Raw genomic sequence first — 68,659 nt, 5'->3', positions numbered from 1 at the left:
AGCAGTAAAAGGGCCATTTGGAACCACAGTCCAAGATAGTCATCTTCTTGTCCTTATTGGAGATACCAACACAGTCCCCGTCAGCAGTGGGCTGCCCTTCCGCCCAGTCTTCGTAGTTTGTAGGTTTGCCGGAGCTCGTCTTCCAACCACCATCTGTCAGCGCATAAATTATCATTCGCAAAATGTTTAGTGCAATATTACAAAATGGTTTACTGAAACATAATCTGCAGACAGACAGAGACTATGCATTGTTTGTGAGGCAACATCCTCGCAGTAATTGATAGCCCTTACGTAACCCTCCATCACTAAACCTCATTCAAATAATTGTCTTATTAGGCCCCGTCCACACGAAGCCGATTTTCTTGGTGAAACCGCATAAGTCTTGTTCGTTTCGGCCGAGTGCCCGAAACCACACATTTCTGAAACCACCCTCGGAGATGGTTTCAAATCTATTAGGATTCGTGTGGACGCCTGAAACTCAAACAATGACGTCATTAGCCCCCCACCAGCTGGGGGTCGTCAGAGATGCATACATTTTTTATTTGTTATTTTATTTGTATTCTTTTTGTAGCTTTAAATAAAGCCCCTTGATACATTTAATTACTAACTGTACATTAAGTATTTCTGCTCAATTTATAAGGTTGAATCCCCTCGTGACTGCTGTTTCCCTTCATTACAATTTGCATATAACAATGTAAAAATCTGTATCCTCATTTCAGAATATAAATGGATATAATCTTACAAAACACAAGGGAAAAACTTGTGAATGAAGGGTTACAACTTCCTCCATGTTTTTTGCTTTCTTGTGGAATTCCACAAATGTTGACTCGTTATCTGATCTATCAAATACAAGGTAACCTCTTCCTAAATCAAAGATTTCACTTCGCGGGGTGACCGCGGGGTTATGAGAGTCAGATGCAGCATACCAACAATACAATGTCCTTGCGTGTGTAGGAGCCAGAAAATGTTACATTGTCTCTCGCATTCCCCAACAAACGAGAGGAAATTAATACCAATGATATAAAACGTTTTAGAGCTCACCAGGTTCAGTTCTGTGTATTCCTGTCCAGATATAGAATAGGTCTTCCTTTGGAAGATCTTCCAAATTGACATCGCCTTGTAGAGTAACAATATCCTTGTGATTTGTTTGGCAGTAATTTTTGGCCCCTTCCCACGTTGTGGTCCATGGGATAAACGTAACGGGTGACAGAGAGTTGTCATCATAACAGTAGAAGTAGTGCGAATGACGGCAATGTTGGAACTGAAGTGTTCTGAAAAAGCAAAAAAGACATTAAAAACCATTGCATATCATTCTAAGGCATTCATCTGCAAGGACAAGATAATAGTTTGGTGTATGTGCTGATTCATCACAATTATCATTTGAGCAGTTTAATATACACTAATTAAGAATCAATTTATTGCTTTATAAATAATGCAATAATTACCATCTTGGAGAAAGTTTTGGAATAAAGAGCTGATACAGGTGATGAACCAATATACTTGTCAGCCAATCATTACTTTGCCTCACTGTTTTGAGAAATTACTAAATAAGTCAAGGTCATGACTCAAAGCCCCAGATATCAAGTGATGTGTCTCAATATGGGAAACACTTAGGACACGAGTCGGCAGTCTTGACTCCTGCGCTGAGGTTTAAATCTTATTTGTTCAGAGGGTGATAAAAGTACTTTCAAATCTCCATAGCATATACTTATTTACTTGTATACTAATATATCCACAAGTTTCCTTGGGGCGGTTACTGGGGGAACGTTTGCCGGCCACGCTTCCAGGCGCCCACTGCACCTGACACCTCAGCTGTGTTTTTAGCTGATCAGCTGGCAGGCTAATCACATCACTGTAGTTGCTCTGTCACTGAATACAATTATGGCTTTTAAAAGCTCGGCAACGACGTGTGCAGTTCGAGGATGTACAACGACAAAACTAAATAATTGGTTGAGTGTTTTGACCACAAGCCAAAAAAAAAGCAGAGTGTTCGCCAGAATTCTACTTTGTCTTCCCATACAATAACTGTGGAGGGCAAAGGTATAATTATATTGCAGTTTTTTAACTCAGTGAGGTTGTGTTCCAACATTGTAATGAATTAATGAATTACAGACAGACAGACAGCGATTGTTTGCATCGATCTCGTAGTAACCGCTAGTGAAGCCCACAATTTGTGCAAATGCATAATGGGGCGGTGGAAACTTGTGTATACATCTACTAAGATGATACAATACGGCATGAGGATTGAACAAAATGTTGAATTCAGGAGACAGTACTCCAGCTATTGCAGATCAAATCATGCATGATCAATACAGAATCTTGTTGTAATTTGAAATTTGTTTTATTATGAAAGGAACAATTCAAAATTTCAAAGGCCACATGAAGCTGTTGGCTGGAGCTTGTGGTGTACATGTACACCTCTTTGAACACTATATATTGGCTCTAGAGTTGTGCACCATAGATAATTGGTCAGTTCGAAAACTAGGGACAATTCAGAGCTGAATAAAGACTACAATGGACAGTAATCGTAGCACAGGGGACGCGGGTTGCCAAACTATAAATTGGTGAGGTTTATACAAGAACCGCGTGGTGCATTACCTTTGAGATGTGGTTGTGGTGTATGCACATCCTGTTCTTGCATTAACATACGAGCCCGACCACCATTGATGATAAGAAGTGTAGTATTGCTCAACCGTCTTTCCAATCCATTTCTGAGTTGAAGTCGTGTCAATTATAATCAAACCGTCAACGTCCTTCTTCAGAGTAGGAAGGGCCCATTCACCGTGCGCCCCGTGATTGCTATTGGGACATATATGTGGGAAATGAAGAATATTCTTAACACAGTGGTACAATTAAAAAAGTGTGTTTGGGGGGGAAATCACACAAAGCTTCATATTTAAACCTACTAAAAATAACGTTTACATTTAAGCATAGGCATAAGTATAGCATAAGGGCTTCATTCATTATGTAATGACGGGTACTGTTTATTAACCCAAATGAATTGCATACTTAAACCTAGAGCACACAGATTAACATTGAAACAGGGATATTTTTGTTATTTCCAGTAGTTATCTAGATTCACAATGAAACAGTCACTATACCTGCAGCCGTCTACAGCACCAGTCCAAGAGGAAGGATACTGGTTAAAGTAAGAACCTTGCCTAACCACTGATCCCAAAACACACTCCAGGCTTGAGAGGAAGAGGAGGTTGAGGAGAGTTCTAATGAGGCCGCTCTCCATCCTGATCAAAGTTCCCTCAGCAGCCCACTGTGTAGCTCCCAACTCAACACGTTGATCTGATTCAGTCAACACAGGTGCAAGGCTGGCCCTTATATATGCAGAGATGCAGTGATTAAGTGGAGTTTGGGGGATGTGTGTGTGTGTGTGTGTGTGTGTGTGTGTGTGTGTGTGTGCGTGCGTGTGTGCGTGCGTGCGTGCGTGCGTGCGTGCGTGCGTGCGTGCGTGCGTGCGTGCGTGCGTGCGTGCGTGCGTGCGTGCGTGCGTGCGTGCGTGTAAAGATTTCAGAGCTTTTGTCAATTGTCCCCACTAGACCTCTGAGCACATCGGCACTGAACTAACGATCCAAACATTCAAATCTTTTCCACTTTGACTTATACCAACACACCACCAGGTGAACCTTATTTACCTATCCGTTTGGGACAATATTTACCTCGAAAATTATGAATTTATCAGCAAAGCTTATTTAAGAAAGGAAAGACAAGAAAAAGTTATCGTTTGTCTTAAACCAAAGACAACAGCAACAACACATTTAGGCTTTTGAGTCAACTTCAGAGTTGTTACTTCGTTCACGGCAACATTCATTCCCATCAATAGCCTACGCAGAGGTGAAGAAGTTTGTGTTTGCATGTTTGGACTCATGCTGTGAATTTGCTGCTTTTAGGGATTGGGATACCGTTGGCTCAAAACATGCGTGCACACAGTCCTACAAAGGGGCTACCAGTAAGAGGAACTGGTAGGTGGGTTGGTATCCAGATGGGGAACAGAAACATGGCTTCAAGGTCAGATGTCAAAGTAATGATTATTTCTTATTTGCCTTAAAGTATAATAAAGGAAAAGGGCGTTGAAACAAATGTTTTATTCAAATGGAAGGCAAACGAATCCTGGAACTAATGATGCATTAGAATGCGCCTGATCAACAAGAGGCCCAGAGCACCATCGTACCTGAGGCCCATAGGGAGAGGGCTGGGTAGGAGCCGGAGGACTGGCTTAGCTTGATTAAATGAAGGTAAATCCCTATTAACTTCATCTTTAAAATATACATGCTGGTTCACACGTACTACAAAGCAGACAAAATAAGATGTTAAATAGAGTCAAGCAATGGATAGAAGCAAACTCATACAAAAGAGGAAACGCACTCAAGGGAACCCAAACCGAAGGCCCCCCACCCTGCACCTCTAACCCGGCCCCCAAAGGCTCTGAGGCACTAGCTACGGGCTGGACCATACACTTGGTTTGTCCTGGAGACAGGCATGAGCCCCTGATGTCACCACAAGTCTAAAAGGGAAGAACAAAAAAGGCAAAACTAACTAAAACCACAAAGGCAAGTTAGACTTTAATTAATTGCCCATATTTTGAAATTGCACGTGAAGAACCAAACCTATATATTAATATCCATCGGCAAAACTACAGCTATTGAGGACAATAGTGATAGGTATGATTTATAAAGCCACCCTTAAATCACTGGAGACCTTGGATATAAAGCCTGACCTCTGCTGGCAGTTGAGACACCAGACAGGAAATCAAAGGAGCTTCCCTTTGTGACCTATATACACAATAATATTCAATCATTATAAATGATGTTGAGAGGAGGTAGGCAAAGTATTTCTGGTCAATGTTCGTAAATAACAGAATGGAGCAGATTGTGAGACCTGACATGACAAATTTCAAATAACGCCATTTTTATAACTGTTACTAAATGTTGCTTGAATGCATTGACTGATCAATACTTCTTGTAGCAGAGGAAGTTTCTTTTTTCATTGCAGTCTCTGATATTCCAGGGTATGGTGCTGTTGTCCCTGTCCACAGTTCCACAATATTGCCCTTGAACAGGACAGGTCGGCAAGTCCTGGTACGGCACATCAGTCCCATCAACCCAAAACCATTTGTGAACAAAGTAGCGAAGACCGGTCCAAACCTAGTGAAGGGAAGGAGACAACACTTAAATCCAACACATCGTCCAATTGGAGGGTTTCACATGTCACACTCATTCCAAACCACAGTCTTGGTACTTTTCCACCAGTATAATATTAGTAACAATAAATGGTTGCTTGCTTATTCCACAATTGGTGGTCAAGTAGCGTGACTATCTTTATTTAGGGCTACATTTCCTTAATCTATTTAGATTTCTTTCATTTGGAAAATGGCTCTTACCAATAATACGGTAATAATAAAAATAACTCAAATCAAATCAAATTGCTAATGCAGAACAACCTCATTTGTGATGGCTTCATCGATTTTGGTCCACACAATTTGCTGGTCCAATGGACCACTGATGCTGATCAGATCATTGCGGTGGTTGTTGGAAGTTAGAAGACTTGGGTTTGCCATGTCCATGGCCCTGCAGTGCTCAAGGGCCTCCTCCCAGGTCTTGTTCTCCTTTACCAAAACCACGTTGTCCTGGAAGCAGTAAAAGGGCCATAAGGTATCGCAGTCCAAGTTAATCATCTTCATGTCCTTATTGGACGTGGCAACACAGTCTCCGTTTGCTGTGGGCTGTCCTGGCTTCCAGTTTTTGTCAATTGGAAGTCCAGTGCTCGACTTCCAATCTCCACCTGTCAACAAAGAAATTAGACACTAAATGTTTGATGCAATTAAAGGAAATGGTTTACTATAACACAACCTGCAGACAGAGACGATGCATTGTGTGTGAAGGAACATCTTTGCAGTATGTTACAGCTTTTACGTAACCCTTTACGTGATCTTTAAGCTTCAAAGGATTTCTAAAGCCAACATTATGGACTGCACTCTTTAACCCTGGACCTCCAAAAGGGTGGTGAGATTGCAAGGAGATAGCAAGGAGATCCATCTCAACAGGTGGGAACAGTGATGTAAAAAAACGTTTACAACAACCGAATTAGTTCATATTAGAACAATCTTCAACCAATGTAAATCAAGAGTGGCATTCACATTTTAAATCCTTCAAGTTACACTATTCATTTTGATCATCAGTGGGACGAATTTCAAAAAGGTCCCAAAATAAAATTTTCAGAAGAGCCATGGGATTCAAAAATGTGCAAAAACGAGAAACTAGGGAAATATATTTGTGGATTGTGAAATATTTTAAGCCTACCAACACCATAATGTCCTTGGGCGTGTGTTGGGGACTAGAAAATGTTGGGTGTATTTCCCTCTAGTGTGCCAACAAAAAAAAGGATATGCAAAAGAGACCATCAATGTTTTGAGTTTAGAGCTTACCATTAGATCTGTGTATTCCTGTCCATATATAGAATAGGTCATCATTAGGGAGGTCGTCGAATCGGTCTTCGTCTTTCAGAAGAACAAGATCATAGTATTTATCTCTGCAGTATGTCTCTGCATCCTCCCATTTCAGGGCCCGTGGGACAAATACGATGGAGGAATGAGATGGGCCACTCTTCTCACAGTAGAAGAAGAAGTTACTATTGCAAGATCCGAAAGCTATTCTGATAAAGAAAAACAGATATTATAAACAACATAGGGTAAAAAGTCTATGCGATTTGAGGAATACTTCTGCAGGGTTAAGCAAATAGCTTGTAGTTTGTACTTATTCAAAGTCAAAGTAAAAAAATGTTATCTCTCCATAGCATACTTATACATCTACTTGAACATGGTACAATTAAGCAGTAATTTGAGGTATTGCTGATTGAATACCAAATGAGGATTTAACCAAATGTGGAAGGGAGTCAGGAGTCAGTACTCAAGCTATTGCAAATCAAATCTTTTGCAATCAATACAAATCGTTTCCATGTTTAGTGTAGCCCCAAAATTTGTGCAATTTGTCATTTTATGGAAGGAACAATTCTCCTTTGCCAAGTCTCTAACAAACTCTGTGGTGGAGCAATGAGGGAACATGCAGCTGCGGGCTGGAGCTTTCGATGTTCACCAATTTGAAAAGGGCAAATTGGCCATAGAGTTGAGCTCCATAAAAATCAGTACTCAACACTAGTGAGTAGTGAGACCTCAAGGCCGCAAAAATAATTAAAACGTAGCGTAGGCGGAGCAGTTGCCAAACTCTAAATTGGATGGTTTTGTCTAAGGACCACATGGTGCATTACTTACGCATGAGATGGGGAGGTGAGGTAGGCACAGGTTTCATATTCAGAGATCTCGCGTGGGTCATCATAGTCTGTTCCATCTGACCATCTAGCCTGGCCCCCCTGACCCTTCAGGCCAATCCATGTGTGATATCTAATCGTTGTTATGTCAGACTTGTCAAACTCAGACTGCTGAGTTAAGAGGGCCATCGATCTTGACCTAATTGGAAATAAATGTGTGAAATATGGATTGTAATGGGTAACAGTGATAAAAAAAATAAATAAAAAAAAGTGGGTCGAAATAACATCACTCAAAGCTCCTAAAATAAACATACAAAAATAAACATTTTGTCAGAGTGTATCATCAGGGCTGTATTCATTAGGCTATGACAGATACTATTTATTAACCCAATTTAATAGAAAGATTTGTATTCAATGGTGGCACGTTAAAAACACTTTCTGCCGTTTTCTAGACTCACAATGAAACAGTCACTATACCTGCAGTTGGCTTCGGCATTCGTCCAAGTGAAATAATAATAACTATAATAGTGAGAATGTTGTTGAACCACTGATCCCAAAACATACTCCAGGCTTGAGAGGAAGAGGAGGTTGAGGAGAGTTCTGATGAGGCCGCTCTCCATCCTGATCAAAGTTCTCTCGGCATGCCTCTGTGTAGGTCCCATCTCATCTCATTCAGTCAACACAGGTGCAAGGCTGGGCAAGGCTGGCCCTTTATATGCAGAGATTCAGTGATTGTGTGTTGTTTGGGGGATGTGTTTGTGTGTGTGTGTGTGTGTGTGTGTGTGTGTGTGTGTGTGTGTGTGTGTGTGTGTGTGTGTGTGTGTGTGTGTGTGTGTGTGTGTGTGTGTGTGTGTGTGTGTGTGTGTTCGTGTGTGTGTGTGTGTGTGTGTGTGTGTGTGTGTGTGTGTGTGTGTGTTTTAAGTTTGTGTGTATATATATTACAAAACACATGCATGTATATATAATGATGTCTAGGCTTTTGTCAATTGTTGATCCTATTTTACTCCTGAGCACGTAGCCAGTGACCTAACATTCAAATCTTCTCCACTCTCAGAATCATTGACGCATAGCAACAAACCACCAAGTGAACCTAATTTACCTATTATATACAGAACATATTTACCTATAGAATGACAGTTTATTTAAGAGGGGGAAGACAAGACAATGCTTTTGGTTGAAACCAAAGATGACAGCAACGACACATTTCGGCTGAAATTAAATGATGCAAAGGCAATCAGAATTTACGTTGCCTTCGTCCACGGCAGCATTCAGCTTTATGGGTTGTGATTGGGACACCCACCCGTTTAATAAAATAATATACATTTGTCTGTATGATATGTCAGAGCCTTAAGTATGGTATTTCTACAACGAGACTCGTAGTGGGGGTTATCTCAGCCATGGTTGAGAATGAATTGGGGGAAAGGAACTTTGGCTTTGACTCCCTGAAGTCATGAACCACGACATGGAGGAGAAAGGGATTGTTGACCGCGGTCGTCTCCCGCCGGAGCCTCGCTGCCGATGGACCACCGCCTCGGCTTCAGGATGCGGTGATTAGCGCTGACCGCTGCCGAGGCGGTGATTAGCGCTGACCGCTGCCGAGGCGGCGGGAAGCAGGGCTCAAGCGGGATACATTCGCGGCCAACAATCCCTTTCTCCTCCATGTCGTGGTTCATGTAGCCTACTTCAGGGAGTCAAAGCCAAAGTTCCTTTCCCCCAATTCATTCTCAACCATGGCTGAGATAACCCCCACTACGAGTCTCGTTGTAGAAATACCAGAGACGAGAGTCCTACGTGTTATGCGCCATCACACCAACAACAGCAGAACGGTTATCCAAATAACAAGGAAGTGTACAACACTTGCGTTACAGTCCTTGAGCTCTGCTCTATATCTAAATAATATCATATAATACATAGATATCTATGTCAAATAATACATATTATCACGGCCAAAAGCTGTGTGCGCGTCCAGACGATATAATGAATCACAAAGGACTTCGTCGGGTTCTCCGACGTCTCTGGTTCTTCCACTTCCACATCAATCTGAAGTAGACGCGGTTGTTTGAGATTCATAATAACCTATCGTCTGGAGGCTCACACAGCTTTTGGCCGTGATAATATATATTATATATTATATGATATAGATATCTATGTATAATATGGGTTTCTAAGAGCCATTGCGATACATCCACCGTAAACAGAGCGCATGGTACTGTCAGTAGCTACAAGCTGCTCAGGGCCACACCCCCACCCCCCTCCTTGACCTGCCTTGACACGCCCACCGTATACAGAGCGCATGGTAGTGGCTACAAGCTGCTCAGGGCCACACCCCCACCCCCCTCCTTGACCTGCCTTGACACGCCCACCGAAACAGCGCGTTTGGGGGAAGCTCAATGTGCGACTGTTTCGGAGTGACTGTAACTCTGCACCACGGCTGAATTTCGGGGACGTCTTTGAATACTGTGTTTGTGGCCCACTAATACCTATATTAAAGCATCATCAAATAGAATGGCATGGGATCTTTAACCTTTTTCATCATGGAATTATTTGAATGAACAAATAATAATGGTTCAGGCAGTTGAGAAATACACTAAATGGCAATGTGTGTCCAAAATAAGAGCACATGCAATGACCTCGTTTCTTAGGCTGCAAGGTAAAAATTGTGAGACATATCTTTTTGAGGGATAAACCAACGCCGGTATTATAATTATATGAACAACACATGAAACATTTAGATCGACAACGTGGTAAACTCCCACAAGCAGCACCTGGTGTTTGGCAACGCCTCCCATTTACTTTGTATTGGACGGAAGGATAGCATGTGTGCAGGAGATGCTTTGCGTTGAAGGGGCGGGACAATCTCATGGTTTTAGGCCCTTCCATCGACAGAAAGCTAAACTTCAACAAGCCAGGGCAATGCAACTCGATGAAGTGTATCTAAAATTAAAAACGGAGGTGACTGTCGGGCGCTTCTTACCAGTGGCGGAGCGAGAACATTTTCAGCGGGGTGGCCAGGGTGAGACCAGAGATCATTTTTGGGTGGCACATAAATCTAAATATGATATAAGGCATCTTGAAATTAAGGGAATATTTATGACATGTACACGCTGTACTCTACATCATAATATTAATTCAGACAGTGGTGTAATTGTCAAATACACTTTTACTTTATACATCTTTTGCAGTTATATGAGTTCATTTTTTTTCTTGTCAAAAAACATCATCAGAGGTTCAGAGACAGTTTTGTAAAGAATTTAATTTATGACTAATTTTATGTGTCAATTTTCTAAAGGCCTCTTGTGTATGGATGGAACTCAGATTCTAAGACAACAAGTGCAGGTTCGTCTCAGCTTTCAGGTCTGTTTAAAGGCCCACTATGCAACTTCGGGCATTTCTTCGCTGTTTTCTTGGTTTTGGCACGCACATTTCTCTACACAGCGCCCCCAGCTTCGTAGTAGATATTTTACAACACTGTCGTAACAACTCGTTGACGACCCTTCCCCATGCACTTCTACGCAAGCCATGTGCATTTGTTTTCAAAGAAGCCGGCGAATGCGTGGAGCCAGTGGCGTAACTATCGGTAAGCAGGGTATGCGGGTGCGTACGGGCCCGGGCCAATCAGGGGCCCCAAAAAAAAAAAAAAAAAAATCACTCCACCCTCCCCCCCCCCCCCCGTCATAAATCGTAACGGAGGGGGGGGCCCGCCTTGAACATCCTGCATACGGGCCCGTCGTTGCCTTGTTACGCCATGTCCGAAGTAGATGTTCATAAAGTGTAGGCAAGGTTACACATTTTTTTAAATGGTGTATTTGTATTGCAATAAACATCTATCTATCCTTTTTTATAGTTGACGGGGAGCATTTATATCCTAGATTATAATTGTTTTATCTTAGGTTGAACAGAACAATCAGTGTAAGAGTGTTGGACAACATAATAATCTAAATAAACAAGAACCTGGAGTCGGGGATTCAGTCTGTATCTGCGGGACGAGACAGACGAACAGCAAAACACCCATGGAAACAAAGGTGTTTATATGGTTGCAACCAAGCAAGCTAGAAACATACAGGGCTCACAACATAACGGTCGAGAAAACAATTTTTACAGGGCTCACAACAAAATGGTTGAGCAAACACATTTGTACAGAGACTATCAATATCAAGAATACCACGAAGACAAAGTTCACCCAAGGGTACTTTCAATTTCAAAAGCAACACGGCCAAGTCGGCGTCTGATTTGCAGTCTTCTTTTTCTTTCAGTTCACGCTATTCCTGAAAAGCTTGCCCAACGTTTACTCATGTCTGGCCTCTCTGTCGTCAGTCTCAATTTTCTCTTCTTCTGTTCCTCCGACATTGGGTTTCTCTGTCTCTTTTTAGTCGGCTGATCTATGATGAATGTAACAATCCCTTAGTTACTTGTGTTTATATCGAGCCGGTTCGGTGTTTGGGGGTCTGTGCCGTAAAGCAATTCGTTACTTTGCGAGACCCGAGACTCCCGCGAGAGTGGGCGGCGGGTCGCCGGCAGAAACATATTCCTTTTCTCCCCCAAGATGCGCAAGGGGGAGTCGAAACAACCAACAATCGAACAAAAATGTATAATATAACCATCGCAATGACTCTTAGCCTGTTATATTAAGGTAAATCAAGCCAAAAAAGTTGCATAGTTCCCCTTTCACTCGTGTCTGATCTCTTTTCTGGTCCATTCTTCTTTTGTTCCACCGACAGTCGCCTCTTGGGTCCCTTATCAGTCGATTGATCCATGATGAATGCAACAATTGCCTCGCAACTGGCTGTTTATATCTAGCCGGTGCCATGTTTGGGTGTGTGTCTGTGACGTAAAGCATTTTCGAAACTACAATCTGACTACATTTTCGAGGCGCGATTGGATACTTCCGCTGCGTCACATCCGGATTGTGTCAGTCCGAACAGAGCAAGTTGCATGTGCGCTTTTTCCTTGGAGAGGTGACATGGGGCAATGACACACCCACCAAACGACCCAGAAATGGTTGCAGAACCATCAGAATAACTCTCAATCAGCATAATTAATGTAATTTTGGCTAAAAAAGTTGCATAGTGGGCCTTTAAAGAAAGAACTAACTCGACCTTCTGATCTAACAATGTTAAAGTAGAAAGTCAAAATCTCAATTGCAAACAGCAACATTCATATTTTTTTACCTTTGACTCCTTTTCCCTTAACATATAAAGACCAGTGGCGGCTTGTGATGACATTTGTGGGTGGTGCACAGTAATGGAGAGGGGATTTGGGGGTACTCCCCCAGAAAATTCTGAATTTGGTAGATTTGATTTCCTGTATTCTGGTGCATTTTGGGGATGACCACTACCGATGAATTCATTCAGATTCATAGCCTACATCCTGACTTGCAGGGCTTTGACAAACTTACACTGCATATACAGACATACTTTATGGCCATTCCACCAGCCATTGCTATTTGACCCATGGTTGTTGTTCTGATATTGAGGCAAATCATGATCACAGTGCTATAGCGTCCATTTTTTGTGGGTCCCAAGGTCTATTTCATATGTAGTTAGAAATATGGGACATTTGCTTCATTTGGTTTATTTGTTACAGGCCAAAAGACTAAATAAATATGTAACTTACCTGCCCCTTTTAAGTATGACATTGCTTGGGGTGTCCAATTCCTCCACTTAAATGTGGAAATTGCTTTTACAAATCTCTGCTATTTAGCTGTCTATCTCTGCTCTTCATGTAGTTGTGTTTGTCGAGTGCGGTTTAGGGAGGTGGCCTATTTGATGGATTTACTCAATTGTTCAATCATGTGGTGATAAAGAAATAAAAAAAGCAATGTCATTGGTCGGGGCGCACAAAATTACGACCTGAAGTCTAATTTTCATGCGCCAATGTAAAGCTGTCTCTGATTGAAAGACAGCAAAAAGTTTGCGAGCTCACATAGACTTCATCATTACCGGCGCACCTGACTTGAAGGGCCTAGCCCAAAGAATTGACATTCAGACGCATTTAAATGGTTGGCAAGGCAAGTACGGCCTATCACAAAATTAAACAAGGATAATGCTATGTATTTTTGTTGATTTATTTCGTATTTGTAATGTTTATTCATTCATAGTTGGCAGATATATTCAAGTGAATATTTCATGGAGGGGCGGCGCTCTAGCACTCTCTATTGACCCACTGCCACGGCAAAAGACATAAACTTGCCATAGATTCATCTTACAACAGCCGTATTCTGCGATTATTGTGGTTTGTAGCAAAGCGATTCACAAAATCAACGAAATCCAGGGCTTTTGCTCGTCTTGACACTACATGTAAAACTCATAGATTGCTGATTCAAACATCATCCATGGTAGATTTAAGGTAGGTCTTGACCAGTTTGAGTGTGGAAATGCTTCGTTCACAGGAAGCCGTACTCACAGGTATGGCAATGGCCCCTTTGCATAACCTGAACAACTCATGGAATACGTCTTTGAATGGTTCAATGATCTTTGTGAGTTCCCCAATATCAGAGGGCATCTGTTCACCAGATGGTGACAAAAGAGCCAAACATAAATGTATAAAGTGTCTAAAAAAATTATACAAATTATATAAATAAATGCAAATACGACAAGGGTAGCCAATGGGGTGGCCAGGGGTGGCTTGGCCACCCCATTGGCTACCCTTGTCGTATTTGCATTTATTTATATCACCCTAGATCCGCCCCTGCTTCTTACCGAAACCCGCCTTGCTTCCACTGGAACTACTGCCGCTTCAGTGGCCGCCGTCCTCGGTGCGCAATACTGTCGGCTCGGCGCAGTCGTTGCGCTCTTGTTCCACAGCGGGCTACAGATCGACCCAGCACGACATCTAACGTCGGTAAAGAAAATACAGACCTGAATCTTAAACTGAACGTCCTCTTTGACTATCCACTCAAGTCAAACCCCCTTGTTATGGAATGTGCTTTTTAAATACATTTGATTTACCCTAACCATAGACACATGGTTGGGGCAAAATAAACAACAATCAGTGTTTAATGTGGATTTACCTTGGAGCTTTTCCGATTATGGGCAACTTTGTTAAAGGCTATTAAGAATTGACCAACATCACTTATATATATTCACGTTTGTATTGAGAGAGAAAAATCCATCGTCATCATGCCACCACATAGGCAAATCAACCGCTTTGCTTCAGACACTCGGACGTCCCAAAACAAAAGAACCACCCGAGTGATCGCCGTGTCAATACAATGTAACGCTTTAAGCTCGTGCATGTTTCTGAAGGTGAACGACGTCATGCCTGTCTACGCTTTAAACTTGTGCATGTTGCAGAAAATTTGCAGCAGCGACCCCCTGTGGTCAGACTTTATGGTGGGGAACAGAATCCGAACTGGCGATCGCTAGATATTGAACTGACGCGTTGCGGCTCTCACCACCAGGTGGGGTAGCAGTACCATCTGGCAAGCCACTGGCTTGCCAGGTGGTACTGCCACCCCCCCTCCCTTCTTCAGCACTGGACAGCGACTGCTGACGTCAGCGCCGCGAATCTGACGCTGATTCGCGTAATATGTTTAGCGTAATATGACACTGCCTGCCTCCGGTGTTTTGCCAACTATAATAATAATAATAATACATTTAATTTAGAGACACCAAGGTCCCTATCTGGCCAAAGGTAATGTAGGTTTTCCGTGGCACTAAGCATGGATCTTGGTGCGAATACTATTAATCGTTCTGGTGAAACCTACAATTACAACCATCCCTGTGGTTTCCAGGAATGGATCCATTTTGGCGACAGATTAACCAGAAGTGTTTAGGTCGTGTGCCGTCCCTCGGGCCATGGTGAAAGATGGAGTTCAACTGAGGTTGATCCTGGTGCGATGACTTTTGGAAGTTTGATAGTGATGTTGACAAGACTTCCCCTCACGTTGTTTTCAGGCTCGGTCAGATAACGCAGCATGCGGTCTGCGATTTGTAATTGCGTTATAGGCCTACTGCTAATCAAATAAAGTAAGTTGTTAAATAAAGTCAAGCAATGGATAGAGGCAAATTCATGCAAAAGGGAAAACACACTCAAGGGAACCCAAACTGAAGGTCCCCACCCTGTACCACTCGCCCGGCCCCCAAAGGCCCTGTGTGGCTGGACCATCAAATAGGTTTTTCCTGGAGAAATACATCAGCCCCTGAGGTTACCACTAGTCTAAAATATAGCCCATACTATAGGCTGTGGATGCTAATAGGTCAACCAGATATATTGCTGCAGTATTTACAATGGGGTTTAATAGTAGAATGTCTTGAAATTGCTGTATCTGATAAGTATAAGATATAGTAACATTCCCCTATAGAAAAAGTTCAGGGGTTCTGGTTCATAGGTGCACAAGTCTCCTCACAGTTGGGCAATGGTTCATTGGATATCCTTTTATTTCTGTGAGAATAAACTGCTATCCCCAGCAATAGCTACACACCAAAATATTCGCCAGTACGGTATTGTATTGGTTACAACTCTGGGTAAGGTTTATTTTGCTTTGTTTGGGACCTGCCATTAAGTATTTTGCACCACTGGCTAGACCTATTGTCTCACTAGCTCTCTTAATTAATCTCTCTTGATTAATAATAAAGCCTGTCATGCATATTGCTATCGAAACATTTAATTTATTTAGTAAATAATTCAATAATATTAAACATTAACTGATGTTAGGAGGAGGTAGGGGAAGTTATTCTGGTCTATGTCGGAGAATAAGAAAATGGAGCAGATTGCGAGAAGCCTGACGCGGCAAATTTAAAATAGGCCTAATGTTGAAGGACAATATTACATATCGTATATATATATTAGACATTTTTTAACAATATTAAAGTTTAGCTACCTTTAGTCTACCTTTTAGCCGGTAGTATTTGTAACTATTACTAAAGGGTGTGTGAATACATTCACTGATCAATCTTTCTCGTAGCAGAGGAAGTTTCTTTTTTCATTGCAGTCTCTGATATTCCAGGATATTTCGCTGTCAGCCCTCACCACAGTTCCACAATATTGCCCTTGAACAGGACAGGTCGGCAAGTCCTGGTATGGCACATCGGTCCCATCAACCCAAAACCATTCGTGAGCAAGGTAGCGAAGACCGGTCCAAACCTAGTGAAGGGAAGAAGACGACACCTTAAGGGGAACTTCTTCGTTAACCATTTTTCCTACATTCCTTCACTCTGTCATATTTATATTTCTTCCGTTAGTGTTCTTGACTACAAATGTTTAATTTCCCCAGAATTTCAAAGATATTTCAGGTACATGCTTTGAAGAAAGCCCTTAATTCACTTGAGAATTGTGTGCTTTGAGTTTTCTGGATGTTGTGTGCTTATCAATATACATATTGACCATGTGAATGAGGCTGCAGTTCAGAATTATAAGTGAACCATCTTTCCTTAAATATGACAATTATATGTTATATTTCAACCCGGTCTCACGAAAAGTCGTGACACTGTCACGTTATTTAATCTATTGAAACGTGATCAGGATCACGTATTTTCAAAATTTTCGTGTTTTAAAGCACAAATGTCAAACCCATGTATTTCAATTGGAAGTATTTGTCGTGTCACCAGCACGTCTTCCAAACTAAGGTTCTGTGCGGGAGCGTTCTCCCTAATGTCCCTTAAGAACATTTATTGTTAAAAATTGTCTGTGATGATAACTAACAATATGACAGCTTTTGGCCACCCATTTCTACTTAAACTTGTCTGTGAACAATATGACAGCTTTAGGCCACCCGTTTCTACTTTCACCTTTGATTCTGAGAAATTGTGACAATTCACGGATATATTAAATGCAGGTGCGCTGTATGTCTTGATGTTTATTTTATCTAGCCATCTACTGTCTTGTTTTTGGTTATGTGAATGAAAGTCCGCGTCGACGCCTCGCAAGTCCAGTGTCGCGAGCGGACGTTGCCATGACATCTAGAAATCATATCGTATTTAATGGGTTGTCACTGATATTGATGTGTTGGGCTTGATTATAACTCTTGAATAATATTGTTTGCACCACGGCCTGGGGGGAATACTCGTATTCTGATTCCTGCTGAGTAGTTCCAGTCAGCGTTTGGATTCTCTGCCCGAACCCGAGCCCGACCAGACCCGACCCGCGGGCCGGGTCTGGCCGATATTTTCCACCACTATCCTCGGGCCGGGCCTTTGATCGAGCTTTTTTATTTTTATTTTATCATTGGTTTATTGGCCTAATCTGAGGAGTAATCTATGCCATAAACAGGAACGTTATAGGCCTTTATTACACGGGTCTTCTCAATGCCGTGGCCCATGGAACACTCCGTTCACTTGCATGGGTAGTAGTCCGGTGACTCGTCAACCCCAGCGTCTTCCGTTGCTAAGCGACGTCACCGTCTTTGCGGACAAATTATTTCTCTGTTGATGAACACTACGAATGCTGGAAACGAATAAATTGTAAAAAAAAAAAAAAGAAAAAAAAAAGACACAGCATGTGAAGTTATTTTTTCGTTTTGGCAAGTTCAAGTCAAAGTCTTTTCAGCCTTCCAAACGAGAGCTGGTAAATTGTGAAAAGTGCATTAAACTGTAATCAGAAAACGTGGATATGTTGTTTCAACACAGTCTCACTCCAAAGGCCCTTTAGCGTCGGTGACTGACGGGAAAGGTACCCTTTGCAGTCGGTCGGTGACGGTAAAGGTACCCTTCGGCGTCTTCTGCATACGGAATGGGGGGTGCCTCACTACGTCTCTAATAGACGCTGTGAGCATCTTTCCTATTGGATCGTTTTTAGGATATTCTGATAACTAAGAATATGACAGCTTTTCCAGTCTCACCAATATGCGCACAGATCGCACGGTTTGACACTTTCAAAATGCGTGCAGTACATACGCCAAATGACCATTTCGTGTGCATACGATACGCAAAACCCAGCATTAACTACTGTGGAGGGCGGATACGTCCATTTCGCGTGCATATGATACGCAAAACCCAGCATTAACTGAATGGGAGATGCAATATTTAAGGACAAATTCACCATTAAACGTGTTTCTAATGACATTTCTAGCGAGAAATGTACTTTTCCCTTGAATAATCTTCAGTCAGTGAATGTGTCTGATCTTTATTAATCTTTATTATCTGAATGGGAAATGCAGCTCACGTGTTTCCTGCTTTTGTGTTATTAAACCGTTACTTTATGTAACTTTTAATGATATCATCTTGTTAGAAACACTTATATCTGAGAGCCAACCCAGTCGCCAAAAACACTGGATTACGTCGCATTTCAACATAAAATTGCGTGTTATACACGCGCGCGCACACACACACACACACACACACACACACACACACACACACACACACACACACACACACACACACACACACACACACACACACACACACACACACACAGCATTTCGCTGTCAAATAAATAAATAAATAAATACTAAGGCAGAATAAAGAATAAATTAATTCATTATCATTCAACTTCAACATGCGTTATTACAGTATAGTCGTGGAGGGGTGACGTATGTTGGCCAACCCGGAAGTGAGCGTCGCCCTGGGTTCCCTTGACAAAAAGCCAACGGGTTTTTCCATTTGATTTTGGATTATTGCAGAAAAATGAGCATCTTTGAAGCACCTCCTCAAAAACTGAAAATAAATAAAAATAACTGTGCTCCAAAGAAAGAAATGTAAACCAATGCATTCCGAATGGGAGTGTTTCTCAGATTTTTCCATGCTACACAGAACGAAATGTAAACCCATGCAAATAAAGACTTCATGGTCATAATCATTTAAATATCATTAATCTCCTGAGGGTGGTATTAAATTTTTTTCAACGGGGCTGAATCCAGTCACTTGACCGTCATGGTTGCTATGGTGGTTGCTATCCACCAGCCCTTATCCTTACATGGCTCTAAAAACCACGCGGCAAATGAGCTGCCGTAAATTGTGTTGTTTTTGTCGTAAACTAGGGTCCGATGGTTAGAAAATAGATGGATATTCCAAGGTATCCTTAAAGGCCCACTATGCAACTTCGGGAATTTCTTCGCTGTTTTCTTGGTTTTAGCACGCACATTTCTCTACACAGCGCCCCCTACAGCTTCGTAGATATTTTACAACACTGTCGTAACAACTCGTTGACGACCCTTCCCCATGCACTTCTACGCGAGCCATGTGCATTTGTTTTCAAAGAAGCCGGCGAATGCGTGGAGCCATGTCCGAAGTAAATGTTCATAAAGTGTAGGCAAGGTTATACATTTTTAAAATGGTGTATTTGTATTGCAATAAACATAAAGCCATCCTTTTTATAGTTGACGGGGAGAATTTATATCCTAGATTATAATTGTTTTATCTTAGGTTGAACAGAACAATCAGTGTGAGAGTGTTGGCCAACATAATAATCTAAATAAACAAGAACCTGGATTCGGGGATTCAGTCTGTATCTGGGGGACGAGACAGACGAACAGCAAAACACCAATGGAAACAAAGGTGTTTATATGGCTGCAACCAAGCAAGCTAGAAACATACATGGCTCACAACAAAACGGTCGAGAAAACAATTTTTACAGGGCTCACAACAAAATGGTTGAGCAAACACATTTGTACAGAGACTATCAACATCAAGAATACCATGAGGACAAAGTTCACCCAAGGGTACTTTCAATTTCAAAAGCAACACGTCCAAGTCTGAGTCTGATTTGAAGTCTTCTTTTTCTTTCAGTTCACGCTATTCCTGAAAAGCTTGCCCAACGTTTACTTGTGTCTGGCCTCTCTGTCGGTCAGTCTCCCTTTTCTCTTCTTCTGTTCCTCCGACATTGGGTTTCTCTGTCTCTTTTTAGTCGGCTGATCTATGATGAATGTAACAAACCCTTAGTTACTTGTGTTTACATCGAGCCGGTTCCGTGTTTGGGGGTCTGTGCCGCAAAGCAATTCGTTACTTCGCGAGACCCGAGACTCCCGCGAGAGTGGGCGGCGGGTCGCCGGCAGAAACATATTCATTTTCTCCGCCAAGATGCGCAAGGGGGAGTTGAAACAACGAACAATCGAACAAAAATGTATAATGGAACCATCGCAATGACTCCTAGCCTGTTATATTAAGGTAAATCAAGCCAAATTGCCTCGCAACTGGCTGTTTATATCTAGCCGGTGCCATGTTTGGGTGTGTGTCTGTGCCGTAAAGCATTTTCGAAACTACAATCTGACTACATTTTCGAGGATACTTCCGCCGCGTCACATCCGGAAGCGCTCGGTCCGAACACATTAAGTTGCATATGCGCTTTTTCACTGTAGAGGCCACATGGGAAAATGACACACCCACCAATCGACCCAGAAATGGATGCAGAACCATCAGCATAACTCTCAACCAGCATACTTAAGGTATTTTTGGCTAAAAAAGTTGCATAGTGGGCCTTTAAACTCCATGGCAAGTAGCCAATGAACCATCATTGGAACATTCAAAACTTTAACACTCAGATTATTTGACCTTGACACAATTTACATGGTAGACCTAATTTACATCCGATTTGGTCAACATTGACATAGAATGAGGAATACTTATGAAGCACCTTTGTTCCTAAGCCAAAGTTAAACAGAGACTAACCTCTTATTAGGTTCGGGGAAAGTTTTGCTTTGAGGCTAACTCACAAGAGGAATTGAGGTTGAGATAAACAGCTGTCAGATGTATTGCTTTACAACAGCGATGCAATGTACACAGCATTAACTTTGTGCTGAAATAAATTAAATCAAACCTAGAAACGCCCCTGACCATATGCATAAATAGATGAGAAAAAAAAAAGAAAACAATATGTAGTTGAGAATGACCAAAAATATCTAAATTTAACATATTCATGAAAACCAGTGATATACATTCACGGTTGAGTTTACATCAGGGCTATTCAACCTCCTTAACAAGTGGGCCGAAAAGGAAAACCACTGGGGGTTCATGGGCCACACAGAGTAAAACTACGTGAATGAATCGCTACAAATAAATCGTATTTAAAGTAGTGTTTACTTAATATATATAGTACTACATGGAATAAACTTGTCAGACGCATTCCTTCCTTCTTCACTTTTAATCGTATCATTATAAACGATTTTGTTCTCACATATTTGACACGTATTTAGAATTCAACAATGTTTGAATCATCACAAAACAGAACTACTGTACATATGAGACATTTTGAGCCAGTGAGTCAGTGAGAAAGATTGCACTGCCTTGTTTGCCTAGTTTGGCTCATCCTGAGACACTCATGCAGCTTCTCATGGAGCAACGTGCCCTTGTTCTGATGTCATTCATATGAGAAAAGCTAGACTCACACGTATCGGTTGAGCCAAACATTGTCAGAATAAGTGATGCCAGTTCCTGATCGTGGGGTACCGATACTGGCTAGTATCACCAGCTACACACAGAAACCTGATTTGCATGCAACTATGTTTCTCCTTTATTTTATTTATTTTTTGCATGCAACCTCTTGCGGGCCAGAAAAAAAATTAAGGGGGGGCCGCATTTGGCCCACAGGCCGCTAGTTGAATAGGCCTGGTTTACATCATGCATCACCCTTTTAGACTATAGCACACAAGAATTAATGTCGGTGAGATTTGCGTTCAACTTCACAATGCTTCATGGGGAATCCCTGTGTGGAACAAACCAAATCCCGGAGAACAGATTTCAAAAACACAGATTTGTCTGAGAGCACGGTTTACAAATCAGTGAGCATGGATTTTCAGGCCAACACCATAATTGTATTATTAAAAATATATATTTTATTATCGTTCCGGCTTCCCACTTCTAACAAGGTTCATGGGAAATAAAACCAGTGATCAGTTATTTGGAAAAAGGACGTTTTATATACCAAGTCCCTTCATAGGAACCATGAAGAATCCAGGATCCTGAAAAAAGGACTGCAGTTTTACACATAATCTTTTAGACATGTAAAAACAATTGCAAAGTAGCAAGCATCTCCACGGATGTTGAAGGAGTCGTTTTAGATGGGATAGTACGACACTAAAGTGTTTCTGTTCAGCTACATATAAACTTTGCATGTCCAGGTTGTATTCCTCACATCTCCACCATGATCTAGCCAGTGTGTTGTGTAGTGAGCAAAAGGGTGTAAACTGGCAACAGTGTATTCCCCTCCACATAAAACCACAACGATGTGCATTAAAAGTTAAATCCCTCTGTCGCAATCGTCTGAATGAAATGTCAGAAACCTTCTGTGAAGCTTTCAGTGTTGTATCAGTTACATAATAGGTTTGTTTGCATACAACACTTGACACATTATACATATTATATACTCATCAATATTTCTTGTAGCAGAGGAAGTTTCTTTTTTCGTTGCAGTCTCTGATAATCCAGGGTATGGTGCTGTTGTCCCTATCAACAGTTCCACAATGTTTCCCTAGATCAGGACAGGTCGGCAAGTTCAGGTATGGCACATCAGTCCCATCAACCCAAAACCATTTGTGAGCAAGGTAGCGAAGACCGGTCCAAACCTAGTGAAAGGAAGAAGACAACACATCGACTATTGGAGGGTTTCACATGCCACGCTCATTCCAAACTAGTCTTGGTCATTTTTCACCAGCATAATAACAGAAAAATATGGTTGCTTGCTTATTCTACAATTTATGTCAAGAAATAGGCAACACTGTCTACACTTCATCATATATATATATAACTGAACAACCTCGTTTGTTGTGGCTTTGTTGATTCGGAACCACACAGTGTGATGATCCAATGGACCACTGATGCTGATCAGATCATTGCGTTGGGGGTCTACCAAGTCCATGGCCCTGCAGTGCTCAAGTGCCTCCTCCCAGGTCTTGTTCTCCTTCACCAAAACCAGGTTGTCAAAGTAGCAGTAAAAGGGCCATGTTGAATTGCAGTCCAAGTTAGTCATACTATTCTCCGTATTGGAGAGACCAACACAGTCCCCCTCTGCTGGCCCATTCCCTTCTTCCCAGTTCTCATAATCTGCACGGCCAATGCTCCATTCCCAGTCTGCACCTGTTAGTGCAGAAATACAGAAAACATTTCAAACATGATGTGTGGACTATGTTTGCGGTTTGTAAAATTGACTCCTAGAAGTTCAACAAGTAAGGACTTAAAATGCCAACATTAAGACAGAACCTTCTCACCCAGAACAAATTGACCAGAGCAGGAAAAAAAAAAAACTCCTAAAAACCCAACATGAAATTGAAAATAGAGAAGAAGTACATGAGAAAAATAAAGCCTTCAAGCAGTACCGGAATGGGAGACAAGAACCTAGTAGTCATTCCCCAATTTCCTGTGATTAATTAATACAGTCCTCTTTTGAGGAAGAGGGGGTTCTGAGGCAAAGGTGTTGCACTCTGGATGAACAAGACTAGTAGCATGGATAGAATAGAGGTATTCTCTTGGTAATCACAGAAATATCTTGCATGCGTGTAGGAGCAAGTTATACAACATTGAAATGAAAAGGTTCGAGCTTACCAGGTTGAGCTCTGTGTAGTCCTGTCCAGATATAGAATAGATCATCAGAAAGATCGTTGGCAGTTGTCCCACTCTCCAGGGTAACAAGATCTTTGTGACGTTGTTGGCAGTAATTCCGGGCGTTCTCCCACGTTGTGGCCATCGGTACGAATGTGATGGTAGAGTCCACGTTAGAGCAGTAGAAGAACAATTTGTCATCACAGTCTTGGGACTGATGTTTACTGGAAAGCAAAACAGAAATCTCAATTTATGGATACTGCAGGTACAAGCTGATTGCACCAACAACGGCTGTTTACTCGGCAAACACTTGACTGGTTAATCAAATAACTGGTACACGTGATTGACCACTAACCTGGCCAGCCAGGAATTTCTCTCCCCCTCCCTCCCTTAAAACACTGCCTAAATAAAGTCTTACTTTACCAAGTTTCCATGATCCAAGCCCCAATGCTGGTAAGACGTGTCCCAGACCCACATGGTGCCTCACCAGCCCTCTGTGGAGTTGGCGGCTGCACAGTCTCCATTATTATCCTCGCAACCAAGTAGCCATTTATAACACGCGTTCTCATAACTTTTTCCATCAGACCATTTCCAGTCACCGTCTGCAGCCTTGTACAGGCCAATCCATGACAGATAAATGTAGGGGTCAAGAAGGTCAACGTCAGACTGCTGAGTTAGTAAGGCTAAATCCCCGGAATGTGACCTATTGTGACATAAGGGTTAAAGAAATTAATGTTTTAATCATACTTGGTACATCAAAATATATAATGGTAAATATGCATCAGTCCTTAGTCCATTAGCGAAATGTAATTATTTTATCTTCACTTGAATCATTGCCAAAAAAAAATTCAGGTTAGCATTACATTAATGATTTAATTTTATGCAAATTATTAGCTTATTTCTTGGGGATTTTAAAGACTGACAATGAAACAGTACCAATACCTGCAGTGTTCTCTGGCCTCCAGCCAGGTTGAAGGTAACTCGAAATTGTAAGTAGTATCTTTTCTAATCACCGATCCCAAAAGACACAAATTCCTCGAGTCAAAGAGGACGTGAAGGAGCGCTACAAGGAGAACACGCTTCATCCTCATCGAATCCGGTTCTGTCCGCTTACTAAGTCCACGCCTTTTCCATGATCCTGTTGCCACCTAAGTAGGGCTGTGTAAGTGGCTTGCAGCTGTGAGCCTTGTGCTGTTGTATAGAGGGATGATTCACTGATTGCATAAAGCCTTTTGTTGGGTGGGGCCGGACAATAATTTCACTGCAATTTGAATAGCAGGCAGTATGCATTTGCTTGGCCAATAGATAATTGGGCGAGGGAGAAAGAGCAACCTACAGGGTCATTTTTTGACAGGTGTTGTCACCTATGCAAATAGATGGCATGAGACCTACCTGACCATCTCTGGAAAGACCATCCGACTTGCTGCCTGAGAAACACTCATGTGAAGTGATGAGTGGATTGTGTTTGTCTTGTGCCCGAGAATGTGATGGTAGTGTAAGAAAAACTTCTTCTTTTTTTTAACGAATACAATTATGAAAAAATTCAACATATATGGTTATTTATTCAGAATAACCTTTTGGCCATTACAAGTTTCATATGCAGTCTTACACCACTTGGCAACCTGAACAAGAAAGATGGAATTACAAACACACCACAATTAAACATTCTAACAAGGCAATCAAGTTGTCATTGTGAAAAACACCCATGTGTGTTGTCAACTGGAAACCAATGGTGGCTATTCTTCCGATTAATTACACATTTCCTGACTGACGTGTGGAAGAATTTGGCTAACCGGAGGGTACACCGGTACGATGCGCCTTAAAATTATACAAAGGCTGCATTCAAAAATGATCCTTTACATGAAATAGCATTACAAGAGCAGCCAATAAATGCAGTCCACCAAGACTGCAGCGTAGGCTCTGGGACAGGGGTAGCTAGACAACATAGCATCAAGACTAAACTTGATACCATTAAGAAATGTTTGAATACCTGGTTTGGATTCTATTCCCGTCATACTCACAGCACGAACAAGGTATGGATTACATCTAAAAAAAAAACAATTAAAAAAGGCAAAGGCAACAATGTGTTTACGTTCCCTTTTATTTGCATACAACAATCTTGTGTTGTCCCACAGGCAAATCCACAGAAAGGGATGATTTGAATACACTTGTTCACTGCTCTAACCTGGGTGGGACATGCTACCCTTCAGCTGCTGGAAGGACTCCCCAGTCAAGGTGCGGATCTCGTCCCCGAGTCGGTGTCGGCCGTCCAGTGTGAGGTGCCACAAGCACGACTTCCGCTTGCCCTCTCTGCACAGCTGGTAGGGGGTCTTGCAGAAGCTGCTGCTGAAGCACAGGTTGTGGCGAATGGTGTTCTTCCAGCCGTCGGGGGCTGTCTGGAAGAATGGAAAGTGCTCCCTGGGCACGGCAGTCAAGGAGGTTAAGAAGAACAAGCACTAAGTTTACTAAAAAAAATGTTCACTTATAAAAAGTAGTTGAGGTTGAGGTAAGATTAGATAGTAGAACATAATTTTAGAAATTCAATTCAGTAAAAGACAACATAATTCAGTGGCCATATTTGGATGAGTAGGGGTAAACCTTGGGTAAACTTTGGAACTGGAGCAATCATTTTTAGTCCTGCATTCAAGTTTCCCCTTCAAAGTAGCAAAGGGGAGAGTCACGATTATAAGGGTTACCCAACCAACTCCCCAATATGGCCGCTAGATGCAAGGTCTATAATACAAGGAGTGTCTGGGACAAAAATGCAGAGTAGCCATTTGGACCGACCTTGTGAAGTTGTAAATCTGCTGGACATTCAGGCTCCCTGTGTGGCTGCTACTCAGTGCCATGGCGATGAGAATACAGTAGTTGACAGGTGGGCGTGGCCAGCCGCCCATCTTCAGGGATTTTTTGTCCTGAAAAAATAATAGTGGTCCTTCGATTTTGTTCCTCTGCAATATAGTATATAGTTAAACAGTCAGTTCCTATTTAAATCAATGCTTTAATGACGGGATTTCTTTTGCAATATGATAAACATCCTTATTAAGAAAAACGGATTAAATTGTTTTGTCTGAAAGGTTACATTGACAAAGATGCCCTCGTTGCCAGTGGTCAGACAAAAAGTAATATCTTGGAGTACTGCCATTTGATTAAGTCCAGTCAATTTATTAGAAATACATAAGCCTATGGCAAGTACGTAAGAGAGGCCCACAGCAAATATTCAACACGAGTAGCCTAAAGCAAACTTCAACCTCTTTAACAAGAACATTTGTAAAAACATTGCCATTACTGAAAAACATTTAGTTCAACAACCCATTTCTCACTTTTGCGATCCGTGCCTTTCGTCGGCTTGGCCCCTTTCGATACAACGGACTATCCAACAAAACTGCCTTCTCTTCATCTCCAAGCTCAAAGTCAAGAGCCAAACATACAGGACAAAAACATTACAATCGATAGGGCGGTGCAAAAAGCCTACATGGTAAGGAATGATTATATACGAGAGTCATCTGTTACTGTAATAATCCGTTAGCCCTTATTTACATATATACCCTCTGAAATAAAATTTGATAGAAACAACCAGTGAGTGAGTACCATGAAGCCGGTGGTGGATGAGGAAGCGTGCGCGCATCGCGCACGGCAGGAGGGAGCCGCAGCCGATGAAGTGCAGAGCGTGCTGTGATCAGGGCGTTCGGTGGCATGTCGGGGCGTTTTCAGTTCTACAGGGACGTTGACAACTGAAGGTACATGTACTGATCGTTTCATGTATTTAATTGGGCAGGCCAAGTTGGGATTCACCATCAGCCACAGGTTTGACTTCACGAAGGATTCTGCAATGGTAAGGTATGGCGACACATTAGTGCCATAATTCACTAATGTGATAAAAGATGCATTCGGGCGTATTATATTATTCCACACGCGTAGATATTAACTGCGAGCGCGCAGATGATCTCTGCGCGCGCAAAACAGCCTCTCGCGCGCGCAAATTACCTCAGCGCGCGCAAAACAGCCTCTCGCGTGCGCAAATTACCTCAGCGCGCGCAAAACCTCTCGCGAAAGATGTTTTTACGCTCTCGCTCGAATTTAATTTTGGCACTATGGTGGAGGGAACCAAGGCAGGGCGGACTTTCCTATGATTGGCCGTTTCTGAAGCGCGATATTTGATTGACAGCCCTCCTCAGCCCTCCTCTCATTCAATTCTGAATTGTAGGCCTACAGTAAATGGCTGAAAGGATAGTTACGTATTGTAACTCCAGATTCTATGAGAATAGGCGCAGCCTTTTAAGTGTCGGCCTCAATGTCCTTTAAATAGCTGAAGAAAAGCTGTTTATTGGGAGCAGAACGTCCGCCGGCGCACTATATGTGCGAAATGCGGACGTCGTTGAGGCACGCCGCACGCGGACGTAATTGAGGCCCACGCTGTTGGTGGGCGGGGATTACACATTTTTCAGTGCTACGGCTCACGCCTAGGGATAACCCAATAGCGATAACCTTAAAAGGCTGCGCCTATACTCATAAAATCTAGAGTTACAATAAGTAACTATCGTTTCAGCCATTTACTCTACAATTCAGAATTGAATGAGAGGGCTGTCAATCAAATATCGCGCTTCAGAAACGGCCAATCATAGGAAAGCCCGCCCTGCCTTGGTTCCCTCCCCCATAGTGCCAAAATTAAAATCTGAGCGAGAGCGTAAAAACATCTTTCGCGAGAGGTTTTGCGCGCGCTGAGGTAATTTGCGCGCGCGAGAGGCTGTTTTGCGCGTGCTGAGGTAAATTGCGCGCGCGAGAGGCTGTTTTGCGCGTGCTGAGGTAAATTGCGCGCGCGAGAGGCTGTTTTGCGCGCGCAGAGATCATTTGCGCGCTCGCAGTTAATATCTACGCGTGTGGAATAATATAATACGCCCGAATGCATCTTTTATCACATTAGTGAATAATGGCACTAATGTGTCGCCATAGGTAAGAAGTAGCATGAATAAGTGAGGGCTGGTTGTATGGTGCTCTACGTTCATGGTCAGGGTACCCAACGAGCTCACCCGATTTCTGATCATGGACATATTTGTTTTTCCTGCGGGATATCCTTGCATAATGCCACTGGGCGAGGTATTGGTCGTTCAGCTTCTCATCTGTCAGCAATAATGAGATCAAATCAATATATCAAATAAGCAATTTAAATATTTGCATAACAAGTTTGCAGTTGCTTTAATCTAAAGCGGAGTTACAATAAATTCATTAGTCAGAAATAAATAATAGTAGCCTAGCTGTCAGAACATTAAGGATGTTCAGAGAAACAAGTGCCCAAGCACCATCAATTGTTAGGTTAACCCATTCCCCGTATTCAACAAAGATAGCCAGGATCAAGGGCGTAGATTTGCTTGGGGACTTAAAGACGTGATCCCACCAATATCAAATGACGACTGAAGTGTCCCCACCAATATTCAGGTTGAAATGAAAAAAAAGCGCCTCATATGAACACAAAGGGTAGGAAAGTTCGACTGCTTTTTTTTCTCGTAGGCCTATATCGCACCGTCCCTCCCCTTCTTAGTTTAATGCGCCTGCATCCCTTCTCTCCCATGATAGTCATCAGCAGCTCGCGAGGTGTGTGGCAGATTATTCTGAAACAGGGGCCATATGTAACATTCAGGGGCCAAGTAGGCTACAGGGTACATCTAAGCACACAAATATTGAAACACATTTTGTCATGTCAACGATACCTTTTTCAAACGTGCTAATAAATAATTAGGCAGTTCTTAATGATGTTCTCATATACAGTAATAGGCATTAAGGATACAAAACTCATTAAGTACAACACCACACACAAAATAACACACACACACACACACACACACACACACACACACACACACACACACACACACACACACACACACACACACACACACACACACACGGTGTGTAAGAGTTTTAGGAGAATAAGGGAGGAGAAGGGACGGTGACGGTGTGGGGACGGTGAGGCAATGCCAAGTCCAGGTGAACTCGATGTCAGGCCGCCAAGCCGATTTCCTCAGGCTATCTTTTGAACTTGTAAATAATCGCGTTTTTAGCCTACTCTCAGATTTCTCCACATAGACACTTACCTGGGAGTGGCTTGAATAAAATACTAAAAAAATCTGAGTATGCTAATTATTCTAAAGACGTTCACTCACCGTGCGTACAGTCGTCTATTCCAATGAACCAAGAAAGCGGTTTACACAGGCAAGACAGTGAAATTGCCAATTGTGCTTAGCAGTGTAAAAATGCCTACCGTCGTAACATAAGGCCATCTTACCTTGAAAAAACTGATCTGTTGTGGTGGTCAACTTCATCTCCTCATCCATGTCCCAGTCAGTCAAACCTGTAGAGCAGTGGAGCTCGAAGAAGCGACTGCTGTTTTGAAATTGTAAAGCCATTTTAAATGTAGGCTACACGTTTTGGTCGAGTTATAGGCCTATATATTGCAGCTTATCAACTCTTATTCCCGGAGTGGCAGCATTCATTAAATGCTATTTGTAATGAACACAGATGTGTGGTATTGAAGAGCAAGACCACCACAGGTGTTGCTTGGTTTGGGTTGATTGGACCAATTAAGAAAGCTCAAAGACCTGGCTGTTCAGATTGATACGAGGACAATGACAGTTTATTGGTTGTCACTTTTACAGTTCACATTTCACAAAACAGACACACAACTGATAAAGCAGCAATAAATCATTTGAACAAAAAGAAAATAAATTTGAACATCCATTTTGAAATATGTATATATTGTATAATTTTACATATAATCTTTCCAAGGGGAGAATTGAATAGAGATCCAAGATGTAACCCCTTTCATTTATCGGACATAATTCACACGTGACATTTCTCATAGCAAACATTAATATAGAAGTTGTACGTAAGCTTTTTTGAGCCAATATATCCACTTTCAAACATATTTTCTTTCATAACCAATGCAGTAAATTACACAGAAAACAGTTGATTCACCCTTTTTTATAATCATGACTTAGGAAACACTACACAAACATCATTATCCATAGCTCAATCTAAACCCACTGATGAAGAATGTATCCTACATGCTATCAGGACGGGAGATGGCCAAATACTGACAAAGACAAACCAACCAAACAAAAACAAAAATAAATAAACAAGATTTTTTTACAACTTCAGGGAAGGTGATGCAGGGAACATCAAACATTTTCCAATGTGTTGCTGTGGACCTCCTTTAACACCATGGAATGAGAGAGAAATATAGGCCAAGAGAAAACTGAAATGCAGAGGGGTAGCATAATGGCATGGACTTGGGTGTATGGTGTGCGTGTGTGTGTGGATGTGTCTGTGCTTGTGTGAGAGAGAGAGTGAGAATGCGTTACACACTGGGGGGGGGGGGGGGGGGGGGGGGGGGGGGGGGGGTACTAGAAGATGGGTATGTAGTTGTCAATTTTGGCACGGTGCCGCTGGGCGATGCACTCAGCGATCCAGACGATGTTTCGACACTCCTGCTCCTTCAGCTTCACGTATGCGTAGAAGACGCTGAAGTGGAACTGGTTGAGGAAAGCCAGCTTGTTCAGCTTCACCTGCAGGCGACGAGAGTTAGGGGCGTTTAGTGTTCACACTCTAATGTAGCAGTGGAGAAAATCTGAAGCATTGTTGTTCAACTCATTTCCTACAGATTTGGGACAGGAAAAGCATTCTTGATTAAAAATGTTAAAACAGTTCACCACAGCGAGGTGGCCAAAGTCTCCTAGTACTGTCTCTGTGTGCGTGCGTGTGTGTGTGCGTGCGTGCGTGTGCTCACTTCGTGCTCAAAGAAACGATCCTCCAGTGTCTTGTCTCCAGGGTTACTGCCAGCTCCTTCAAAGAGGAGTTTATATTCCTAGAAATGGGCAAAGAAACAATGGTTTGATGGCAGAAAGAAATGCATGCAGCACAACATCGCTGGAAACAAAAGAGAAGAGAGTAGAAACAGTTTTCTATCGTTGGCCAGGTTTGTTAAAAGCTTATGTCAGGAGCAATGTTGCCTCTTATCCTTTCCGTGACTGAAGCAATCAAAATCTGAGCAAGAACTCTTAAGGTGCAAATTTGTCTGACAAAACTTGCACAGCGACAGTTTATGATTTGTCGCGTGACAAAACTTGGGCGACAAAAGTGTCTTTTGGTGTGAACACACCTTTAAAAAGGTGACATATTATACCAACAGGGGTGAATGTGATTAGCCGTTACTTCCTCTTCTGATATATAAGTGGGCATGTCCACCTAGATGTATTACAGATAGATGAGCAACGTTTGATACAGTCCACTGGGTAGGCTGGTAGACCGATATATCCAGCACACACCAAGGTGGCAACTTCTGATGTCAAACGAGGCAGATTTTCGAAACAGCTTGTAACGGCTATTCACACCAACACCTGGTGGCATGAAATGCGCCCGTTAAATGTTTGAATGACTATACATTTTGCAACTGTACGTTAGGGCAGGGTGATTAATCAAATTTTGATCTTGATTTCAATTTTAGCTTCATTAGATCATAAAAGTAATATAATCGAGTTTGATTATTATTTATCTTTTTATTCATTAAATGTTTTATAGAAAGTGCAAGAACAGCTGGATACATATCTGTACATTATTTTAGATTTGAACATTTTGTTTATGACCATTTTGTGTAATTTTTTAAGGTTCAGTTACAAAGTGTTTTTTGGGAGAGATGCTGAATAAATACATCATGTTTTCAAACTAAATAATAGTTTGAATAATTGTGATTTCAATATTGACCAAAGTAATCGTGATTATGATTTTTTCAAGCAGCAGTTATCGAGCAGCCCTAGTGTACGTGTTTCAAGAGTACGTGCGCAACTGAGAGGGAACAGTGGTGGGTAGGCGGGTGGGTGCATGGACTCACCGGGTAGAAGTCGGCTACAGCTTTGACCTGCTCATAGTCGTCAGCCCGGGCCAGCTGCGCTAGCCCCTCAGGGTACAGCTTGCCGCAGTGAGGAAAGAGCTTGGCCCGGTCCTCCTTGGACAGCTCTGTGCCGAAAGAGTTGATGGTGATGATGAAGGCCCTGCGGTCCGCCTCAAACTAGAGGCAAGGTATAAAAGAGAGGATAAGTACAAATATTTCATACACACCATAATATATCATATGTAAATTATCATTGAAGAAGGCCTATGGCTACCTTTGAGACCTACTTTTATGATGAAATAATCACATGACACGTTGACAACACAGAAGGCTTAGGCTATTGCGGTAAGCGGTTTATCAATGATAGGGTTGGGCGTTTAATCGAATTTTGATCGCGATTTCGATTTTAGTTTTTTTTTCAAATGATCAACAAACTAATAATCAATTATTATTATTTTTTTATAAATGATTTATAGAAAGTGCAGAACAGCTAGATACATATCTGTAATTATTTTGGCTTTTGAACACCTTTTTGACGTTTGACAAAAGAACATGACATTTTGTGTTTCAAAGTTCTTAGTTACGAAGTGTTTTTTGGGAGAGACAGGCTGAATAAATACATCATGTTTTCAAACTCAAAAATAATTGCTTGATTAATCGTGATTTCAATATTGACCAATATAATCGTGATTATGATTTTTCCCATAATCGAGCAGCTCTAATCAATGGTAACTGCGACAACATTAGTCTCCACTCACAATTTTCTACCTTCATGGTCTCTCTACTGACCATCAATCAATCAATACCTGATGTTGTCCATAGTCGCCATTTTTTATGACCGTGTATACAATAAATCACAAGGGAAGTCTGGCTAATATAAATGATCACTTTTTTTAATAAATATATTGCTTTGGCTCCAAAATTAGCTGAAATCAGGCATTTTTCATTTCTCTACCATACGGTTTATTAATCCATCCCAAACTTCACGTTTCCACGCTAAATTGTGCCTTTCATCCCGTACGGCAGTTTTATGACCGGAACCGTTCTAAAACCTAATACACACACAAACACAAAAAATTGTGCTCACCAGACTGGTTCTATGGACAATCTCACCTCTAAGATCGGACACATGGTATCTGCTGTAGTTCCTCCCAGGTTTGAGCAGAACTTGTAGAAAGCCTCGAGATAAGCCTAGGAAACGGATGAAATATTTCAAACCCCAACATTGCATAATGCCGAATACGTTTCCCTGTTTTGGCCTCTGTTCCGATATTACCTTGTAGAGTGTGTTTCGAATGATTTCAATGTTCATCTCATCCAAGTCCTGCTCGGATATACAGTCCTGGAAGAAGGCAGCTGAAGACAAAATAAAATATTCATTTATCCAAATGCTCTTCTTTTCTTTTTCATCTTTATTACCTTTTAAAAAATGATGTCAAGCATGGAGATGGAGCAAAACTTCCCCAAGTGGCTTTTACATTTAGGTGCTTGGCAAAGTATAGAACAAAGAATTCTCACTGTATTTGGGGGACATTTGTGTGCGAGTCCTACCTAGAGGCGTGTCCACGAGGATGGCATTGTAAAGTTCAGCGGGTGTCTGAGCAATATTGACTGCCTCCATCTGCTCAAAGCTGCCCAGCGGGTGGCATTTGGGCACCAGCTCAGAGATGGCTCGCTGGTGCAAAGTACCCGTGATCAACAGGATCACATTGTCAATCATGTAGCTGTAACTGGAGGCAATGATGAGAGAAGAAGGGGATCAATACAGTGTCTGCTTAAGATTCATGTGTGACAGTGACATAGTGAAGTGTGACCACCGCTGGATTACAAATGCGACTGCACTAGCCATGCAAGAAGTATTTCAATCTATATTTGTCTGTCTGTCTGTCTGTCTGTCTGTCTATCTCATACAAATCTGTTAAGTGTTCTGTAGTGATGGATCTCTTCACTGACCAATTTACAGAAGGTTGCTCATACAGGACAAACTATGATTTTTTGAAGCGAAAGCCAGCAAATACGAAAGTGTATTTGCACTAACATTAATGGCAAAACAATGTAGCTCTTACGCACTATATCTTGGGTAACACTAGGGCTGTAACGATACACAAACTCACGATTCGGTTTGTATCACGATTTTTGACCCACGGTTCGATACATCCCACGATTTTTTGAAATTTAAAAAGCATTTTATTTAAACAACACTTATATACCAATTAACTTAATGTAACATTTAATAACAAATAATTTGGAACACTGAACAGATTTGAACAGAAAGAATACTATTAAAGTATAGCTAAATGAATAAAGAAATAACGTGTGGGAGGATGCTTTTTTCAACTGTTTGGTTGGTTTAGTCAAATATCCTTATTAGCACTTCTTATTAGGCTATGTAGCTTAAATAATGACATAATCAGGCCGTATAGAATGCAACATGTTTAATAGCCTAACTTTCAATAGATGGAGAAAAACCTGAATGTCATGAACGTCGCAATAACGAGGCGTTACGAGTAGCATATGTGTGTGCGCCAGAATGGCAATGTGCGTATGCGTGTGTGAGTGACGTCAGCGAGTGAGTGGACGAGCGAGGAGAGCGAGCGGTAGCGCGTGTGTCTAGTGAAGAAGCGAACGAGTCCGGTAGAATAAAGTACCCATCCTGTCAATAATCGGTGGCCGCTTCATTCCGACCTATAAGCAGAAAAACTGCCAGTCAAATCACACAAAACACTAGAGACAGGATCACACAGGCCCCCTCTGGATAAATGTCGTTCATATCGCATATGAGCACTTCGACGGCTGTGGAGAAATGCGATCCTCCGTAGCCACGGAGGATTGCAGTCGCATACTTACGGCATCGATAGGAGGGGGCGCTGTCAGCAGACTATTATTTAGACAAATTATTAGCAAATTTCAATCGGACAATTTGACCGCAGAGTTAGAAAGGGCGTATCGCGCTTCTGCCTTCTCACACCGCGAGACAGGTTCGTGGCTTTGAGTATCGTGATTTTCGGTTTGATACGCGTATCGTTACAGCCCTAGGTAACACCATTATAATAAAGTTCAGTCAGAAGTCATTTCCAAGCCATTCGTTAATGGCAGTCATTAGTTAATTAATCATTGACAAAATAATATAGATTTTGATTAATAAGTGCTATGTTAAAGTGCCTCTATTTCACCACCAGGAGTGATGTTTATTAGCCGTAGCAAACCATCACAAAAAAGATCCTCTGGTGACATCCCAAGTGGGTGTGTCCAGTCAGATGTATGATGGATAGATCAGTCTAGTTAGTACAGTCAACTGGATAGGCTGGTAAGCTGAGCACTGAGAATTTGTGATTATGGGTGACATAATTTACAATATACTTCACTTATTTATGACTGAAAGTTAAGATAAAGTGTTACCATTTCATGTTATATTATTATACCATCGTAGGAGAACCTTTCTGTACCAGAGCCCTACTGTTATCAGTTTTAACATTAAACTATACCCTACCATCTGCTTGCAAACATAAGCACTGCGCCCGCAAACTGTAGCCCCGCCCCCATGCACATCAGCACCGTGCACAGGGGCACATCAGCACCGTGCACAGGGGCACATCAGCACCGTGCACAGGGGCACATCAGCATCATGCACGCACACATCAGAGCCATGCACACGCACATCAGCACCGTGCACATCAGCACCGCGCACAGCCACATCAGCACTGTGCACACGCACATCAGCACCGTGCACGAGCACATTACCACCGCGCACAACAGCGCCGTGCACGCATACACACAAAGGCTTGTGAACTGGATGCTTACGTGATGAAGTCCATGAAGCTAGCCAGAGGCTCATAGGACTGGTTCCTCATGTGACGAAACTCTACCACCATCTTTTCTTTCAGTTTGTCGTCAATGACGGACACAGTGAGAGGAGAGGCCTCATTGGCCAGGAAGCTCCCATAGTCAGTGCTCTGCAGGTGGAGCTTCAGATCTGTTAAATACAATACAAAGACATGGTGCATTGATATATGCACGGTTTGGGCCATCTTGTTAGGAACCATGTAATCTATTTGAATGTCAATGTCATGGAAAACTGTCAGAAGCAGAAATGAATTGTTAATAGTTATGTGGGAAGGATGAATCATTGAACATGACAGATTTTTTCAGTGATGGGTCATCTACTTCTCATTTCCAACATTCAACCCGACCATGGCTAAAACAGGCCAGTCTGCAGTTACTTCATTGAAGTACGCAAAACATTTACATTGACATTAAATATAAATAAAAACTTGGATAACGTTTAATATACTTGCAAAGGGCAACACTGTAATAACTACTGCTTGAGGCGGCAATGGCTTTAACAGGAAAAAACACGACGGTCTCAGGTTTGGTCATATGACACAAATGGACCTGGGTTAACGCAAACGTTATTACTCCAAATAACTCATCTAAAAAAAGGGGAGGTTACCAATCTAATGTCTTCAATCTAAAATCAGCAACACTATTAAACGTATCAACAGGACAGTTGTGATCGGGTCTTTGATCAGCGGATCTGATCACATGAATTACAGCTGGGAGCTAGCGGTAGCGTTAGCTCATGACGGTCACTCCTTAGCCTTCCTTTAACTCACCTTCAAGGGTCTCACACTGGACGAGGTTCAAATAGTCTCCCTGAGAGAGGATGCCGGCCTTGAATCCCCTCACCAGTCCTTCCAGATAACCGTTGTCCACGTTAAAATACAGCTCCGAGAACGGCATTTTGACGGGGTTTCGCCGAAAGAGCAGAAGAGAAGTATCTTCGTGACAGATCACAGGGCTGGAGCTGCGAGGGCCCGGATGTGGATGTCAGGTGACCAAATCATGTGACCTGTCATCTGACTTCTTCTGTACAGAGGTACACTAGAAAAAAATAATTTAAACATGCTAAATCACTATTGATTGCTTGCTTATCATAATCATTCAAATATTCCAAAACACTCATATTATTTATTTTTATTTTTGTTTTACTTCTTGTTTTTTGTATTGCTCCGTGTGTGCTCTCATGAATCTGTAAAGTGACCTTGAGTGTGAGAAAGGAGCTATGTAAAATAAACGTCTCATTATTATTATTATTTTTATTATTGCTATTAAAAGCTCAACAAGAGCTAATGACTTATGTTGTGATTGTAATCTAAAGTGTGCAAGGATTGGCAGTGGCACTCGCAGGCATGCAAATATGACAATATGATTATAATTGAGATAATGAAATGTTTTTTTGTGTGTGAGATTGTTCTTGAGCTCAACACAATTAGTCGAGACCTGCATTATCTACAATCTCTGTATCCATTGAAAGCAACAATTTAATGTCGGGTTAAAGGTGGTTAAATTGGGGTGCGTCAAATGGTATTTGGGCTCAGGGCAGGGCCGTAGCACCAAATCCTGGGCCCCTATACTATAGGTACTGATGGGCCCCCCTGCGCCAGGTTGTTGACGGGGGGGGGTGGGGGGGGGTCCGGAGCGAGCGATTGTTGACGGGGGGGGGGGGGGGGGGGGGGGTCTGTAGCGATTGTTGACGGGGGGTGGGGGGGGGGGGGGGGTGGGGGGGGGGGAACTTGCCGGAAGGTAAAAACTTTTTTTTTTTTGGTCATGGGCCCCCCCCTCTGCCTTGGGCCCCCCCACAACTGTCCCCTTTGTCCCCGCAGTCCGACGGCCCTGGCTCAGGGTAAAGGGTTTAGGGTTTAAGGAGATATTAGGTTAGAGGTGGTTAACTGAAGGTATCAGGTTGGAGGTGGTTAACTTTAGGTATCAGGTTAGAGATGGTTCACTTTAGGTATTAGGCTAGAGGTGGTTAACTGAAGGTGTCAGGTTGGAGGTGGTTAACTTTATCAGGTTAGAGATGGTTCACTTTAGGTATCAGGTTGGAGGTGGTTAATTTTAGGTATTAGGCTAGAGGTGGTTAACTGAAGGTATCAGGTTAGAGATGGTTAACTTTAGTTATTAGGTTGGAGATGGTTTACTTTAGGTATTAGTTAGAGATGGTTTTAATGTAGACTATCATGGTCGTTGAAAGGCTTCTCTATGGAGACCCGATGCGTCCTTGTGTCATAAAACCACCATAATAAGGATGCTATAAACCTACATTTAATTGTACTATATCCTGGCAGCCAGGTTATAGGCTACGAGGATGCTTTCCAAAAGAAGGAATTATTGTGTTAACATATCGACACAATACAATATAAAAACAAATATTACTATGTTGCCAAACTTGTGTTGAACTTCGGATAAATGTATACAGGCCTATGCACAGAGTTTAAAAAACCTAACACCAAAGCAAATGAATTATTACCGAACAAAACAGTATATCAATTAACAAATACACATTTTTAGTTCTAGATTGTCACTCACAACAATATATATATTTTTTTTATTTTGGTCAATTTGTCTAGAGTAAGGTGATTTGTAGTTCGGCAAACCCTGCATAAACAAAATTTGATCACATCAGATTTGATCATGGTGGGGAAGCTCATTGGTTTACTATCCTGTCAGATAGGCACGAGACTTTACCAGCTGTCTAGAAATATGTGTTCATGTGAAAGCTACAACCTTTTCCATTTGAAAAAGCTATTTGAAAAAATCATTCTTTAATCTGCAACAATTCCTTTAACAGCGTCAGCCGGGGACAAACACCAAGAAACAGGGACTGTCCCAAGTAAAACCCGGGTAACCTCATCAAATTACACCTATGGGGATATCATTGATATAAAAATAACGAAAGCCCAACATTGGCCAATATATAGCAATAGGCAGTGATACAGATTAATCAAAGCCCACAGTTTAAAATGTAATTTATACAATTTATACATTTATACTAGTAGGCCTACCACTGCCTTCCATGGATGTCTTGCAGAAAAACTAATATTTAGGAGATGAATTTTGAATGTAAGCAGTGTTCTGCTGTGTGACACAAGGGCATGCACTATATATCTTTAACAGATTGAAGTATCCAGACCAAGCAGATTTGCACTCAAATTCAATTCCAGGAGCCTGACAATGTGTATATGCTTTTAAGGCAATGAATGAATTTTAATTAAGTCCTTGACTCATTTTCCTCTTCTGGACATTTCACATAGCCCCTTGGTACTCCAGGTACCGTCAGATGGTTGGACGAAACCGGATTTACATTAAGAACAGGAACCATGTGTGCTCTTTTAAGGACGTCATTCATTGGGTTCTGTGAAAACACAATATATTTGCTGGAAAATCAAAGGGCCAGAGATTAATACGTGTCTATTAATGTTCCGGATGTTTTGATTTGCTCTTATCAGTCATTGATGAATATTATGTAACCTGAATGAATCCAAACCCTCCTCACTGTGCCTTTTCCACTGTGTTCCCTGAAACAGGGCCATAGAAAACAATTAGGAAAACAATTTAGATGCACGGCCTCTTCATCAGATGTCTTCTTCTAGTGAACCGGGACTCACAGAGTGCACCTGGAATATTTCTTCTATTCCATTGGCATCATATAAATATGATAAAGAAGCACTTTACGCATAATGTTGGCTGTGCATTAATAGGCAGTGGTTCTTAAGGATCACTGTCAAGGAGTATATTGACTAAGTCATTGACTTTCCTTAAGCTATAGCTAAAATAAAATGAAATAAAATGTTTAACATTATGCACATATATGCAAGAGCCTTATTACATTGGTCAAACTGTAGTAGTAGGTAGTGCTGGCAACAAAATCGTATTATCATTGATAACGTCACAGATATTAGGCCCATTTTTTTTTAGTCTTGCCTTTGGCCCTGGGCTGTTTGGTGGCTGGGGTGGGTGGGTGGGGGTAAGATGCTGACACCAACTCCCTCCCCTTGTAGCTGGTCATGTGGATGTCGCCTCGCTCCCTGGGGTACTTCCATATAAAGAGGCCCACTGCAACTCTAGCCCAGGACCGCACTGGATCACGTAGACCGGAGCATTACAGGTGAGTGACTTTCTCCATCTCTTCTATTCTGCGTCCTTCGCTATTCTTTCTAGTCTACTATTTTCTTTCCATGCCCTGTTGATCTTGCGCTGTTCATTTCACAATTATAGGGTTAGGCTAACCCTTTATATTCAAGCGTTTATCGATTGTTTTTACATCAGATTAGTCATTCATGATGTGTGGCAAAAACTGTATAATAATGTTAAAAGCATGTTATAATGATAGTTCAATTCAGAATTTGCTCCACCTTTGTGCATAACATTGAGAGTGAATAAAGAGAAATAAAGCACAAAACATTATAACATAGTCCACAAAGTCTATTCTGCATCAAATCGAAGTTCATTGTTGCTGTTGTTGCATTTTATTCACCCGTTCTTATTACACATTGTTATACATTTTGACATGAGAGACTTGACTTCAATGATACATCTGTAGGGCTACTATTTGAGTATTTGATTCATTTGCAACTTGTGGTTCATTGACTTCCAAAGCGAAATGCAAAGTATGCAATCAAATGCTGTGGTTTTTTGATTAACAGCTGTGTTTTAAGGATCAACTTGCTTTCCGGAGATAAGAGACATCATGCATTCTGTGATGAAATGCTGGTGGGCCCTTAGTATCCTCCATCTATCTCATGGCCTGGTACATGGGGACATGCCATTGGACGGTGGCCAACCAAGCCACAGGAGGCTGGAGCCCTCCTATATTTCAGAGATTGGTCAGTGGCTCATCTTTGATGATATTTTTAATTCCAGTCCATTTAATAACATTTAGATGTCAAATTGCATGCCCCCCCCCCCAACAAAGCATTACATTAGATACTTTATTTTTTATTACATTAATTGTTCTGAGAAGTTCTCCATTTTGTTATATTATGCAGTTAGAATTAGGATACTAATAAAAAATATTTTTTGTAAATTGGAACTTTGTAGGACTTTATTTATATTTTATTATAAATTTATGCAAATGAACAGTCTGCCACTATTTGATAAAGCTGTTTCTAAGCTGCTGGCTAAAAATGTGGTTTTGTTGAAGATTATATTTTCTTTTAGTTGTATTTATTAATTTGAATAATGTATACTCGTGCCAATAAATTAGAACAGCGTGGATAGAAGGAAAACAAAAAAAGTGTTTTGATCATAACATATAGCTTATTTTAATGTCGCCCACTTCCAGTCAAGACTCAACCCGTCCAGGGTAGACTCTGATATCCTTGAAGCAGACACTGTGGAACAGTTGATGATCGATGCCCAATCTTATGATGAGGTGAGATATTTTGCATTGCTTGATTCTCTGGCACCAACCATCTGGCCTCACTATTCTGCTTTCCACTGCAATGATACATCTATTGCCCTAAGACATTGGAGTTATTGCATGCATGCAAGCTGGATGGAATAATCCAATGCTTGTGATACTGTTTGTTTTTTAATAGGACCTGAGCTTGGTAGAAGCAAAAATGCCCCAATGCCGAACTTCATTCATTGCAGTCGATGGTTTTAGTTAACCACCTGTTCATACTGCTTAATTGGGAATGTATACCTCAAGTGTGATCCAGGATACAAATTGCAACATAATTAAGTGGTCTCTCATTTAGATTTGAAAGAACATCAAAAAAATAAGATAAATATATCTATCTACATTAGCAGGACAATGAATGAATGATTTCTAAGATGCAGGACAAATCGCTTGGAATTCAACAAAAAGATCAGGTTTTTTTGTTTTGTTTGCATCTGGGGATTGTAGGACACCTCCCAGGAGATGACGGAAGCCTTGCAGCTCCAGAGCAGGACCATGCGCTCCCCCCGCCGCTGTGTGCCCCACCAGCAGTCGTGCCTGGGCCACCAGCTGCCGTGCTGCGACCCCTGCGACACATGTTACTGCCGCTTCTTCAACGCTATCTGCTACTGCCGCCGCGTGGGTCAGTCCTGCAGCCACAGGCACACCTAGCCCCAACCTCGCTCCCAAGGCTGCAAAAACAAACGAGAAGCAAATCCAAAGTAATGTGTTCTACCGCCATTCCCTCATGTGAACAAAGAAACACACGCAGGGATTGTGTTATAAACAACATCAGCCTTTTCTTCATTGTGTTGTGGTATGTTTTATGTTATACTTGATATGACAGGTATTTGAATGAGTCATGATGAGGTAAAATATCATTTTAAATATAGAGCAATCCTTTCAAACTCACAAGGCAAAGTAAAATGAGACGGACAGGAAACGGCCATAAACAATGAGGCAAACCATGATGAAGTACATGTTTAAAGCTAAAGCCTATTATCACTAATCCATATGATAACATGGAAATTATAATGAAGCAATAGGCATAGGTACTTTCTAAATCCCCAGGGTGGGTAAATAGATAATAAATGTGAATATAATTTTAGTAATTTCAATCATTTTAAGAAAATATGTAAATATTCAGTCCTATGGTAATTATAGATTATTTCATAAGTATATAATTGCTATGTTCCTCAGTGAATGACATATTTTATTAGGTTATGTTTTGGAATGTACCCTCCTTAAGTGGCTGAAGTTCATTCATGTATAGTTTACTTAGAATGTCTGTTGAAACAATGTGCAAATAAAGCAAAGAAAATATAAATTAACAATTAAGTCCATTAATTGCTAACTGTGTTATTCTTAAAGTCCAAATTATTATTAATAGGTATTTGTTACTAAAAAATGTCACATGCACAAAAGTTTGTCAACTTTCAGCGTGAATGTGAGTCTAATAAGCCTGAGATAAAAGCAGCAATCTGATCTGCCGTCAGTCACAATAATCCAGTTTGATTCACACTATGGGACTGTGGGAATTGATAACAATCAAGCTCTTGTTTGACTATTTAATGACACTTGTTGCCAGCCAGCTGACTGAATCCTTGGATTTACTGCTCCCAGAAAAAAAGCGCACTGTGAACTGCTGTTAATGGATATTTGGAAGAGAACATCTGTCCTCAGTTGATCTTCTTGTTCTAAAACAAAGTCACAACTAAACAACAACAGTTGCCTGAGTGTCTAGGCAGATATGTGTCCCCTAGGCTCTTTAGAGACATCCTGTCAAACAAATTGGCCGTGCTTGATTAAGTGGAAACCAAGGCATTACAAGGGGAAATACAAGGGAAATTGTTGGGGAATAGAATATGGTACATGGTGTTTCTGATATGTAAAATTAGTTACTGAAATCTGATATTTCACTAGGCTTAGGTTTGATTATACTCAATAATACAAATAGTTTAAAAGGGTGTTTAGCTGCTCCTGTCGTATAAAAACACACACAAAAAAAAAAAAGATACAGCCATTGGAGCTGGTGAACACTATTGGAATATATAGTTAGTTGAACAAAAATCATGGTTGATGTATATCTCTAAGGAGCCATATCAGCAATTAGCATGGGGTCTTAGCAAACCGGCCAAATCCTTTAATTCTAGATTTGGACCATGATCAATCCATTGCAATGTGACCCATAACTTTTCATCTGAAAATAAAGGTTTTAGGGTTTGGTTTTCATTTCAAGGAAGACTCTGCTTTATTTCTTATCCCTAGTCAAATTTTAGGAAATGTAAAAATAACTATCAAAATCAGTCCACCCCTCGATTCTACTGGGTGGGCATTGTATCGGTTAAGCAAAAACCGCCTTAGCTCCAAGAGAGAAATTAGGGTAAATAAAAACATTCCGCCCTCTCAGAGGTAAAGCTCTCCAAGCAATTTCTCTCTTTGTGAAAAGTGAATCTAAATCCCCTAAAAATGTATCTTTATGGTTAAGGGCTACATTTGGAGATTGTTTATCTTTGTATATGCGTTACGAGTTGCATGAACAGTTTGCACCGGTGCGTAGTTTTATTGTTTTAATGTGTTTAATGATATGGAAAACATACAAGACATGGATGCATTTTTAGGAAAATAATCAAATGAAATTGCAATTGTGAAGAGGAAAATGCATTCATCTTTAATGCATTACGATGCATTAAGATATGCCAAAAGTACTGGCTGATAGCAAGAGAGGCTTGCCCATTGCAGCACTATGATCTGTAATACCTAATACTCATACAAATAGCCAAATAGGTTCATTAGGAAACGGAAACTATAGAGATATCAGGTGTTGCTAACGCTTATTTTATTGACCATACACAGGCAACTGAAGACTGTGGATGACGGTGGAGGGATATTTAGTTGGCAGCGATGGTCTGGTCCACCCATGCGCGGAGCTCGGTGACCCGGGCGTACACACCGGGCATAGTGGGGGTACAGGTTCCACTGCCCCAGGACACGATGCCAACCAGGGTCCAAGAGCCAGCCTTCTGGCACACCAGGGGGCCACCGGAGTCACCCTGTCATGGGACAAAATAAATCGTATTAATATAGAAGACAATTGAACCAAGGGAAACAAATCATCCTTGTTTCGTCGTTTACCCTTTCATAACTTAGCATAAACTCAATGCAATGAACATAAAGTGTAAGTGGAGTCAAAAAAAAAGGAAACGCAGTTCAATGTTATTTTAGGATGCTCTTTGCATTACAGTTTCAATCCACTGGTCAGAGGCCAACCCTGCTGAACCATGAGCGTGTCTGAGTGTGTCGGTGTGTGGGGTCAGCTCACCATGCATGAGGAGGCCCCAGCAGCTCCAGCGCAGATCATCAGGTCGGAGATCTTGTTGCCCCAGAACTTCTTGCACTGCTCATTGGTCAGGAGGGGCAGAGCAGCCTGCTGCAGCAGGGCCGGGGTGTCGGCAGCTGAAACCAACGATTGAATTGTGAGAAGGATTCAATCTTCAGATTGAAGATAAAAACCTACGGTGAGATGGTATGAATCGGCTGAACTACCATGACACACAGAATGTACATGTTTCTGCCCTCCCCTTGATGAAAGTGATAATAAAATGATAATACATTTTATTTATGTTGCCCTTTTCATCCGAAGATCTCAAAGGGCTAAACATTATGAGAAAGAAGAGGGATTGAAGCGTCAATATATCTCTGAATGAGGTAGTATATCATGATTGAGCACTATGGCCCACTGATGAAAGGGCGTGCAGTAATATGAATACTAGGGACGTGGTGTTGGTTTGGATCTTTGGGAAAAATCCCCTCTAATCACCAACGGTGCCGTTAGAGAGAACGTAACGGCAATCTTCGAGATTGACAATTTATGTTAATACTTTTTTATGGTGTGAAGGAACTGAGGGGTAATAATTCAACAAAAGCTCTCTGCTACATCTGTTACGATGTGTGCTAATGCCCTTGAAATGTTTTTGATAGTGCAAAGTCACTATACTTTTGTTAAAAATGTGAATAGGCGTCATAGGATTTTGAATACAAGGCGGCCACACAAGTAACATCCGAGGTGTTTTTCCATACCATTGTAGCGGGTCAGGCCCCAGCCAGAGGTCACACACTTCATGCCGCCCTCAAAGACGTCATCAGTCTCAGCCAGGCACACGGGGGACACACGCATGTTCAGGGTGGCGGGGGTGGCCAGCTTGACAAGCAGGATGTCGTTGTTGATGGTGAAGCCGTTGTAACGGGGGTGCTTGAACACCTAGGAGAGGGGGAGTCAAATGATAATCCGTTAAGCTCTCACACTGTTCATTATATGGTCTTAGCATCCTTGCCTTCACCCATTGGTTTTGACGGCCTTCTACAGATGGCACCATTGTTTTTAGATTTTAGCAACCAGCAGAAACAATCTATATTTAAACACACAGTATTTTAAGTTGTCATGTAATAAGTTATACTGTCTTAGTTTGCTTGCTGATTGTTGGATGTTTTTTTTTATCCACTATTTTATTACAGATTTTAACAATTTTCTTGCACATTTATCTGATTGTATAATCCAATTTCCTGCATGGCTCTGCAAAAGAACAGCTAAGTGGTCTTGTGTGGCATTGTGAAGAGGAGGATTACCTGTCCGACAGTCATGACCTGGACGCCCTCAGAGTTGGAGGAGCGGTCGTGCTCTCCCAGCACCACACGGTGGTAGTTCCTGACAGGAATCAATGAATAGACAATATTTAAAATGAGAAAATAAGTATTTCCCAACCCCATAATAAGCGAAGTCTCAAGCAACAACACCTTCTATACAATTGCACAGTGGCAATGGTAGGATTTTCATTTAGAAATTAGATTGAAACTCTTTTTACTTTTCTTTGGATACTCATACATTTACTTCATATTATGTTACATGCAATGTGTTGCGGCAGTTGAACTCACTTGACATTGCAGTGGGCAGCGGTCACAACCCAGTTCTCATTGATCAGGGAGCCTCCGCAGAAGTGGAAGCCAGTTTGGTCCTAGCATACAGACAATCACATTCTCTGAGCACCGAGTTGAGATTTCTACTGAGCATTCTCACAGCCTTCTGACATGTCATGTCTGTGTAATGGAAGTGTTGGTGAATGCTTACCTGCAGGGACACCTGCCACGACCAGGAGTGGGGAACAGCCTCCTCTCCGTTGACAATACGGGAGTAACCAGTGATTACTGGGGAGATGGCTGGACGGCCACAGCCTAACAACACACACATACACGCTTGAGTGACTGGAGTATGACACCTTTGTATGACACCATAGTAGGACACATTGTGTTTGAATAGATAACATAGATTAGGTAACATACATTTTTAAATGTTAAGGTACACTTAACTTTTTAAACCTGTGTCTCTACCATCCTTTATGAGCTTATAGAGGAGTCGAGAGCAGACTTACCATAGGCTGCGCCGAAAAAGGCCAGGCAGGACAGAATCAACAGGGAGTTCATGTTTTCAGTTTGTTGCGTGGAAGGTCTCTGCCCCTCTTTTATACCCCGAGAACAAGACTCCAACCCCTCTTTCTGTACGCCCGGACCAACACCTGCCGGACATCACAGAGTTCACACACACCCCTCTTATGCATTTTTTCTTATGTTTGTACATCCTGGCGCCTAATGTACACACTTATTTTATGTTTGTACATCCTTGCACTTAAAAATAGTACTTCTTATCTTTTTTTTGTGACAGATAATGGGTTAACCTAACAAATGTCAGGGCTTGTTAGTTGGTTCTATGAACCTCGTTACTGTAGCAACATCGATATATTGTTGTTTGTCTTTCTTCAAACAAATGTACTTATTGTAATTCCCTAAGCATGAAAGTGTCTAATGAATGGAAATGGAAATGGAGGACAAAGATAGGGGCTGACAAAAACGGAGTGAAGAGGGGATTATTTCAAGGGGGTAAGTTTTGGGCTAGTTTTAGTCTGTTTAGTTAAGTCTTTCCTATTTCCAAAAATAGTCTATATGCAGTATATTTATATGTTGCAAGGATGTAGCAAATACAATAAAACAATCATAAATGGTAGAAAGTCTATTCAAATATTCTCAAATTAATGCCATTACAAATTTATAATGCAAGTTGGGACTCATATTTACAATAATTGTGTCTTACCATAGAACCATAGTAAATGCCTAAATTCCTTAGATGATATAAGAAGACTCTATATAAACTCCTGCAATAGGATAGTGAAATCCAGAAAAAAACACTTCATTTGGGACGGCGGTACCTAAGTAAGCAAGTGTGTATTCATTTTTTTACGGTTTTATTCTTGTTATTGTATCGTAAGACAGGAAGGTATGTGAGAGAGAGGGGAAGACATGCAACACAGGACCATGGGCAGCAATCAAGCATTTGTGTATTCTGATTGTAAATATTTATTGAAGATGTTAGTTTGTATTTATTCATACTCATATTTGTGAATTTATAAGAATATATGTTTCCACTTCTGTGGAGGTTCTCTAATCAATGAGAACTGGGTTGTGACCGCTGCTCACTGCAACGTCAAGTGAGTCAAACTGCCGGAACACAAAATATGAAGTCAATGTAGAAGTATCAAAGAAAACGTGAAAAGGGTTTCAATCTAATTACTAAATGAAAATCCAACCATTGCCACTCGACAATTGTTTTAGACGGTGTTGTTCTTGTGAGGCTTATAATAGGGTTGGGAAATACTTATTTTCTCCTTTCAGAAGCTACCACCGTGAGGGAAAGGACGATCATTCCTCCAACACTGAGGACGTCCAGGTCATGACTGTTGGACAAGTAATTCTCCTCTTCACAAGGTCACACAAGACCACATCACTGCACTTTGGCAGAGCCATGCAGGAGTTGTATTTTTCTTTATCCTATGAATGTTATAAAATTGCTAATATCTGTAATAAAAGTGGATCAGAAAAAACTCATCCAACAAGATCTCAGACAACGGTGCCTTCTGTTAAAGGCAAATCATCACCGTCAAAATGGTCAAAAAAATATAAAAAATATGTATACATATATATATTGGAGAATCAAAGAACAAAGTTTTATTAAGAATTTGTTTTATTATAAACATCATGCACTAAGTAGATCATGAGGTCCTAACCCCAGCTATCTTAATTCACCTTGTTTATCAGAGTTCTGGGAAGTTTGAGTCTATCTAAACCTGATAACCAGCTGAAGCCGGATTATTTACTCTTCATCAGCAAAAGCGGGGGTGGTTATTAAGGCTGGCTTCTGATTGGTGGACACAGAATGAGGTCCCATGGATAAATACATGTCTGAGTCCTGATCCATCCTCACATCGTCACAATGGCCTTCCTGTGGATTGTTTCCTGTTTCGCTTTCATCAGCGCCGCTTACGGTAAGCAAGCAAGGCCCTGCTGCCTGTAGTATCAAATGAGCCAACATCCTTCATAGGACCCTCCATGGTTGAAATGTTAGTGGAACCTGAACATGACAATTTCGCGAACAGATGCAGTGCTCTGGTGGGTTTGAAATGGGTCACTTGGATAGTGCTCCTCTCTTAACTCCTGTGTGTTGCGTGCTGTTCAGGCTGCGGCTCCCCAGCCATCCAGCCCCAGGTGACTGGCTACGCCCGCATCGTCAACGGTGAGGAGGCCGTCCCCCACTCCTGGCCCTGGCAGGTGTCTCTGCAGGTGAGCCGTAGATACGTATGAAGACATCATAATCATGACATCATGACTGATCATAACAACCTTGACCTCTCCTTTTTTGAACCCAGCAATCCAACGGATTCCATTTCTGCGGAGGTTCCCTGATCAATGAGAACTGGGTTGTCACCGCTGCTCACTGCAATGTCAGGTGAGTACATTTCCATTCAGAAATCAATGTGTAGTAATGTACGAATAAAGGATTCTTATATAACAGGGACACAAGGATGTTTTTAAGTCATTTAAAAACTAATCTAAAATGTTTCAAAAAAGTTTGGACTGCAGGATCCATAATGCCTCCTTCTGTTCGTCTTCAGGACCTACCACCGTGTGATTGTTGGAGAGCATGACAAGAGCAGAGCCTCCGATGAGAACATCCAGATCTTGAAGCCCTCTATGGTATCTAATTACCTAACATATAACCAATTAGCTGAAATATTTCACGTAAAAAATTTAACATTTATGAAAATGAACTGATCATTACTAAATAATTGACTTAATAAATGTACCCCCTTCCACCTCTGTAGGTCTTCACCCACCCCAAATGGGACTCCAGAACCATCAACAACGACATCTCCCTCATCAAGCTGGCTTCCCCCGCTGTCTTGGGAACCAACGTCTCCCCTGTGTGTCTGGGTGAGAGCAGCGATGTCTTCGCCCCTGGCATGAAGTGTGTGACCAGCGGCTGGGGTTTGACCCGCTACAACGGTAAGACCCTCCACCATTCAGTTCCCATGAGCAGATGCTGCTGGGCAATTCAAATAACAGTACAATTCTTGATTCAAGATACATATTGACTGTCGGAACATATCAATCAAAGTAAAAAAAAAATTTGACTGTAAATGTTTGCACACATAAACAACGTTCACTTGATAGCCCGGGTGATTGTAACTTCCCCAAAAAAACTTTAATTGTCATGACATTAAATGATCCCATCACTAAATCTGTAGTTATCTCTCTCTTGTGATATCAGCCCCCGGCACCCCCAACAAGCTTCAGCAGGCCGCTCTTCCCCTGATGTCCAACGAGGAATGCTCGCAGACCTGGGGCAACAACATGATCTCTGATGTCATGATCTGTGCCGGTGCTGCTGGCGCTACCTCCTGCATGGTGGGACAATCTTAATACACCCTGCAACACTTCCCCTTTCATTGGCCCTGCATTGAGCTCAACATGTCAGTTACTTTGATGAAGCATGCGTCTCTCAACACTCTAATCTGGTGTGGTTGTTCTCTCAGGGTGACTCCGGTGGCCCTCTGGTCTGCCAGAAGGACAACGTGTGGACCCTGGTCGGTATCGTCTCCTGGGGAAGCAGCCGCTGCTCTGTCACCACCCCGCTGTCTACGCCCGTGTCACCGAGCTCCGAGGCTGGGTGGACCAGATCCTGGCTGCCAACTGAGGATTCACACTCCAGCCTTCTCCAGACCTCACTTGACCTGGTTGGATAGCAAATTTCAATAAAATTTACTGGATGGTAAAAAAAAAAATCTTCTCTCATGGATTAATTTGCACATTGACGTGTTGAATTGGAACATGCTGTCTGAATTGTCTCACCAAGAGAGGGTGCTCTTTTACAAATGAAAAGGATAAAATCAACTTTCTGATCTCAAGGTTCAAGCTGGAAGAAATATTTCACTGACTAAAGTAGATCACCTTGTTTATAAATGCTGAAAAAAATACTGACAATTTAGGATGACTCCTTCTAATTACTCTTTGAGGAAGATATAATGTAGCCTACCCTGCACACTCTCCAGGTGTATTTTAGAAACAAAGTAAATGGACTGCATATGTCTAAAGCTTTTTTTCCAGCACACCGGGAGAAGTTTGCGTGAGTTGTCTTGCTCAGGGACACATCCACTCTTGGCTATGGGGAGCCGGGGATTGAACCAGCAATCTTCTAGTTGCCATAACTACAACCACTAAGTCCTGAGCCACTGCCGCCCTTCTTAAAGATCAAAACCTGCAGTTCAAAGGCTGAATCCAATCCCATCATTTACTTTACACATTGTTAAAGGTATGATGAAAAATCTCTCCCAATACTATGTTTTGTTTAATATTTAGTTGAGTTGTGTAATTACATTATCCCAATTGTATCAAACAATATTCAATCAAAGAGAAATCTGTAGTTTTAATCCAGGTAACGGTCCTTTACATGTGGTGAGGTTGCATATCAGTTGTGTCATATGCTCTTTACCCCCTAACCTCCACGAAAACCAAACAGTAATCCCTTTTTTTTTGGTTTTCAATACAGCGACAATAATTTTACTACTTTTACTTTAAAATGGGTAAACTTGAATTTAATTGTAAAAGCTGCATGCAACACATTGATTTGCTCTCGCGCTCTCACACACACTTGTGTGTGAGAGCGCTATAGAGAGCTGCTATTTCACAGCAGTCTGTGAATAGCCCCTCCCACTATGTAATACTCAGAATTGTGTATAAATATTGAACAAAGGATGGCTCTATAGAGGAGTGCTTGTCTCATCGACAGCCATACATAGATACACACAGAGCCTTAGACACTGCAATATATAGGGAATTTTAATTTTCTTATCATTCGTATATCTGTATGGATGCTAGAAGAGGCGTCTGGCCGATTGAGAGTCCTACGGTGAAGCCCTTCCTGGTTGAAGGTGTTTATTTCATTTTAAAATAGAAAAAAAAAAAATAAACAATAATTACTTATTTGAAGTATTTGTGTTTCTAAATACGGAATAATGTGTACAATTTAGATTATAAATTATTTTATATTGGGGGAAAATAAGCAATTAAATGCATCCAGAAATATCGCTTATGGGGCGATAGAAACAATGACCAGTCACTGCAGCAGCGCATAACTTGCTGACACAAGATATGCACCAAGCAACATCAATTTAGCCAATCAGCCTTTCGCAAATCTGATGCCTTAAGAGCAATTATTTTATCTCCCAAGGCAGAGTCAGACGGTGGTGCAAAGGGGTCAACTATCCTCATTATGATGCACGATTTCAGCCGCCCGCCACGGTCAATAAGTGCTCTTCTCTGAAATCAGTTTGAGGGCAAATTGAAAGACAGTCAAAGAACTTGGGCCAGATCGACCTAACATCAAAATCAGACAACAGATTAGCGGAAATTGTAAAACCTACATGCAAGGCATCACAAAGCTTTGGGATACAACCCACCACAACTTTGTGATACCCTTATGTGTGGGAAAATTATTTTTTCTAATGTTTTCCTCATTGTTATTCTTTAACAAATTTGATCATGACATTGAAAATAACAGTTTTAAGGACAATTCAGGATCAGTCTTATGTATACACATTCGGTAGACGTTCTAATGTAGATTCAGATAATCCTGAAGTTTTTCAAAAGTTTGTTGTTGTAGGGAAGCCCAAATGTTTCCCTTTTATTATCAGTTTATGTTGGTTTGAATTGCTGGGGTCAACTTGAGATGTTTGATGTGAATTTGATAGAATAAAATGTCATGAATTTTCATGGTTCTAGCTTCTTTTCTATTTCATGTGTTTATCTGATTGATGCATTGCAATGTTAAACAGGCCCCAGGCCAATTTAGAGGGTATTTACAACCTTTGAAATCCCCAGTCATTGTTTCCCAAAATAGGGGCCCAAAATAACTTTTTGCATAGGGCCCCTAAAAAGGTAGAAACGGCCCTGCAAGGGAGGGTTAGGTAAAAAAGTTAGTTGTAATGAATTACTTTGTAATTTTGCAGAAGACATATGGTCAAAGTTTGTGTTTATTGCATGGAAAAGAAAATTCAAAGTTACAAGGGTTAAGATTGGAGCCTTGTAGTACCATGTCTTCATTTTACAGTTTGATCTTACATACTAAGTAAATAACAGTAATTGCATTTGCAAGAAGATAAACAGTTATCAAGAAGATGTAGAATGACCCTCAACGATGAACGTTCCAGAGGTAGAAGGTTCCAGGGAATCATTGAGGTTTATTAAAAAAAAAAAAAAAAAGGTTTAAATAATTAACACTTTATCAATCGTTTGAGCCATGAACAACAGACTCCATGTTTCAAACAATTTTCGAGCTAGACGATCATGAAGTCCCAACCCCAGCTTTCTTATCAACTTGTCTAACACAGCTCTGGGAAAGTAGAGTCTATCTAAACCTGATAACCAGCTGAAGCCGGATGATGTACTTTCCATGAGCGAAAGCGGGGATGTATAGGTAAGCTAGCTTCCGATTGGTCGGCGCAGAAAGAGGTCCCATGGATAAATACGTGTCCAAGTCCTGATCCACCCTCACATCTTCACAATGGCCTTCTTCTGGATTGTTTCCTGCTTTGCTTTCATCAGCGCCGCTTACGGTAAGCAAGCAAGGCCCTGCTGCCTGAAGTATCAAGTGACCTGATGCAGTTTGACGGCGCCCTGCATAGCTATATAAGTTTAACCAAAAAACTAGAAAAAATATTGGATAGATTGGAACACTTGGATAGTGCTCCTCTCTTAACTCCTGTGTGTTGCGTACTGTTCAGGCTGCGGCTCCCCAGCCATCCAGCCCAAGGTGACTGGCTACGCCCGCATCGTCAACGGTGAGGAGGCCGTCCCCCACTCCTGGCCCTGGCAGGTGTCTCTGCAGGTGAGCCGTAGATACCTTTGATGTTATTGGGCTGCCAGTTCAATCTCCGGCTCCTCCTAGCTGATTGGCGAGGTGTCCCTGAGCAAGACACGAAACTACACCCTAACCTAACTGCTCTCGACGAGCTATCTGTCGCCTTGCATGGCTGACTCTGCTGTCGAATGTGTGTGAATGTGTGTATGAACAATTGCAAGTCGTTTTGCAGAGAAGCGTCTGACAAATGGCCTAAATATGAATGTGAATGTAACTTCTGCATGCCATCTTCTGGCCATTTGATGTAACAACCGTGGTCTCTCCTTTTTGAACCCAGCAATCCAACCCTGCGTTCACACCAAAAGATGCAAAAAGTTGACGCGCGTCACGATCCCATTCAAAGTGAATGTAGAGACGCGTTGCTGCTTTGCTGCTGCAGCATTTGCTGCCGAGAAAACCGGCAGCAAAATTTGATTTGCGGCGCGTCAAAATCTGATTTGCAGCGCGGCATGCCCGTGCCCGCTACCGGGCACGGGCGGCGGGCGCGTTCACGTATTTTGCGGCGCGTCAAATGCTGCTCGAGTTGAAATATTTCAACTTTTCAGCAGCAAACGCGTGATGACAGCCAATCAGCGTTCAACAGCGTTGCCACGGAGGCGTTGCCACTGAGCGACATGCCGTAACAGCCAATCAGTGTTACTCCCTTGGAGTGACCTAGAGTTCACTACCGTTACATTTATTTAGTAACTCGAAAAACCCCACAAATCAGCATTCTGTAGTGTAGTTGTGTTTAGAGTTAAACTAAACTATAGTAGTATGTGTATGTATAAGTATGCTAAAGGGCTAGCATAACAACCCCAAACAAAACCCAGTTGGGTGCCAGGCAGCACCAGCCTTCCAGGCTCCGAATGGTCTCATGAACCCATAAACGACGGGCATTCCGACGTCTCCCCCTCTTCCACAACAGGTAAAGACATGCAATGCTTGTAATGTCGGTTGTGAATGAATTCATAAGCACCGCGAAACTTCCCGCGCTGCAAAACTGCGGCGCAGCAAAACGTTTGCAGCGCGTCAAAACCTTTGCTGCGCCGCAAAACTTCGGCGTCAACGCGTTCGGGCAGCAAATGCATCTTTTGGCGTGAACGCAGGGCAACGGATTCCATTTCTGCGGAGGTTCCCTGATCAATGAGAACTGGGTTGTCACCGCTGCTCACTGCAATGTCGGGTGAGTACATTTCCATTTGGACTCAAATTAAATTAGCATTTTAAGAAGTCCTCATTCCTCAAGGTTTCGTTGTGCAATTGAAAAGAAAACTTGACGTTTGGACTGCAGGATCCATAATGCCTCCTTCTGTTTGTCTTCAGGACCTACCACCGTGTGATTGTTGGAGAGCATGACAAGAGCAGGGCCATTACCAGCGAGAAGGTCCAGATCCTGAAGCCCTCTAAGGTATCTAATTACCTAACCTTAAACCAACTACTGAACACCTTTTTATATATTTTTGAAAGAAAGATGATCATAACCAAATAATTGACTTAATAAATGTACCCCCTTCCACCTCTGTAGGTCTTCACCCATCCTGAATGGAACTACAGAACCATCAACAACGACATCTCCCTCATCAAGCTGGCTTCCCCCGCTGTCTTGGGAACCACCGTCTCCCCTGTGTGTCTGGGTGAGAGCAGTGATGTCTTCGCCCCTGGCATGAAGTGTGTGACCAGCGGCTGGGGTCTGACCCGCTACAACGGTAAGACCCTCCACCATTCAGTTGCCATGAGCAGATGCTGCTGGGCAATTCAAATAACTGTACAGTTCTTGATAAAATTTATATATTGCATATCAAAAGTAAATGAACACAAAGAACTGCAAATGTTTGCACATATAAAGAATGTTAACTTGATCGCCCGGCTGATAGAAACATCCCCGAAAAATCGAAGTGTTTTTCATGACATTATTAAATGATCACAACTCTAACTCTGTATCTCTCTCTTGTGCTATCAGCCCCCGGCACCCCCAACAAGCTTCAGCAGGCCGCTCTTCCCCTGATGTCCAACGAGCAGTGCAAGCGTAGCTGGGGCAGCAACATGATCTCTGATGTCATGATCTGTGCCGGTGCTGCTGGCGCTACCTCCTGCATGGTGGGACAATCTTAATACACCCTGCAACACTTCCCCTTTCATTGGCCCTGCATTGAGCTCAACAAGTCAGTTACTTTGTTGAAGCATGCGTCTCAACACTCTAATCTGGTGCGGTTGTTCTCTCAGGGTGACTCCGGTGGCCCTCTCGTCTGCCAGAAGGACAACGTGTGGACCCTGGTCGGTATCGTCTCCTGGGGAAGCAGCCGCTGCTCTACCTCCACCCCCGCTGTCTACGCCCGTGTCACTGAGCTCCGAGGCTGGGTGGACCAGATCCTGGCTGCCAACTAAGGATTCACACTCCAACCTTCCCGTCCTTTCCAGACACCTCACTTTTCCTGGTGGGATGGCAAATTTTAATAAAATGTACTTGAATGTACTTGAAAACAATAACAATCATCTCTCGTGGATTCATTTGCACATTGACACGTTGAATTGTCCATGCTGTCTCTCACCAAGAGAGGTTGATCTTTTACACATAGAAAGTATAGAAACAACTTCCTGATCTCAAGGTTCAAGCTGGTAGAAAATATATCACTGACTCAAGTGGATCACATTGCTTTTAAATGATGAGGAAATCTCTGTGCGGATTCTAGCATGCATCCCAACTCATTACTACTTATGTATGACGGCATACCACGGAACCGAGCTTTCACTCAACCATCTATCCAGTTCAGCTATTCAGCGCATTACATGTTTATCGGTACTATGTGATGGTTTTAACTACCACTAATTAAAAAGATTGTAATTTCTACTGACAATTTATGGTGACTCCTTCTAGCTACTCTGAGGAAAGTATACTGTAGCCTGCCCACTCTCCAGTTGTCCTTAAGAAACTATGAAATGGACAGCTTATGTACAGCGCTTTTCTGTACACTGGCAACTCATCAGCCAGCTCATCGGGAGCAGATTTCGTGCGGTGTCTTGCTCTGGGACACATCTACTCTTGGCTAGGATGGGCCGGGGATTGAACCATCAGTCTTCTAGTTGCCAAAAAACTGCTACCACTAAGTCCTGAGCCAATGCCGCCCTTCTTAAAGAAAAAAACCTGCAATTCAAAGGCTAAATCCAATCCCATAATTTACTTTAGATATTGCTTGAAGGTATGATGAAACATTTCTGCATCAAAATATCCCAAAACGTTGTTTTGTTTAATATTTTGTTGAGTTGTGTAATTACAATATCCCAATTGTATTCAACAATATTCAAACACAGAGGAATCTGTAGTTGTAATCAAGGTAACGATCCGTTACATGTGGTGAGGTTGCATGTCAATGGCGTCATATGCCCCTTACCCCAACCCCCCTTTCTTCTGTAAACAAAACAGTAATCCAGAAGATATTTCAATACAGTCAAGTTAGTAATTCTCCTAATTGTGTAGAAATATTGAAGATAGGATGGCTCTATATAGGTGTGATTATCTCCTATGCAGCCATACATAGATACACAGACAGACTCGTACTGATGATCAAGTCTTTAGTGCTCCGCATCAGATTGCTGTAATTAGGAGTATGAATTTCTGTTGAGTATCAATAACACTATTAACCCAGCTACCTATTCCCCCCCCTGACCCCCTCCTTTTTTGCAATATGCGTCCTACATGTTAGGATAGGGCCCCTGAAATAAACTGGAGGCCCCAAAATGGCGCCATTAAAGCGTTTTTATTTATTTATTAATTTACTAATGTATTTATTCATTTAATTGACTGGTCTCTCTTGGTTGCCAAATCAGGTGAGTGAAATCCTCTGTACATTATGAAAGAAATGTATACAAATTAATATTAACTACAAAAATCGATACATTTTATTTAGACTGCCTAATCTAGGGCAGTTCTGTTTTTTGAGCAAATCAACCTCAATATTACACATTAACTACAACTTATTAGGATATATTGTTTGTTTGATATTTGTTTTCATCATTTGTATTTTTGAGTGGAAGCTTCGGGCCGATTGAGACTCCTACGGTGAAGCCCTCCCTGGTTGAAAGTGTTCTTCTTTTAAAATAAATAATTTTTTAAGTAAACAATCATTACTTATTTTTAGTATTTGTGTGTTTGAATACTGAATAATGTGTACAATTTAAGATATAAATCATTATATTTTGGGGGAAAATAAACAATTCTATTCATCCAGAAATATCTAATATGGGGCGATAGAAACATTGACCAGTCACTGCAGCAACACAGCCGATTGCGTACCCAAGATATGCACACAGCAACATCAATTTAGCCAATCAGCCTTCTCGAATCTGATGTCTTAAGAGCAATTAATCTGTCAGCTGGCAGCTTCAGACGGTGGTGGATAGTCCCAAAATAGGGCCCTCCAAAAAACGTCTTGCATAGGGCCCCCAAGAAGGTAGAAACGGCACTGCAAGGGAGGGTTAGGTAAAAAACTTAATTGTAATGACTTATTTGTAATTTTGCAGGAGGAACATGGTCAAAGTTTTTATTGCATGGAAAAGAAAATTCAAAGTTGCAAAGGTTTAGATAAGAGCCTTGAGCCATGAACAATATAATCCATTATATTTCAAACAATTTTCCAGCTAGTCAATCATGAAGTTCCAACCGTAACTGTCTTATCAGCTTGTCTAACATAGCTCTGGGAAGTTAGAGTCTATCTAAACCTGATAACCAGCTGAAGCCGGATGATGTACTTTCCATGAGCGAAAGCGGGGATGTATAGGTAAGCTAGCCTCTGATTGGTGGACGCAGAACCAAGTCCTATGGATAAATACGTGTCTGAGTGCTGATCTATCCTCACATCGTCACAATGGCCTTCCTGTGGACTGTTTCCTGCTTCGCTTTCATCAGCGCCGCTTACGGTAAGCCAGCAAGTCCCTGCTGCCTGAAGTATTAACTGACCTGATACAGTATGACGGCGCCCTGCATAGTTATAGAAGTTTTACACAAAAACTAGAAAAAACGTCTCCAACAGACGCAGTACTCTGTTGGGTTTGAAATTGGTCATTTGGATAGTGCTCCTCTCTTAACTCCTGTGTGTTGCTTGCTGTTCAGGCTGCGGCTCCCCAGCCATCCAGCCCCAGGTGACTGGCTACGCCCGCATCGTCAACGGTGAGGAGGCCGTCCCCCACTCCTGGCCCTGGCAGGTGTCTCTGCAGGTGAGCCGTAGATACCTTCAATGTTATTGGGCTGCCAGTTCAATCTCCGGCTCCTCCTAGCTGATTGTCGAGGTTTCCCTGAGCAAGACACGAAACTACACCCTTACTGCTCTCGACGAGCTTCCTGTTGCCTCCCATGGCTGACTCTGCTGTCGGTGTGTGAATGTGTGTATGAACAATTGCAAGTCACTTTGGAGAGAAGCGTCTGACAAATGGCCTAAATATATATTTAAATGTAACTTCTGCATGCCATGTTCTGGCCACTTGATGTAACAATCGTGGTCTCTCCTTTTTGAACCCAGCAATCCAATGGATTCCATTTCTGCGGAGGTTCCCTGATCAATGAGAACTGGGTTGTCACCGCTGCTCACTGCAATGTCAGGTGAGTACATTTCCATTTGGACTCAAATTAAATTAGCATTTTAAGAAGTCCTCATTCCTCAAGGTTTCGTTGTGCAATTGAAAAGAAAACTTGACGTTTGGACTGCAGGATTCATAATGCCTCCTTCTGTTTGTCTTCAGGACCTACCACCGTGTGATTGTTGGAGAGCATGACAAGAGCAGTGCCATTACCAGCGAGAAGGTCCAGATCCTGAAGCCCTCTAAGGTATCTAATTACCTAACCTTAAACCAACTACTGAACAACACCTTTTTATATATTTTTAAAAGAAAGATGATCATAACCAAATAATTGACTTAATAAATGTACCCCCTTCCACCTCTGTAGGTCTTCACCCATCCTGAATGGAACTCCAGAACCATCAACAACGACATCTCCCTCATCAAGCTGGCTTCCCCCGCTGTCTTGGGAACCACCGTCTCCCCTGTGTGTCTGGGTGAGAGCAGCGATGTCTTCGCCCCTGGCATGAAGTGTGTGACCAGCGGCTGGGGTCTGACCCGCTACAACGGTAAGACCCTCCACCATTCAGTTGCCATGAGCAGATGCTGCTGGGCAATTCAAATAACTGTACAGTTCTTGATAAAATGTATATATTGCATATCAATAAAAGTAAATGAACGCAAAGAACTGCAAATGTTTGCACATATAAAGAATGTTAACTTGATCGCCCGGCTGATAGAAACATCCCCGAAAAATCGAAGTGTTTTTCATGACATTATTAAATGATCACAACTCTAACTCTGTATCTCTCTCTTGTGCTATCAGCCCCCGGCACCCCCAACAAGCTTCAGCAGGCCGCTCTTCCCCTGATGTCCAACGAGCAGTGCAAGCGTAGCTGGGGCAGCAACATGATCTCTGATGTCATGATCTGTGCCGGTGCTGCTGGCGCTACCTCCTGCATGGTGGGACAATCTTAATACACCCTGCAACACTTCCCCTTTCATTGGCCCTGCATTGAGCTCAACATGTCAGTTACTTTGATGAAGCATGCGTCTCAACACTCTAATCTGGTGTGGTTGTTCTCTCAGGGTGACTCCGGTGGCCCTCTGGTCTGCCAGAAGGACAACGTGTGGACCCTGGTCGGTATCGTCTCCTGGGGAAGCAGCCGCTGCTCTACCTCCACCCCCGCTGTCTACGCCCGTGTCACTGAGCTCCGAGGCTGGGTAGACCAGATCCTGGCTGCCAACTAAGGATCACACTCCAACCTTCCAGTCCTTTCCAGACACCTCACTTTCCTGGTGGGATGGCAAATTTTAATAAAAATGTACTTGAAAACAATAACAATCATCTCTCGTGGATTCATTTGCACATTGACACGTTGAATTGTCCATGCTGTCTCTCACCAAGAGAGGTTGATCTTTTACACATAGAAAGTATAGAAACAACTTCCTGATCTCAAGGTTCAAGCTGGTAGAAAATATATCACTGACTCAAGTGGAACACATTGCTTTTAAATGATGAGGAAATCTCTGTGCGAATTCTAGCATGCATCCCAACTCATTACTACTTATGTATGACGGCATACCACGGAACAGAGCTTTCACTCAACCATCTATCCAGTTCAGCTATTCAGCGCATTACATGTTTATCGGTACTATGTGATGGTTTTAACTACCACTAATTAAAAAGGTTGTAATTTCTACTGACAATTTATGGTGACTCCTTCTAGCTACTCTTTGAGGAAAGTATACTGTAGCCTGCCCACTCTCCAGTTGTCCTTAAGAAACTATGAAATGGACAGCTTATGTACAGCGCTTTTCTGTACACTGGCAACTCATCAGCCAGCTCATCGGGAGCAGTTTCCGTGCAGTGTCTTGCTCAGGGACACATCTACTCTTGGCCAGGATGGGCCGGGGATTGAACCAGCAGTCTTCTAGTTGCCAAAAAACTGCTACCACTAAGTCCTGAGCCACTGCCGCCCTTCTTAAAGAACAAAACCTGCAGTTCAAAGGCTGAATCCAATCCCATCATTTACTTTACATATTGTTAAAAGTATGATGAAACATTTCTGCATCAAAATATCCCAAAACGATGTTTTGTTTAATATTTTGTTGAGTTGTGTAATTACATTATCCCAATTGTATTCAACAATATTCAAACGCAGAGAAATCTGTAGTTGTAATCAAGGTAACGATCCGTTACATGTGGTGAGGTTGCATTTCAATGGCGTCATATGCCCTTTACCCCAACCCCCCTTTCTTCGGTTTAAACAAAACAGTAATCCAGAAGATATTTCAATACAGTCAAGTTAGTAATTCTCCTAATTGTGTAGAAATATTGAAGATAGGATGGCTCTATAGAGGTGTGATTATCTCCTATGCAGCCATACATAGATACACAGACACTCATACTGATGATCAAGTCTTTAGTGCTCCACATCAGATTGCTGTAATTAGGAGTATGAATTTCTGTTGAGTATCAATAACACTATTAACCCAGCTACCTATCCCCCCCCCCCCGAGCCCCTCCTTTTTTGCAATATGTGTCCCACATGGTAGGATAGGGCCCCTGAAATAAACTGGAGGCCCCAAAACGGTGCCATTAAAGAGTTTTTATTAATTTCTTAATTTTCAAATGTATTTATTCATTTAGTTGACTGGTCTCAATTGGTTCCAAATCAGGTGAGTGAAATCCTCTGTACACTCTGAAAGAAATGTATACAAATTAATATTAACTACAAAAATCAATACATTTTATTTAGACTGCTTAATCTAGGGCAGTTCTGTTTTTTGAGCGAATCAACCTCAATATTACACATTAACCACAACTTATTAGGATATAATGTTTGTTTGATTTTTGTTTTCATCATTGAATGGATGCTAGAAGCTTCAGGCCGATTGAGACTCCTACGGTGAAGCCCTCCCGGGTTGAAAGTGTTTTTCTTTTTAAAATAAATAATTTTTTAAGTAAACAATCATTACTTATTTTTAGTATTTGAGTGTTTGAATACTGAATAACGTGTACAATTTAAGATATAAGTTATTATATTTTGGGGGAAAATAAACAATTCTATTCATCCAGATATATCGAATGTGGGGCGATAGAAACATTGACCAGTCACTGCAGCAGCACAGCCAATTGCGTAGCCAAGATATGCACATAGCAACATCCATTTAGCTAATCAGCCTACTCGAATCTGATGCCTTAAGAGCAATTAATCAGACGGTGGTGGATAGTCCCAAAATAGGGCCCTCCAAAAAACACGTTGCATAGGGCCCCCAAGAAGGTAGAAACGGCACTGCAAGGGAGGGTTAGGTAAAAAAGATAATTGTAATGACTTATTTTGTAATTTTGCAGGAGAAACATGGTCAAAGTTTTTATTGCATGGAAAAGAAAATTCAAAGTTACAAGGGTTTAGATAAGAGCCTTGAGCCATGAACAATAGAATCCATATATTTCAAACAATTTTCCAGCTAGTCAATCATGAAGTTCCAACCGTGACTGTCTTATCAGCTTGTCTAACACAGCTCTGGGAAGTTAGAGTCTATCTAAACCTGATAGCCAGCTGAAGCCGGATGATGTACTTTCCATGAGCGAAAGCGGGGATGTATAGGAAAGCTAGCTTCTGATTGGTGGACGCAGAACCTTGTCCTATGGATAAATACGTGTCTAAGTCCTGATCTATCCTCACATCGTCACAATGGCCTTCCTGTGGATTGTTTCCTGCTTCGCTTTCATCAGCGCCGCTTACGGTAAGCAAGCAAGTCCCTGCTGCCTGAAGAATTAACTGACCTGATACAGTATGATGGCGCCCTGCATAGTTATAGAAGTTTTACACAAAAACTAGAAAAAACGTCTCCAACAGACGCAGTACTCTGTTGGGTTTGAAATGGGTCACTTGGATAGTGCTCCTCTCTTAACTCCTGTGTGTTGCGTGCTGTTCAGGCTGCGGCTCCCCAGCCATCCAGCCCCAGGTGACTGGCTACGCCCGCATCGTCAACGGTGAGGAGGCCGTCCCCCACTCCTGGCCCTGGCAGGTGTCTCTGCAGGTGAGCCGTAGATTTCTTTAATGTTATTGGGCTGCCAGTTCAATCTCCGGCTCCTCCTAGCTGATTGTCGAGGTTTCCCTGAGCAAGACACGAAACTACACCCTAACTGCATCTCGACGAGCTACCTGTTGCCTCCCATGGCTGACTCTGTGAATGTGTGTATGAACAATTGCAAGTCACTTTGGAAAGAAGCAGACAAATGGCCTAAATATATATTTAAATGTAACTTCTGCATGCCATGTTCTGGCCACTTGATGTAACAACCGTGGTCTCTCCTTTTTGAACCCAGCAATCCAACGGATTCCATTTCTGCGGAGGTTCCCTGATCAATGAGAACTGGGTTGTCACCGCTGCTCACTGCAATGTCAGGTGAGTACATTTCCATTTGGACTCAAATTAAATTAGCATTTTAAGAAGTCCTCATTCCTCAAGGTTTCGTTGTGCAATTGAAAAGAAAACTTGACGTTTGGACTGCAGGATTCATAATGCCTCCTTCTGTTTGTCTTCAGGACCTACCACCGTGTGATTGTTGGAGAGCATGACAAGAGCAGTGCCATTACCAGCGAGAAGGTCCAGATCCTGAAGCCCTCTAAGGTATCTAATTACCTAACCTTAAACCAACTACTGAACAACACCTTTTTATATATTTTTGAAAGAAAAATGATCATAACCAAATAATTGACTTAATAAATGTACCCCCTTCCACCTCTGTAGGTCTTCACCCATCCTGAATGGAACTCCAGAACCATCAACAACGACATCTCCCTCATCAAGCTGGCTTCCCCCGCTGTCTTGGGAACCACCGTCTCCCCTGTGTGTCTGGGTGAGAGCAGCGAAGTCTTCGCCCCTGGCATGAAGTGTGTGACCAGCGGCTGGGGTCTGACCCGCTACAACGGTAAGACCCTCCACCATTCAGTTGCCATGAGCAGATGCTGCTGGGCAATTCAAATAACTGTACAGTTCTTGATAAAATGTATATATTGCATATCAATAAAAGTAAATGAACGCAAAGAACTGCAAATGTTTGCACATATAAAGAAAGTTAACTTGATCGCCCGGCTGATAGAAACATCCCCGAAAAATCGAAGTGTTTTTCGTGACATTATTAAATGATCAAAACTCTAACTCTGTATCTCTCTCTTGTGATATCAGCCCCCGGCACCCCCAACAAGCTTCAGCAGGCCGCTCTTCCCCTGATGTCCAACGAGCAGTGCAAGCGTAGCTGGGGCAGCAACATGATCTCTGATGTCATGATCTGTGCCGGTGCTGCTGGCGCTACCTCCTGCATGGTGGGACAATCTTAATACACCCTGCAACACTTCCCCTTTCATTGGCCCTGCATTGAGCTCAACATGTCAGTTACTTTGATGAAGCATGCGTCCCTCAACACTCTAATCTGGTGTGGTTGTTCTCTCAGGGTGACTCCGGTGGCCCTCTGGTCTGCCAGAAGGACAACGTGTGGACCCTGGTCGGTATCGTCTCCTGGGGAAGCAGCCGCTGCTCTACCTCCACCCCCGCTGTCTACGCCCGTGTCACTGAGCTCCGAGGCTGGGTAGACCAGATCCTGGCTGCCAACTAAGGATTCACACTCCAACCTTCCAGTCCTTTCCAGAGTCCAGACACCTCACTTTTCCTGGTTGGATGGCAAATTTTAATAAAATGTACTTGAATGTACTTGAACACAAAACAATCATCTCTCGTGGATTCATTTGCACATTGACACGTTGAATTGTCCATGCTGTCTTACTGTCTCTCACCAAGAGAGGTTGATCTTTTACACATAGAAAGTATAGAAACAACTTGCTGATCTCAAGGTTCAAGCTGGTAGAAAATATATCACTGACTCAAGTGGATCACATTGCTTTTAAATGATGAGGAAATCTCTGTGCGAATTCTAGCATTCATCCCAACTCATTACTACTTCTGTATGAAGGAATACCATGGAACCGAGCTTTCACTCAACCATATATCCAGTTCAGCCATTCAGCGCATTACATGTACAGTATACCTCTACTATGTGATGCTTTTAACTACCATTGATTAAACTAATACCTAATTAAAAATTAACTACCACTAACTACTGACAATTTATGGTGACTCCTTCTAGCTACTCTTTGAGGAAAGTATACTGTAGCCTGCCCACTCTCCAGTTGTCCTTAAGAAACTATGAAATGGACAGTTTATGTACAGCGCTTTTCTGTACGCTGGCAACTCAACAGCCAGCTCATCTGGAGCAGTTTTCGTGCGGTGTCTTGCTCAGGGACACAACTACTCTTGGCTAGGATGGGCCGGGGATTGAACCAGCAGTCTTCTAGTTGCCAAAAAACTGCTACCACTAAGTCCTGAGCCACTGCCGCCCTTCTTAAAGAACAAAACCTGCAGTTCAAAGGCTGAATCCAATCCCATCATTTACTTTACATATTGTTAAAAGTATGATGAAACATTTCTGCATCAAAATATCCCAAAACAATGTTTTGTTTAATATTTTGTTGAGTTGTGTAATTACATTATCCCAATTGTATTCAACAATATTCAAACACAGAGGAATCTGTAGTTGTAACCAAGGTAACGATCCGTTACATGTGGTGAGGTTGCATGTCAATGGCGTCATATGCCCTTTACCCCAACCCCCCTTTCTTCGGTTTAAACAAAACAGTAATCCAGAAGATATTTCAATACAGTCAAGTTAGTAATTCTCCTAATTGTGTAGAAATATTGAAGATAAGATGGCTCTATATAGGTGTGATTATCTCCTATGCAGCCATACATAGATACACAGACATACTCGTACTGATGATCAAGTCTGTAGTGCTCCGCATCAGATCGCTGTAATTAGGAGTATGAATTTCTGTTGACTATCAATAACACTACCAACCCAGCTACCTATTCCCCCCCCTGACCCCCTCCTTTTTTGCAACATGTGTCCTACATGGTAGGATAGGGCCCCAAAACGGTGCCATTAAAGCGTTTTTATTTATTTATTTATTTACTAATGTATTTATTCATTTAATTGACTGGTCTCTCTTGGTTGCCAAATCAGGTGAGTGAAATCCTCTGTACACTATGAAAGAAATGTATACAAATTAATATTAACTATAAAAGTCTATGCATTTTATTTAGACATTGCAATATCTAGGGCAGTTCTGTCTTTTGAACAAATCAACCTCAATATTACACATTAACTACAACTTATTAGGATATATTTGTAGGTAGGTATATATTTGTTTGATATTTGTTTTCATTTGTATTTTTGTATAGATGCTAGAAAAAGCTTCTGGCCGATTGAGACTCCTACGGTGAAGCCCTCCCAGGTTGAAAGTGTTTTTTCTTTTTAAAATAAATATATTTTTTAAATAAACAATTACTTTATATTTGAGTGTTTAAATACTGAATAATGTGTACAATTAAAAATATAAATCATTATATTTTGGGGGAAAATAAGCCATTCTATTCATCCAGAAATATCTATTGCGGGGCGATAGAAACATTGACCAGTCACTGCAGCAGCACAGCCAATTGCGTACCCAAGATATGCACATAGCAACATCAATTTAGCCTTCTCAAATCTGATGCCTTAAGAGCAATTAATTTGTCACCAAAGGCAGCGTCAGACGGTGGTGGATAGTTCCAAAATAGGGGCCCCCAAAAAACTTCTTGCATAGGGCCCCCAAGAAGGTAGAAACGGCACAGCAAGGGAGGGTTAGGTAAAAAAGATAATTGTAATGACTTATTTTGTAATTTTGCAGGAGAAATATGGTCAAAGTTTGTTTTTATTGCATGGAAAAGAAAATTCAAAGTTACAAGGGTTTGGATAAGAGCCTTGTAGTACCATGCAGGGGTGTTTCTAGGTTTCATAAACATCCGGGGCTTAGCCCAGACAGAAAATGAAAATGCCAAAATTATTTCCATGCTTTATATTGCATGAACATTTTTTCAGAATGCTTCACCTAAATAAACAAAATGCACAGTTTATTATAGCTACCTGACTGCTGTGCTGCTTATCCCCAAATGACTAAAGTTCCATTCAAGTTATTTCAGAGTAAAATGAATACCTACAAGTGAGACGGACTATACGTACACACATCTGACTGGGGATAGCATAGGTTAATTCACTTGAGGTGGTAAAAAGTTTTGTTTTTTTAAACTGTTTATTCTCTTGCCAGAAGGACTATCTAGACTAGGCTAGTACTTATAAATAATTAATTAGGGGTCCAAGCCAACAGGTTGGAACTTGCATGTCTAGATCCAGGTCCATGAGTTCTACGCAGACGACAAAATCCAGACACGCCGGTCACTAGGTGGCGCTATACCAAGGAAAGACGTGTTTGGCTATAACTCCCACACCGAACCTCCAACAGTCAAAAACGTTATACGCACAGATTCACTGGAGTCTGCTGCATCTCACGCCCATTTGCGTCCATAACAATTTACGGCAAAATCGCGAAAACCGCTAAACTGTATTTTCCCTACTCCTCCCACATTTCTTGACCATTTCTTGACCAATAAACACCAAACTTTGCACACGACATCTTCAGACAATCACGAAACTAAATCATGGAACACTTTTTTGATCCGACCTTCGACGACGAAACGGTAGCGTTTTGAATATTGGTTTATGAGCTAAATTAGACGTTGAAAATCAAAAATCCCAAAAAAATCCAAAATTAGACATCGGATCGAGGCCAAATTTTACAAACATGATGGTGCTAACCTTAATGTCGTTCGAGAAAAATTTCGGAAAATTTCGCCATTAGGGGGCGCGATAAAGGAGGAAATTGTACATCTTCTACAAAATTTCGCCATTAGGGGCCGCCAAAAGCGAGGGAATTGTTCATCTCCTAACTGGCCAAAGGAATCTTCTGAAAACGCGTTTGGGGATATAACTCCCACACCGAACCTCTCACAGTCAAAACCTTTGTATCCACAGGTTCAGGGTAGCGTTTTGAACACATGCTTCGCGTTGTGCCGGCGAAATGCACATTTCTTGT

The 68,659-nt window shown here is 41.9% G+C and overlaps 9 protein-coding genes across 13 annotated transcripts; 5 read left to right on the top strand and 4 right to left on the bottom strand.

Moving 5' to 3' along the window:
* Window positions 1–21,739: 21,739 nt before the first annotated feature.
* Window positions 21,740–25,159, bottom strand: LOC115558462 (macrophage mannose receptor 1-like). 2 transcript variants are annotated; one of them, XM_030376607.1, is made up of 5 exons: window positions 24,627–25,159; window positions 24,108–24,387; window positions 23,688–23,908; window positions 22,903–23,222; window positions 21,740–22,711 (listed from the first exon to the last, which is right to left on the bottom strand). In XM_030376607.1, the coding sequence occupies exons 2-5, from the start codon at window positions 24,263–24,265 to the stop codon at window positions 22,517–22,519; spliced, it is 894 nt and encodes a 297-aa protein (XP_030232467.1). In that variant the 5' UTR covers window positions 24,266–24,387; window positions 24,627–25,159; the 3' UTR covers window positions 21,740–22,516. The 2 variants fall into 2 exon arrangements, with proteins under 2 accessions (XP_030232467.1, XP_030232466.1); XM_030376606.1 differs by having other exon boundaries at window positions 24,172–24,387.
* Window positions 25,160–25,226: 67 nt separating this feature from the next.
* foxr1 (forkhead box R1) lies at window positions 25,227–30,202 on the bottom strand. 3 transcript variants are annotated; one of them, XM_030376609.1, is made up of 8 exons: window positions 29,968–30,202; window positions 28,715–28,804; window positions 27,276–27,511; window positions 27,008–27,091; window positions 26,472–26,599; window positions 25,870–26,102; window positions 25,675–25,730; window positions 25,227–25,306 (listed from the first exon to the last, which is right to left on the bottom strand). In XM_030376609.1, the coding sequence occupies exons 1-7, from the start codon at window positions 30,086–30,088 to the stop codon at window positions 25,702–25,704; spliced, it is 921 nt and encodes a 306-aa protein (XP_030232469.1). In that variant the 5' UTR covers window positions 30,089–30,202; the 3' UTR covers window positions 25,227–25,306; window positions 25,675–25,701. The 3 variants fall into 3 exon arrangements, with proteins under 3 accessions (XP_030232469.1, XP_030232470.1, XP_030232471.1); XM_030376610.1 differs by lacking the exon at window positions 27,008–27,091; XM_030376611.1 differs by lacking the exon at window positions 28,715–28,804.
* An 85-nt stretch (window positions 30,203–30,287) lies between these two features.
* Window positions 30,288–37,418, bottom strand: atp6v0d1 (ATPase H+ transporting V0 subunit d1). The gene is made up of 8 exons (XM_030376608.1): window positions 37,182–37,418; window positions 36,370–36,541; window positions 34,120–34,298; window positions 33,845–33,924; window positions 33,682–33,759; window positions 32,569–32,745; window positions 31,468–31,545; window positions 30,288–31,246 (listed from the first exon to the last, which is right to left on the bottom strand). Exons 1-8 carry the CDS (start codon window positions 37,306–37,308, stop codon window positions 31,085–31,087), a joined length of 1,053 nt encoding a protein of 350 aa, XP_030232468.1. The 5' UTR covers window positions 37,309–37,418; the 3' UTR covers window positions 30,288–31,084.
* A 3,066-nt stretch (window positions 37,419–40,484) lies between these two features.
* Window positions 40,485–43,660, top strand: agrp (agouti related neuropeptide). Its single transcript, XM_030376605.1, has 4 exons — window positions 40,485–40,513; window positions 41,052–41,231; window positions 41,690–41,779; window positions 42,257–43,660. Exons 2-4 carry the CDS (start codon window positions 41,148–41,150, stop codon window positions 42,458–42,460), a joined length of 378 nt encoding a protein of 125 aa, XP_030232465.1. The 5' UTR covers window positions 40,485–40,513; window positions 41,052–41,147; the 3' UTR covers window positions 42,461–43,660.
* A 685-nt stretch (window positions 43,661–44,345) lies between these two features.
* Window positions 44,346–47,375, bottom strand: LOC115558460 (chymotrypsin A-like). Its single transcript, XM_030376604.1, has 7 exons — window positions 47,215–47,375; window positions 46,914–47,017; window positions 46,721–46,800; window positions 46,415–46,493; window positions 45,869–46,049; window positions 45,111–45,244; window positions 44,346–44,841 (listed from the first exon to the last, which is right to left on the bottom strand). Exons 1-7 carry the CDS (start codon window positions 47,264–47,266, stop codon window positions 44,680–44,682), a joined length of 792 nt encoding a protein of 263 aa, XP_030232464.1. The 5' UTR covers window positions 47,267–47,375; the 3' UTR covers window positions 44,346–44,679.
* A 1,628-nt stretch (window positions 47,376–49,003) lies between these two features.
* On the top strand, window positions 49,004–50,955 carry LOC115558458 (chymotrypsin B-like). Its single transcript, XM_030376602.1, is given in 8 exon segments — window positions 49,004–49,158; window positions 49,350–49,453; window positions 49,540–49,619; window positions 49,786–49,867; window positions 49,996–50,176; window positions 50,442–50,578; window positions 50,707–50,797; window positions 50,800–50,955. Coding segments are annotated over 8 exon segments (795 nt in total). The 5' UTR covers window positions 49,004–49,106; the 3' UTR covers window positions 50,868–50,955.
* A 2,723-nt stretch (window positions 50,956–53,678) lies between these two features.
* Window positions 53,679–56,558, top strand: LOC115558459 (chymotrypsin B-like). The gene is made up of 7 exons (XM_030376603.1): window positions 53,679–53,784; window positions 53,953–54,056; window positions 55,178–55,254; window positions 55,395–55,479; window positions 55,597–55,777; window positions 56,032–56,168; window positions 56,295–56,558. Exons 1-7 carry the CDS (start codon window positions 53,733–53,735, stop codon window positions 56,454–56,456), a joined length of 798 nt encoding a protein of 265 aa, XP_030232463.1. The 5' UTR covers window positions 53,679–53,732; the 3' UTR covers window positions 56,457–56,558.
* A 2,272-nt stretch (window positions 56,559–58,830) lies between these two features.
* Window positions 58,831–65,361, top strand: LOC115558457 (chymotrypsin B-like). Of its 2 annotated transcripts, XM_030376601.1 has the most exons (8): window positions 58,831–58,985; window positions 59,179–59,282; window positions 59,585–59,664; window positions 59,805–59,889; window positions 60,010–60,190; window positions 60,448–60,584; window positions 60,711–60,851; window positions 65,230–65,361. In XM_030376601.1, exons 1-8 carry the CDS (start codon window positions 58,934–58,936, stop codon window positions 65,248–65,250), a joined length of 801 nt encoding a protein of 266 aa, XP_030232461.1. In that variant the 5' UTR covers window positions 58,831–58,933; the 3' UTR covers window positions 65,251–65,361. The 2 variants fall into 2 exon arrangements, with proteins under 2 accessions (XP_030232461.1, XP_030232459.1); XM_030376599.1 differs by lacking the exon at window positions 65,230–65,361 and having other exon boundaries at window positions 60,711–60,963.
* Window positions 63,216–65,358, top strand: LOC115558456 (chymotrypsin B-like). The gene is made up of 7 exons (XM_030376598.1): window positions 63,216–63,374; window positions 63,568–63,671; window positions 63,961–64,040; window positions 64,181–64,265; window positions 64,386–64,566; window positions 64,824–64,960; window positions 65,089–65,358. Exons 1-7 carry the CDS (start codon window positions 63,323–63,325, stop codon window positions 65,248–65,250), a joined length of 801 nt encoding a protein of 266 aa, XP_030232458.1. The 5' UTR covers window positions 63,216–63,322; the 3' UTR covers window positions 65,251–65,358.
* Window positions 65,362–68,659: the final 3,298 nt, after the last annotated feature.

The sequence above is a fragment of the Gadus morhua genome, chromosome 14, assembly GCF_902167405.1.
Source record: "Gadus morhua chromosome 14, gadMor3.0, whole genome shotgun sequence".
NCBI lineage: Eukaryota > Metazoa > Chordata > Actinopteri > Gadiformes > Gadidae > Gadus > Gadus morhua.
Note: the sequence above shows the minus strand (reverse complement) of the source record. Positions and strands in the feature narration are given on the sequence as shown.

Excerpts from the sequence above, each read along its gene's own strand:
- foxr1 (XM_030376609.1), bottom strand. The coding sequence starts at position 30,088 with ATGGCTTTACAATTTCAAAACAGCAGTCGCTTCTTCGAGCTCCACTGC. Across the intron at positions 27,092-27,275 it reads CATCCACCACCGGCTTCATG|CTTGGAGATGAAGAGAAGGC; the intron begins GTACTCACTCAC and ends CTTGACTTTGAG. Across the intron at positions 26,600-27,007 it reads GAAAGGCACGGATCGCAAAA|GACAAAAAATCCCTGAAGAT; the intron begins GTGAGAAATGGG and ends TTATTTTTTCAG.
- atp6v0d1 (XM_030376608.1), bottom strand. The coding sequence starts at position 37,308 with ATGCCGTTCTCGGAGCTGTATTTTAACGTGGACAACGGTTATCTGGAA. Across the intron at positions 36,542-37,181 it reads CCAGTGTGAGACCCTTGAAG|ATCTGAAGCTCCACCTGCAG; the intron begins GTGAGTTAAAGG and ends TGTATTTAACAG. Across the intron at positions 31,546-32,568 it reads CTGTAGCCGACTTCTACCCG|GAATATAAACTCCTCTTTGA; the intron begins GTGAGTCCATGC and ends GCCCATTTCTAG.
- LOC115558459 (XM_030376603.1), top strand. The coding sequence starts at position 53,733 with ATGGCCTTCTTCTGGATTGTTTCCTGCTTTGCTTTCATCAGCGCCGCT. Across the intron at positions 53,785-53,952 it reads TTTCATCAGCGCCGCTTACG|GCTGCGGCTCCCCAGCCATC; the intron begins GTAAGCAAGCAA and ends CGTACTGTTCAG. Across the intron at positions 55,778-56,031 it reads GGGTCTGACCCGCTACAACG|CCCCCGGCACCCCCAACAAG; the intron begins GTAAGACCCTCC and ends TTGTGCTATCAG.
- LOC115558457 (XM_030376601.1), top strand. The coding sequence starts at position 58,934 with ATGGCCTTCCTGTGGACTGTTTCCTGCTTCGCTTTCATCAGCGCCGCT. Across the intron at positions 60,191-60,447 it reads GGGTCTGACCCGCTACAACG|CCCCCGGCACCCCCAACAAG; the intron begins GTAAGACCCTCC and ends TTGTGCTATCAG. Across the intron at positions 60,585-60,710 it reads CTGGCGCTACCTCCTGCATG|GGTGACTCCGGTGGCCCTCT; the intron begins GTGGGACAATCT and ends TTGTTCTCTCAG.
- LOC115558462 (XM_030376606.1), bottom strand. The coding sequence starts at position 24,775 with ATGAGGATGAAGCGTGTTCTCCTTGTAGCGCTCCTTCACGTCCTCTTT. Across the intron at positions 23,223-23,687 it reads ACTACACAGAGCTCAACCTG|GTGCAGACTGGGAATGGAGC; the intron begins GTAAGCTCGAAC and ends CTGCACTAACAG. Across the intron at positions 22,712-22,902 it reads ACAAAGCCACAACAAACGAG|GTTTGGACCGGTCTTCGCTA; the intron begins GTTGTTCAGTTA and ends TCCTTTCACTAG.
- agrp (XM_030376605.1), top strand. The coding sequence starts at position 41,148 with ATGGCCTGGTACATGGGGACATGCCATTGGACGGTGGCCAACCAAGCC. Across the intron at positions 41,232-41,689 it reads CTCCTATATTTCAGAGATTG|TCAAGACTCAACCCGTCCAG; the intron begins GTCAGTGGCTCA and ends GCCCACTTCCAG. Across the intron at positions 41,780-42,256 it reads ATGCCCAATCTTATGATGAG|GACACCTCCCAGGAGATGAC; the intron begins GTGAGATATTTT and ends TGGGGATTGTAG.
- LOC115558456 (XM_030376598.1), top strand. The coding sequence starts at position 63,323 with ATGGCCTTCCTGTGGATTGTTTCCTGCTTCGCTTTCATCAGCGCCGCT. Across the intron at positions 63,375-63,567 it reads TTTCATCAGCGCCGCTTACG|GCTGCGGCTCCCCAGCCATC; the intron begins GTAAGCAAGCAA and ends CGTGCTGTTCAG. Across the intron at positions 63,672-63,960 it reads CCTGGCAGGTGTCTCTGCAG|CAATCCAACGGATTCCATTT; the intron begins GTGAGCCGTAGA and ends TTTTGAACCCAG.
- LOC115558460 (XM_030376604.1), bottom strand. The coding sequence starts at position 47,266 with ATGAACTCCCTGTTGATTCTGTCCTGCCTGGCCTTTTTCGGCGCAGCC. Across the intron at positions 47,018-47,214 it reads CTTTTTCGGCGCAGCCTATG|GCTGTGGCCGTCCAGCCATC; the intron begins GTAAGTCTGCTC and ends GTGTGTTGTTAG. Across the intron at positions 46,494-46,720 it reads GCTGCCCACTGCAATGTCAA|GAACTACCACCGTGTGGTGC; the intron begins GTGAGTTCAACT and ends GATTCCTGTCAG.